The sequence below is a fragment of the Helianthus annuus genome, chromosome 11, assembly GCF_002127325.2.
Source record: "Helianthus annuus cultivar XRQ/B chromosome 11, HanXRQr2.0-SUNRISE, whole genome shotgun sequence".
In the NCBI taxonomy this organism is placed as follows: domain Eukaryota; kingdom Viridiplantae; phylum Streptophyta; class Magnoliopsida; order Asterales; family Asteraceae; genus Helianthus; species Helianthus annuus.
In genome coordinates, this window is record NC_035443.2 from 144,375,783 (window position 1) to 144,447,871 (window position 72,089).

Below are 72,089 nucleotides of genomic sequence, written 5' to 3' on the forward strand. Positions count from 1 at the left end.
ATTTTGGTCAACTTTAATCCCATCATTTACGACGAAAGACTTTCCTACATATTTAACCTCAAACATCATGTTTAATTAATTTCAACACTTTATTACTTACTTGAACTAAGAAGTGATTACGGAAATCACTTACCTTATGCGTCCGTGCTCGTATCCGATTCCTTGCCTTTTCTTGACCCGTTATCCTTTCATGCTTGAGTCAGTCACGACGTGATTCCTATACTTTCATTTCATCGAAACCACGCTCTTATTAGCATACTCATTGGTACATGTAATAATCATATCATTCGCATAATTCATACTTAACTTTCCTTAGTCATTTCTAACAAGCATCAAAACATCTAATCAACTTCATATCCTTTCCAACACACGTAATTCATCGAGTAATCAAAATTAACACATATTAACATAACATGTATCAAACGACTTCCTATAATCCTACTTTTACAATAACGAGTCAAATCATGTTTCTTGTGCTTGTTGACTTCCAAAGGTCAACTATTAACCATAGGTAACTATCGGCTTATCAACATATGTCCGTAACATCATAATCGACTATACGGACGACATTGTATACATTTTATCATACACTTACACAACTCTTGCATTCACACATAGTATGCATTCCATAACACTTTTTATATAAAAGACCAATTCCATAATTTTCTACATGCAACACAAGACTTCATAATTCATTCAACTTTATAATATTACCTATTCAAGCATTTAATCGAACACTTGGCGTGCATATAACATTGTAAGCTCTATGTACAAGTATACAATGCACACTTTCACTAGTAGTCTTCATGAATCATATAATCAACTAAATCCACCTCACTTATTCATTCTACAACCTAATAATCTGTCTATAACTTGCACACAAACAATCACCCATCTGAATTTCTTGATTAATTCACTACTAGTTCACTATTCAACTAGATCAAATGGGTTTTTATTCAAACCTTCAAACAAATCAGTATGATTCATGAAACATCCTTTATTTGGTGATTCTAACTCACAAACAAGTTCAATTTCATACTATCTCATGGATTAATCAAAACCATTATCATCCCCTAACATCAATTCACAAAATTCGACTTACCCCATGATGGAGAACCCCTAGATAACTGAGAAATTGGTCACATGCAATCGATTAGCCTTCAATTTCCTTCTCAATCTGCTGATTTTAGGATGTTAGGGTTTTGGCTCTTCCTTGGCCCCCTGTTCTCGATCGTACGCCCCAAACCACAACATACTGACTTATTTTTTTTTATCAAGTGTGTTATTTATAACACTTTTCTCTTTTAACCCCTCCATCTTTCAAAACATGTCATTTATTTCCTTTTTACATACTAACTTGTTTAATCTCATGTGCACATAAGTTATAGAATTTCCACAACTTGTAAAGCTTAGGGAATGGTAAAGTAAATCTATATTTACCCCATCTTATTAATAAAATTAAAATATTATATTACGACGTACGGAATTTGGGATGTTACAAATAACTAGGTTTAATAACCTAGTTATTCCATTTCTTTCTTTTAAACGTGGTAACATACTAGTAACTAACGAACTCGAGTTTTTGGGGTGTTACAAGTCTACCCCCCTTAAATGAGGTTTCGTCCCCGAAACCTTTCTCATTCAAACTAGACCAATTATACTCTTACCCCTTTCAGGTTGTTCATTCACTATACTTACTACAACCTAAACGCATTCGGGACCTTGGCAAAGGTTTTATTCATGCATGAACGTATTTGTACACATCGTTCATATGCCCTCATATTAAGTAAATTACTTTCATAATTATACTTATGTCAGACTCTTCTCCAGAGCTCTTATTAGTGTCTTTTACTTTATAATACTAGCTCTTAACACGTAGCATTACTACGTTTCTTTCATCGAATTTATTCCAATTGTATACAATTATTAATTGTACAAACCTAAGTATGCGGCTTGTTTCTAACTCCCTATTTAAGCATATCACATTCATATATTTGCTAATTCAAAATAAATCGATTTACTTTATACTACTCATTCATCATATGCCATCTTTCATTTTGTTCAAATGAACATGGCCAACAAGCCGAACATCAGAGTTAGCATTTCTTAACGATACTTCCCTTCTCATAATTTCTATCAAAATTTCCACAGTTACGAGCATCCAGGTTCACTACCACCAATTCACATAAAAGTATTATTCAATTTGTAACTTTCTATTTAACATTCACAAGTTAAACCATTTACTAACCTCGCTAATTTGGAACAAACCAACGTGTAACAACCCGAGTTGACTTGCTCCTTCATGAATCCATAACTTAATAGGCCTGATCTTGTCCATCGGTATCATAAGCTTTCATTCATGGGCATTTTTTCGCCGTCCTAGGTAGTTTTATCGCATCGTGATTCCTGCCAATCTCATTATAAAATTAGGGGTTTACACATTCCATTCGATTTCATTCAGATATGATGTTTATCACATCGCATTATTTATATATTAATACTTTCTCAATTCCTTCGTAAGGCATTAGTGTGCTAGACCTATTCATAACGGGTCAATACATGGCCATAACTCAATATATCATTCTTATTATTTGACATGTTCTTGACGGGTAGATACATAACCATTATTTCGTAATTCTATAACTCATTGGGTGTACTATTCTACACACTTCCTTTCTTCTCTAGCAGTCCCACGGTTGGAAATTAAATTATTTCTTAGCTTCTGCAGTTTGACTTTTCAAGGTCAAACTGCCACTTATTTCTTATTATATACATGTATATACATGCGTATCGGAGTACATGTTTGTACCCCTTTTCAATTCAGACATGCTTGCGATCCCATCGCTTCACCGTTTCAGTGTTTTCTTGCAAACACTTGCCCTTCCCGTTTTAAAAGTTAGTCATAATACTTATTTCGCTTATAATTCCAATATTTTAATTCCATTCACTTATATGCTTTTATTTCTTTTACGCATTCGATTACCCAATTAAATGGGTAATGGCATATACTCTCATAATGAGATTCAAGCATACCACTTACGACCCGGTCACATCGGGTTAATTGCTTTCAACATAAATCTTTCGTTCTATCCGTATAACGGATTGAACTTCATACATTTGTTATTGCATTCACGACCACCCGTTCCAAACGGATGGTACCTTATCCTTACTCGACTTGTTCAATTTGAACCGGTCGACTTGCATAACTTATCATAGCATTCGCCATCATAACCAAATCCACAAGGGATTTGCATCATTCTTATCTTTCATTCCTTGAATCCGTCTCGCGGATTCAAGCATTGCATTCGCATATTTCATTCCTTGAATCCGTCTCGCGGATTCAAGCATTGCATTCACATCTTTCATTCCTTGAATCCGTCTCGCGGATTCAAGCATTGCATTCCCATCTTTCATTCCTACAAGGTACTCTCAATCCCCCGAGAGTCCTACTACCCATTTCACCCACACGCCTAGCTGCTACCAAACTCTATCGGACATACCTGTAATAATTATCACGGTTTCACGAACGTCATACGTTTCTTGTGTACTGGCCAGGTACACATTCCACGTACTAGTTTCGTGCCTTCGAGTAATTGCCACCTTATGTCCGAAGAATTTAGTTTCGGCTCGTGTAACCTTTTCAAAACTTATTTATCATGTCGTTATTATATTTTGCTAAAAATTTTCTTTCACTTGCTTAATTATACCATTTCATATGCCCACACGTTAGGTTTACGTACCTGGGGTCAATTCGCCTTATTACTTGCCTTGATGTCGGTCCTAGACCGCATCCACAGATCATCCCTTCCAAACGATTGCGCTTACCCTTCACATAACATACTATTAATTTCCTTCAATTACATAAGTTAATACATACTTACATTTGCTTTTACCTTTAGGCCTTGATCGAGTCTTGGATTGTACGGGTTCCTTATCATAAGAGCACACAAGTTTGAGTTCAAGTACTTACTTTCTCGTACTTGATTCTCTCAAACCAGGGCTCTGATACCAACTTGTAACACCCTAACACGTAATTAACGAAAGTCGCAGCGGAAGTTCATGCCATAAAAATTCTTTCATTATAAACCTTACGTCTTACTTGAAAGTTCACTTTTAAAATAACTCTTTTATATCGAATACAACAAACTAACTCAATTATAGAATAAATCATAGCTTATGTACAACAAATTTACATCCTTAGACAACCCCGTACAATCCCTTAAGTGACTCGGTCTTCGATCTTTAATCCTTGATGATCCTCCGTGACCCGCACAACCTACATTCACCACATACATTCAAAAACATTAGCACACAATGTATAAACAAGATCATTCGCATACACTTCACATCTCGTTCTTTATCAAACTTCAAGCATTTCATCTGCGTATCCATTTCCTGGCGAGGCTTCATGAATGTACCTGCATTACTTATCATTCTCAAGGTACACCATTAATAACGTTAATCCTCAATGTGTCTAAATCATACACATATATGTACTTACATACCCAAATTAATATACATCTTACATACGTACATACACTCATACATACCCTTATACATACCTACATATACAACTACATACTTACATATCCTTCCTACAACTAGACATACGTACATACACTCATACATATCATTAAGCATAACTACATATCCTACTACATACGTACACTTGGAGTTATAAACATACATACGTGTATGCCTACGTACATGCTTACATAACTTCTACATACGTATACAAATACATACAAACACACAAACTTGCTTATCTACATATATACATACTTTAACGAACACGTACTAGATCACGTGTACCTCTTACCTAATCATACATTATTAACGTGGGTCTTAGACTTAGCTTTATAGCCCATAAACATCCAAGGAACCTTCAAAAATCATGTTTGGAAAGTCCGCCGTAGTCCACGGATATCAAACCGAAGCCCACGGTACATAAATTAACTTAAATAACAAGATTTCAGCTTTTGGGACTTGGGAAGGCCGTCACCGACGCCCCTAGGGCCGTCGGCGACGGGCCTTGCATTTACCCGTAGCCCAAAAACCCGTAGACAGGTAATTAACCCGTCAGCACAAAAACTGATTTTCCCTTGCCCGTCGGCGACGGCCCCCTACCCGTCGGCGACGCCCTCTAGATTTTGCAGTTTTCTGCAGATTCGTTTCGTCGTACGTACGCACTAAAACGCGCGTAACTTTTGAACCGTTTACCCGTTTGACCTCCCGTTTCTTCCTACATGCTTGTAAATTCACATTCTATCATAAAATAATAAGTTCTTAGACATTTTGCATCCTCTTAACACATTATCGTTCATATACTTAGTTTTGACCCGTTAAGGGTATTTGCGCGTTAAATGGTTTATGACATACCAAAACCATACTCTTCGCTTCCATATTTGTCCAAGACATTATACTAATCTATAACTTGTTTCTAAAATACTTATTAAGATCGTTTGCCCAAAATACCCATCAAGGGCATTTTGGTCAACTTTAATCCCATCATTTACGACGAAAGACTTTCCTACATATTTAACCTCAAACATCATGTTTAATTAATTTCAACACTTTATTACTTACTTGAACTAAGAAGTGATTACGGAAATCACTTACCTTATGCGTCCGTGCTCGTATCCGATTCCTTGCCTTTTCTTGACCCGTTATCCTTTCATGCTTGAGTCAGTCACGACGTGATTCCTATACTTTCATTTCATCGAAACCACGCTCTTATTAGCATACTCATTGGTACATGTAATAATCATATCATTCGCATAATTCATACTTAACTTTCCTTAGTCATTTCTAACAAGCAAAAACATCTAATCAACTTCATATCCTTTCCAACACACGTAATTCATCGAGTAATCAAAATTAACACATATTAACATAACATGTATCAAACGACTTCCTATAATCCTACTTTTACAATAACGAGTCAAATCATGTTTCTTATGCTTGTTGACTTCCAAAGGTCAACTATTAACCATAGGTAACTATCGGCTTATCAACATATGTCCGTAACATCATAATCGACTATACGGACGACATTGTATACATTTTATCATACACTTACACAACTCTTGCATTCACACATAGTATGCATTCCATAACACTTTTTATATAAAAGACCAATTCCATAATTTTCTACATGCAACACAAGACTTCATAATTCATTCAACTTTATAATATTACCCATTCAAGCATTTAATCGAACACTTGGCGTGCATATAACATTGTAAGCTCTATGTACAAGTATACAATGCACACTTTCACTAGTAGTCTTCATGAATCATATAATCAACTAAATCCACCTCACTTATTCATTCTACAACCTAATAATCTGTCTATAACTTGCACACAAACAATCACCCATCTGAATTTCTTGATTAATTCACTACTAGTTCACTATTCAACTAGATCAAATGGGTTTTTATTCAAACCTTCAAACAAATCAGTATTATTCATGAAACATCCTTTATTTGGTGATTCTAACTCACAAACAAGTTCAATTTCATACTATCTCATGGATTAATCAAAACCATTATCATCCCCTAACATCAATTCACAAAATTCGACTTACCCCATGATGGAGAACCCCTAGATAACTGAGAAATTGGTCACATGCAATCGATTAGCCTTCAATTTCCTTCTCAATCTGCTGATTTTAGGATGTTAGGGTTTTGGCTCTTCCTTGGCCCCCTGTTCTCGATCGTACGCCCCAAACCACAACATACTGACTTATTTTTTTTTTATCAAGTGTGTTATTTATAACACTTTTCTCTTTTAACCCCTCCATCTTTCAAAACATGTCATTTATTTCCTTTTTACATACTAACTTGTTTAATCTCATGTGCACATAAGTTATAGAATTTCCACAACTTGTAAAGCTTAGGGAATGGTAAAGTAAATCTATATTTACCCCATCTTATTAATAAAATTAAAATATTATATTACGACGTACGAAATTTGGGATGTTACAAATAACTAGGTTTAATAACCTAGTTATTCCATTTCTTTCTTTTAAACGTGGTAACATACTAGTAACTAACGAACTCGAGTTTTTGGGGTGTTACAGAATACAAACCATATCATTAAGCAATGATGTGTCTAAGTTAACTGAAGAGGACATTCATAAATTTACGTTTATTACTTGATTTTTTAGTTATAAATTTATTTGAAAATAGTAAGATTCCTCAAATCATCTAAAAGTGGATTCATCATAAAACAAAAATGAAACAATAATTGAAAAACACACAAAACAAGTAAAATTTGATCTAGTTGGTTCATAAAATACAAATTCTAAAAAACATAAAATCCTACAGTGGATTCATCACAAAACAAAAATGAAACAATAATTGAAAAACACAAAAAACAAGTAAAATTTGATCTAGTCGTTTCATACAAGGAAATACAAATTCTAGTACACGTAAAATCCAACATATCTCCGGAATTGTTGATGTCAATTAGGCTTAAATAATTTAAATCTAAATTTTCAAATTGAATTTGAAAATTAACACTGTGTTCCCGAGTTTCATTTAACGATAGAAGAGAAAGGAAGGGGAATTATAAGGGAATGGAAAGGAAAAGATGTGATTATATTCGTGTTCCCGAGTTTAATGAAAAGAAAAGGAAATGAAAGGAAATTAAACATTTTATGTGTTCCCGAGTTGGGAGGAAAAGAAAAGAAAGTTTATTTATAATGAATTAGATGGTAATTTAGGAAATTTAAAAAAGTCTGAGATTTATAATAATATTTTCTCACCAAATCTCTCCAAATTGGGAGGATGAATATTTGCATCAATCACCCCCTTGTTTTCTTTCTTTTCTCACCACTCCCCTTCCTAAAAAAATATTTGGAACACATTTTTTACTCTCTTCCTTTTACTTCCTTTCTTTTCCCTTGTTAAATGAAACTAAAAGTCACATTGGGATGCACAATACTTTAAAAATCTTATTCTAACTTATATTGAGATAAATATATATTTAAAATAAAGAAATAATCATGTGGGGTTACTTGGGTATATAATGAGGTAAATGGCGCTATATTATCGGGTAATCGGGCACACTACATATCCTGGATCGGTCCCTAACCCAAAAAAAAAAGCCCGAGCTAAATCTTAGTTCACATTAAACAACCTAAAATAATGAAGTTTCGAGTTAGGTCTCGACTGAGTTATGAGATCTCGAGTCAGTAATGAGGTCTCGAGTCGCAACCTTGTTGTCTCAAGTCGGAACCATGGTCTCGACTACTATACCTTATGAGATCTCAACTCATAATGAGGTCTCGAGTCGCAACCACAGTCTCGAGTTATGAAAATTTAAGCCCTTAGTCGAAACCGCAGTGGTCTCGAGTCGAGACCTTATGATCTCGAGTCGAAATCGTTGTCTCGAGTTGTGAATATTTGAGAACCTTTATGATTTCGAGTCGAGATCTCGTGGTCTCGAGTCGAGATCTTGGTTTCGGCTCGTTAGAAGGGATCTCGAAACTTCCTGTTAACAGCTGTGAATGTGAAACATAACTGAAAATTCGAAATTTAAGGGATTGTGTGATAATGTTTCCTATTTCAGTGCTGATCTAATTTTACCAAATATTTCGAAAATTATAATCTGTTTATCTAATAACAGTTTTCGAAAATCTTTAGAGGACAAAATCAGATCAAAACAGGAAAAAACACTTAACAATCCGAATCATATTCCAAAACATAAAGGAAACTTCGAATTTTCTAAGAACATGTGATGAACCCTAAAAAAAATAATACTTAATTCTGGAACCCAAAACCTGAATTTTAATAGTTTCTAAACAGATTTCGGTCAAAACATAACCCAGTTGAAATCGAGTGAACATAGAATCAATCTTTTTTTCCGAAAACAGTGATCTCGAGTGGACCTTTATGACTCGAAACCGACTGTCAGGTTTATTAAGTTATCAAAATTCCGCTTTCATGATTTCAATCCCAGAATTAATGGATACGAAAACAGAACTGACTAATCAACATATGCTCTGATACCACATGTTGGTTCAGTTCTGTTTAAACATAATGGAAAATATGAAAACATACCTGTCACCGCAGACAGTGCGGTGGAGAATCCAGTGAGAGAAGACGACATGGAGTTCGACATCTTTGTCAAGGTGATCTGGTTCCTCCTTAGGGTGCTAACTGATGATGGTGACTGATTAAACCGAAAAGGGTATTGGCCGTAGGAGAGGGAGGTCGAACGTGATGATGTTATGCTTATGGGGTATCTCTAATTGTGTAACTGTCTAACCCCTTAACCTTCACATAAGTCTCCTTATATAAGCACCCAAGAAGAAACCTAATTAGTTAATAAGGGTAATATGATCCATCAACAATTACCAACTAATTATCTTAATAGGTTATTATATATTTTGATCTATATTATGTAAATGATTATAATGACTAATAACTGAAATTAACAAAAACCTAGCTTCATAACCGAGTAACCGAAACCAAAGTTGGATTTGCACATCGCATCTCTTGTCCAACCAAGAGTACAACATCAACTTGCATTCGACCTCCAATGATTATTCGAACCTTCTCAAACCCTGCACTTTAAATAACGCGTGTTGAGCCCATCATTTCTGCAATCTCGTCTCAAACTCCTCAACAGTCGCAACCTATCGTGGCAAATTCTCATTCAAGCCCTTCCAATATCGTCTTTAAGAACCCCCATACTCACGATCAAGGTCAACACGTCGTCGTTTCACCTCTAAAAAAGGTAACTTTAACATTACCCACTTCAATTCATCATCAATTTCATCTTCCAATTTTCAAATCCAGTATATATAGCTAATCTTGAATCACAAAAAAACCCGAAATTTACGTGGGTATTAAATAATTATAGCTTATTGTTATTTTTGGTAAGTTTCGGATCTGATTTTAGTACTTCATTGAGTTTTATGATGTGGGTTATTGTATAAATAGGAAGATAAAAAAATGGATATTATTCGTTTGATTGATCGATTGTTGATACCCTGTTTGCTGTTATGTGGATTCAGTATTTTAATCATGTCGAGAAAGATGCTGATTGATGGTGATGTGAGTAATGTTAGTGATGAAGATCAGTATGATTTTGATTTGTTTGTGATTGGTGCTGGTAGTGGTGGTGTTAGGGCTTCTAGATTTTCAGCTCAATATGGAGCTAAGGTAACACTTTGTTGAGTTTATACGTTACTTGGTTTTAATACGCGTGGTGGCGAGATCACATTGATTCCAAAATGCGCGCACAGTGGCGGACCCAGGATTTATTTTCTCGCTTGGTTTGGGTGGGGTGGAGGTTTGTGGAATTGGGGGCTTAACTGAACTTTTAAGGGGGTGATGGGGATTTTTTTTTCTAGAAATTACACTTATTTTTTTAACCCCCGGGTGCATAGAGTAGGGTCCGCCACTATGCGCGCATCACATGATTTAGGGGCTGTTTGGCAACTTCTGAATGGTTAACTGCTGAACCAGTAAGAGGTCTCAATCATTAAGTGCTGAACCAGTAAGAGGTCTGAGCCATTAAGAGCCAGTATAATGCTTAACCCTTCAGAGGCAAATGTCTGACCAATTCAGATTAGAGGTCTTAACCATTCAGACTCTGTATAATACTTAATCATTCAGAGGCAAATGTCTGAACCATTCAGACATCTGCTCACGAAACAAACAGTCTGAACCATTATGTACTGAACCAGTAAGAGGTCTGAACCATTAAGAGCCTCGTTAAGAGGTAAACAAACAGCCCCTTAGTCTAAACTATTTGACCATCGTTTGAGCGATGGGTTTGAGTTTTTGAACAAAGCTGATGATGAGAATATCTTATATTTTAGTGTTTCAAAGTTAACAAGTTGAAATATCATCGGTAAATATTTTTTAGTATATTCTAATAACGAACGCATCGACACGTGCTTTTGGGATCAAATCGCGTTGGATCGCCACACGCTTTTTTAAAACCAAGACCAAGACATGTTATTCTTATATATGTTTAAGGTGATTTTTTAAGGATATATGTTTGGTTATTTATCTTTGTTTTACTAAATATTGTTGTAAGGTTGGGATTTGTGAGCTGCCATTTCATCCGGTTAGCTCGGAAACCGTTGGAGGTGTTGGTGGAACGTAAGTTGTTGGATCTTTGCTTTGGATGTTAGTTTGGGAGAGCACAGTTTGTTAGTGGTGTATGAGTGTGTGTTGTAATGGTTTACATGTGTTGCAGGTGTGTGATTCGTGGGTGTGTTCCGAAGAAGATTCTGGTTTATGGAGCAGGCTTTGGGCCTGAAATTCAGGTAATATCGAGTTTCTTCGTTAAACTAGTGAAATCGGGTGGTTTTTGATGTATTGGATCAATGGATTTTTTTATCTAAGGTTACTCATCTATGTTTCAACTCGTGTAGGATGCACGGGAGTATGGCTGGCAAGTGAATGAGAATGTTGATTTTGATTGGAAAAGGTTACTGCACAAGAAGGTTCGTTGTTAAATGTTTCTGTTGTGCCATTTTAATTCCTGTTTTTCCCCTTGTCATCAAATTACATTGGTTAAATAAAACCTCCAAAAATCTGGCTTATTTACCTATTCATAAGTAAACGGGTCGCAAATGCCATTTCTGCTTTTCATCAACGTCATCGTAATCATATCTTTTTTTTTTATTGTAGACTGAGGAAATAGTGAGGCTAAATGGAGTATACAAACGCTTACTTTCAAATGCGGGAGTCAAACTTTTTGAAGGGGAGGGAAGAATTGTGGGCCCCAACGAAGTGGAAGTGATACAGTTGGATGGCACCAAACTCTCCTACTCTGCAAAACACATACTGATCTCAACCGGTAGCAGGGCACATCGTCCCGATATTCCTGGACATGTAAAACCTTTCGATAATTTGAGGAACTCGTTTATTTAATTTAATTTGTCATGCATCCAATGAATCAATAATTTCAATATATAATTTTATGTCTTGCTTTTTTTTATTTGTGTGGTTCAATTTAGGAGCTAGCTATTACATCTGATGAGGCTTTGAGCTTGGAAGAGTTACCAAAGCGTGTTGTTATACTTGGAGGAGGGTATGTTGACTTTTGACTTTTTATTCATAGTTATCAATAGTGAATAGCGGACGATAGCGACAAGCTACCTATATGCTACGTAACGACAATGATGAAATTGCGGGTGCTACATGTTTAGCGATACACTAGAAGAAAATTTAAGGAAATATTTTATATGTCTATTTTTTCAATTTTTTTTCTTAATTTAAAAAAAATTCAAAAATCTCACTATCTGTTGCTAAATCCTATATAGTGCCATCAATCCTCTTCGCTACGTTATAACGCTCGCTATGGGCGCGATTGACATCTATGTTTTCATCTTGGAACGTCTTTAAATTTTTAGTTGAATGTTCACACACGCTGAATCTTTGTATCCGATCAGGTATATTGCCGTGGAGTTCGCTTCAATTTGGCGTGGGATGGGTTCCACCGTGAATCTATGTTTCAGAAAGGAACTTCCATTGAGGTTAAAACTTTTTTATTTATATATGAGAATCGACATTTTCAGTAAACCTTTCCAAAGCCGCAATTTCAGTGAAATATTAATCATTTCAGAGGTTTTGACGATGAAATGAGAGCGTTGGTTGCAAGAAATCTCGAAGGAAGAGGCATTATTTTGCACCCACAAACAAATTTGACAAAGGTAATTTTTGTATAATTAATTATTTAATATATTTATACCGATTTACTGTCGTGAATCTTCAGTTGATTAAAGTTATATACGTATGTTTCAGTTGGTTAAAACAGAGGATGGTATTAAAGTTACTACAGATCATGGTGAAGAACTAATGGCAGATGTCGTACTTTTCGCCACCGGTAATTTTGGGCCTTCATAAAAGATAGTTGTGTTAATTAAAACTTGAACTTTTTTTTAATTTAGTTGCTTTAACATATTACTTGATGCCTGTGTTTAAAAAAGCGCGCTTAAAGCGAGCATTAAGCGTGAAGCGCTGAAGCGCTGGAAACATCGCTTTTTTTGGTCTGAAGCGTTACATTACGTGAAGCGCTGTGAAGCGAGCTTTAAGCGCGAAGCGATGATGGTTTGAAGCGACGCTTCAGCCCAATCAGGTCACATTTGGGCCAATTTTTAAGCCCAACAGTCTTTAAATAGGGTTAAATGAGGCCTGTTTCTTTACCCTAAGTGCTTTTCGACTTTAATTTATGTTTTAACTATGTTTTTTATGTGTTAAGTGTGTTTTTTAATCATGTTTTTGTGTTTGTTATTGGTTAACAAGTAGAATAGGTCATATTGATGTGTACAATATATATATATATATATATTTTTTTTTTAATTTTGAGCGCTTCGTATACGTGAAGCTCTCGCTTCGCGCTTGAAGCTTCGCTTAAAGCTTTTGGAACCAAAACGCTTCAGAGCGCTTCGCGCTTTTTTAAACCAAGCTTGATGCTCCTAATTGTATCCTTAATTATTAAATATAGAGTAAAATGCCATTTTCGTCCTTGAGGTTTGGTCAGTTTTGCGTCTTTCGTCCAAAGGTTTGTTTTTCCGCATCTAGATCCAAAAGGTTTAAAATCTTACCATTTTCATCCGGCTTATTAACTCCATCCATTTTTCTCCGTTAAGTCAGGAGTATTTCCGTCTTTTTTGTTAACTTAAAGGGCAATTCGGTCTTTTTCACTTTATGTACAAGCATTTAGCATAATGTACAAGTATTCAAAAGACCAAATTGGTTGGAGTAAACAAAAAAAGACGAAAATACCCCTGATTTAACGTAGAAAAATGGATGGAGTTAACGAGCCGGATGGAAATGGCAAGATTTCAAACCTTTTGGATCCATATGCGAAAAAACAAACCTTTGGACGAAAGTCGCAAAACTGGCCAAACCTCAGGGATAAACATGGCATTTTAGTCTTAAATATATTCATCCCAATTCTTACATTTTTTTTGTTGGTCACAGGACGGGTCCCTAATACAAAGAGATTAAATTTGCAAGCTGTGGGTGTTGAAGTCGACAAAATAGGAGCAGTGAAGGTTCCCTTTTTACCTTTTTTCCCTATGTTTTTTTAACGATGCTTGGAATGCAAGTAACAAGAATTTGGATTAAAATTATGCAGGTTGATGAGTATTCTCGAACCAGTGTGCCTAGCATTTGGGCCATAGGTGACGTTACAAACCGGATGAATCTTACTCCTGTTGCGTTAATGGAAGGATCTATGTTTGCTGTATGTGATTTCAGCCTTTTTATGAGTTCTGTTCTTCATTTTTTACTCTGCGTTTACTGATTTTTGTTCAATTTATGCGTCTGCTTTATACTCCGTTGTCCCATAATAAATGCAATTATCTAAAATACAAAAGTAATTATTAATTAGAGGGAATTTTTGGACTAGAGTTGACGGGATCAATATATTTTAATAATCATTGATGGGCAAATAGGCAATTCTGAAGTAGAGTTGACGTGATCATAGGGGTGGCAAATTCTGACACGATCTGTAACATGGCATGAAAATGATAAGGTTTTGGGTTGCCGTGTTCGTTTGACCCGTTTAACCCGTTTGATTAAATTTCTGATGAATCCCTAGGATCATTATTGCATTCATTTTGTGGCATCCCGGAAAGGAAATTTCTGTGACTATTTTGGTACAAATTGATTAGTTCACTTTTTCACGACGTACATTTATTATTTATTGCATACAGAAAACAGTCTTCGGTAACGAACCTAGCAAGCCAGACCATAGCAACGTACCTTGTGCCGTTTTCTGGTAACAGATTATTCAATTCTAACTTTTTTACGGGGGTGAATATGTAAAAATCATTTTTATATATTTTTTTTTAAAATCAAATTTGTATTTTTCATTTCAGCATACCACCTCTATCCGTTGTTGGACTAAGTGAAGAACAGGCCATAGAGCACGCCACTGGGGACATATTAGTGTTTACGTCAACATTTAAACCAATGAAGAACACCATCTCAGGGTATGTAAAATTGTGCCACTTCTTTGTAATCAAGCAAATGGGAATTCGGTTGATAATTTAGAGTGGCATTTTCGACCCATTTATTTGTAAATGGGTTGTGCTGCATTTTAAATGGGTCAAATGACAAAAACTTAGCTACCATGTTCGAATTATATCGACATTTTTTTTCTCTCTTCAACTCTATAAAAATCATTCTCTTGATTTAAAGATAATTAGGATATAATTTTAGAATCATAGTGTATTATCTTTTTTTTTTTAAAATGGAGAAAATTGTCTTGATGGTCAACTTTGGTCCATCCATTTTGACCTGAAAGGCTGAAAAGAGTCAATGACCCGTTTTGACACAAGTTTGTTTTGATCTGTTTAAGCTTGCCGATCTTGCCACATCTAATGATATGTATTAAGTTTAACTAATAATCTGCACTTTTATATATCCATAGACGACAAGAGAAGACACTCATGAAGCTTATCGTTGATGCCGACACCGATAAAGTTATCGGAGCCTCGATGTGTGGACCCGATGCACCAGAAATCATGCAGGTAGTAGACATAATCACTCTTAACCCTTTTAGAAAAATTGCTAATATGTTAAAACCTCCTATAATTAATAAAAAAAATTAGACTGCTAATGCAATAATATTATATCTACAATCATTTGTGACTCATTAATTATGAATATTAAAAAAAAAAAATTGTACATAATGTGTCTGGTTATTCTTTTATTGTGTCCTGCAAACACACTTCTAATAATGTTCATATTTTTCTTAGGGCATTGCTATTGCAATCAAATGTGGAGCAACCAAGGCACAATTCGATAACACGGTTAGCTTACGCGGATTATATACTTTTTATTTCATAATCTGTTATTTTGGATATAACTGAAAACATTCGATATTTTTCAGGTCGGGATACACCCGTCAGCTGCAGAGGAGTTTGTCACAATGCGGTCAGCTACAAGGCGTATTGCAGTTGCTGGTAAACCGTAGACCAACCTCTAAACACGTGTTTTAGTCGGTTCCTCAAAACTCTCGTTGTTAGAAAACACATGTGTAACATTAAGTTTTGATTCATAAGTTGCAACAATGTTAAATTCATCATGTTTGTTTGGTATGTACTGTGTACTATATAGCCTTATGAAATGGAAAACAATAATGAACGATGATTGTAATTTAATTGATTGGGTATTGGACCGGTACCAAATTAAAATAGAAGTTACAATTTACAAATCTTATCCTTTATAGCAACTCAAAGTTTGTTCAAACATATTATATTGTCTATCATAATACTTAAAAATTCGTAGGTTTTGTCTATTACTAATTTTATCGAGTATTAATTTATAGAGATTTTTCTGTAATAAGAAATGATCCCCGTTGGTTTTATTATGAACATGAAGCTTAGCTATTTAACCAATTATGGTATTTTTTAAGTTTAATTATATAGTTGTTTTATTTTAAGTATGTACCTTTTTATTTTAATTAATATTAGAGTTTAGTTGTTTAATTTTTTTTACTTAAGTGTAAAAGATGTGGGGTATAGATCGGGTAGTTGGTATCCTTTAGCATACACAGTCTAAATCGAATGTAGGGGAGAGTTGAAATGAGAAGAAATTTTTTGTAAGAATAAAAAATAAGAAGTTTCAACCAATAAGAATGCTTTATTTTACTTCATTTGATTTTTGTATTTAATATTAGTGTAAGGGTATATTGGTAAACTTAGATAGATCATTAATTGGTAGTTCCTTTTTAATAGTTAACTATATTAAATTTATAACTTATTTTCAAAAAATAAGTTTTTCAAAAAAGAAAAAAATATATAATTTAAAGTGTGGCATACATTACGAGGTGTGTAGGATGAATTACGAGCTGTGTAGGATAAATTTCAAAACGTATAGGATGAATTTTGATGTGTGTAAGCAAAAATTTAAGTATGGAGGATGATAGTGTTTATGACTAAATAATTAGTCAAAGATAATAATAAATGAGTTGAGAGAAAAACTATTTAATGTTTTATATTTGCACACTTTATTCTTTTTCTTCTTAATTTAATTTTCTTCTCAAATGAACCTTACCCATCGTATGTAATAAGAGCATATGCAATAAGTATGTCAATGTTCCAAAAAAATAAAATCCTACAACAGTTGGAGAAATTGTATGCATCGTATTAGAGATTATAATTTAAATACGCAAAATTGTATGCAATGTATTAGTACTAGTCTATTCCTCGCCCGCGTTGCGGGGCGGTAAGCGGAATATTTCTTAGTTTAATAACATGTACGTTTGTGTTTCGGTTACTTGGACATACTACTCATAACACAATCTCAATAAAAATTAGACATAAATAAACATAAGCGTGCCAAAGAATTTTTTTTTCATAAAATTAGGAATTATAAAATAACTTTATTAAAGCCCAAGAGTACTAGCGGTTGTCCACCAGTAGCTAACGATCACTATTCCGCCGGGTTGATTCGTTATGGTGGTAGCAAAAAGAAAAGGCTAAAAGATGAAATACTAAAAGGAATAAAAGTAGAATAACTAAACATGTACACTACCAAAAGTTAAAACAAAGGGATTAAACACGCATATAAACAAAGTTAACCAATATAAAGAAAGTTTTCTTTTCTAAAAACAAAGGGTCTGAACATGTATATTAACGAAGTTGAAGGTTTAAAAGTAAAATAAAAAAAACGACAATCAATTACTTATAAGAATAAAAGTAGAGGGACTAAACATGTAGAACACCAAAATTGAAGTAAAGGGACTAAACACACATATAAACAAAGTTAACCAATATGGAGAAAACTTTTTAAAAAACAGAGGGGTGAAACCCGTATATTAACAAAGCTGAAGGTTTAAAAGTTAAATACAAAAAGAATCGACCAATGCGGGAATGACATGCAGCTGCCTGAAACTATTCCTCTAATTGAAAATGTATGTATTGAAAATGAAAATTAGAGATTTTAATTTAAATACACAAAATAATTGAAATCCTAAATAAAAGTATCAACTTTTTGAAGATTCGAGTGACTAAATCGGGGATCGGATTGAGAGAACACAAAGAAGGATGCAAATCGCCTACAAATAATATATATTGCAGATCATTAATGATCATTTATTCATTCACATATCTAAAAGATTTTAACAGACAGCAATCAATGATCATCTACAAATAATATATAAACGTGTGCAACACAAATCTTATCTTATGATATATATATATATATATATATATATATATATATATATATATATATATATATATATATATATATATATATATATATATATATATATATATATATATATATATAGGGGAAGGTTCAAATGAAAACCACTAGTTAACGCGAAAACTCGAAAACTAATTAAAAAAAGCCAAAAAAACATGCAAAAAAATTTTTTTTTTAAAAATTTTTTTTTTCAATCAAATTTTCGCAGGTTTTTTTATTAAAAAAAAAAAAATTTCAAAAAAAAAAAAAAAAAAAAATTTTTTTGTGTAGTGCACATGTGTAATACTGCACATGTGTCTGTGTACTACACATGTGTATTATTACACATGTGCACTACACAAATTTTTTTTTTTTTTTTTTTTTTTTTGAAAAAAAGTTTTTTTTTATATATAAAAACTAGCGATTTTTATTAAAAAAATTGAAAAAAAAAAAAAAATTTTTTTGTGTGTTTTTTAGGCTTTTTTTAGTTAGTTTTCGAGTTTTCGCGTTAAAAGTGGTTTTCATTTGAACCATCCCCTATATATATATATATATATATATATATAGGATAATGCTAGATAAAAAACCCTAAAATTCTTAGAAAACTCTGGAAACCCAAATGGGAAGCCATTTTTACCCAACCTCCCGACATTTATTTTTTTGAAAAAAATTACACATGTAATATACATGTTTTAGAGTGTTTTGGGCCAAAAAAAACAAAAAAGCGCCGAAGGGATTTTTTTAAAAAAAATAAACAAATTTCAGCTCCTAACACGTGTTAAGCAAAAAAGACATAATTTCGCTGAAAATTGCTGAAACTTGTTTTTTTTTTTTAAAAATATCCCTTCGGCGCTTTTTTGATTTTTTTGGCCCAAAAGTCTTAAAAACATGTATATTACATGTGTTATTTTTTTCAAAAAAAAAAAATGTCGGGAGCTTGGGTTTTCTCGGGTTTTTTATATATATAGGGTTTTCTATCTAGCCCTACCATATATATATATATATATATAGGATTAGGTTCAAACGTGAACAAAATCCCAAGAGTGAACTGTGTGAACTGATCTGTGCCCTTGATTTTTATGATCTTGAGATTAAAGTGAGTGGCATGATGGTAATTATTTGGTTAATTTTTTTCATTTAATTAAATACAAAAATGGTATATTTGTAATTTCAATCTTAAATTGATTGCATAAATCTCTCACAAATCAAGTAATCAATTATCCTCTTAAATTGATTGCATAAATCTCTCACAAATCAAATCAAGGATTAGGAAAGATGTAACTTAATTCAATTATTAAAATAATTATTTGTTTAAATGCGATGTACACATGTGTATTCTGATTTTACCATCTTTTTAATGCGATGTACACATGTGTATATCGTCTGTTTTTTGTGATATCTCAGAATTTTTTTGTATTGAATGTTGATGTACAACTGTGAATTACTGTACGCATATGTGCGATGCTGAGTACACATGTGTACTGTTCTATTTATATCCAAGTATACATGTGTATACCGTTGAAATATGAAGGTTACGTGGATCTTAAAAATAAAAATTTGAATTTTGGTGATGAAATCTGAAATAAAAATTAAAACTGAAATCTGGTGATTTGTTGTTTGTTTTGATAATTATCTTATTAATAAATAAACATAATGTGGATAATGAATTTTAATTAGGAAAGATGTAACTTAATTCAATTATTAAAATAATGATTTAAATCTAATTTTTTATATAATTACAATCCTACCCTTAACAACTAAAAAGGAAATCAAGGGTCCATATCTGTTCACGCAGTTCACTCTTGGGAGGTTGTTCACGCTGGAACCCTTCCCTATATATATATATATATATATATATATATATATATATATAGGGCAAGGCTTTATAAAAAACTCTATCTTTTTTAGAAAACTATGCAAACCCATTTTCATCCATTGATTACCTTTCATCTAACTTGATCAATGGCTCTCATAATTTTGGTAAGAATTATATTTAAAAGAAATCTTATAATACACATTAGTAAAGGAGAAGGGCATTTAAGACATTCATAAATCTGACTTTTCTCTTACACACATCAACTTTATTTCTCTTACACACATGTTATCTCTCTCTCTCCTCTCTCCTCTCTCCTCTTTTCTCTCTCTTCAATCAAGATCATGATGAACACCAAACACAAGTTTCGATCTTCAAGTCCAGATCTACATCGTGTGAAAGAAAAAATGTTTGAAGATTGTTGTTTTAGAGAGAGAACGACGGCACGATGAAGGTTTTTAGAGAGATGATTTTTTTTAGAGAGAGAAACAACAATCTTCATCATGTTCATCTATAATCTTTATTTTTTAGAGAGAGAGAGATTTGAATGTTCAAGTGTGTGTGAGAGAAGAAGGTTTGAAGACCCTTCTTCGTGTTCATCGGACGGGTATAGATCCGGTAAGTGTTCTTGAAATATCATTTCACACTTGATTTTTTGTTGAAATGGTTGTTAATATGTTTTTATGTGCTGAAAGTGTTTTAGTAATGGTTAATGGGGTATCCATGGTTAATGTTCATGTATTTTAAATAAATCAAAAACTTTAGGATGGGATTTTGAACGAGTTTTTTTGTTGGTTTGGTTGCTTGTTAGGGGCTTTTGATCTTAACAGTAGCTGTTCTTTTGTTGGTTTGGGTTGCTTGTTTGGGTTTATGATCTGAACAGTAAGTGTTTTTTTTGTTTGGTTGCTTGATTCACAGACTCAGGCCCATAACATGTGTTAAGCCCCCTGTTAGAATCTTATATAACGTGTGTTAATTTACAGACACAAACCCATAAAGATATTCAATTGACAAGCTTAATGGATGTAGGCGAAGTTAATGCGTGTTCTAGTAATGGTTAATGTTCATGTATTTTAAATAAATCCAAAACTTTAGGATGAGATTTTGAATGGGTTTTTTTGTTGGTTTGGGGCTTTTGATCTTAACAATAATTGTTTTTTTTTGTTGGGTTGCTTGATTTACAGAGACAGACCCATAACATGTGTTAAGCACCTGTTAGAATGATATATAATGTGTGTTGATTTACAGAAACAGATCCATAAAAGATATTGAATTGACAAGCTGGATGGATGTAGGCGACGTTAATGCAGGGACATTGAATAAGTCACATCCTTTGGGAAAGATGTCTTCGTTCATTTATAGCATGTGTTGGTGGTTCATGCTGTAACAGAACACCATGATGTAACGTGTAATATGAAACGAGCCATTTATGGTAACACATGTACCGGTAATTTTGGAATATATAATATTGTATTCATGTATAAACTAGTGGTTTACAAAACACCATGATGTGTATATACTGATCTAACATGTGTTACAGTTTGTCTGTTCGGAACATGTAATTGCTTAACATGTGACAAGGGTGAAAACAGTCGACGGGGGCGATGAGTTTAATGGGGAGCTTAGTTAATATCGTAATCTTGTTGTAACCCCACTTATATACATATGATAACATGTAAGCATCTATTATAACCCGACTTGTATTCATGTATATGAAAGTGGTTTGCAAAACACCATGATATGCATATACTGATCGTAACACGTGAACAAGTTAACATGGAACATACAAGTTAATATCGTAACACCGTATACCTGAATAAAATGTGTTAAGCCTCTGTTATACCTGAATACATGAGTATAGGCTAGTGGTTTCCAAAACACCATGATGTGTATATACATACTGTAACATGTGTTAAAGTGACTGAAAATGTATAACGTGTGTTAAGCATCTATTATAACGTGTGTTAAGACTTCCATAATGGATGAATAAACTACAATAGTAACTTAACAACAACAGAGTAAACATGATATAACGTGTGTTAAGCCTCTATTATAACAACATGTGTTAAGACTTCCAGAATGGATGCATAAACTTCAATAGTAACTGTAACAGTAGAGGTACAAATACGGGCGCCTCCACCATTATAATCTTGTTGTAACCCGACTTGTATTCATGTATATGAAAGTGGTTTGCAAAACACTATGATGTGCATATACTGATAGTAAACACGTGTACAAGTTAATATGGAACATACAAGTTAATATCGTAACACCGTATACCTGGGATAAAATGTGTTAACCCTCTGTTATAATCTTGGTTTAACCTAACATGGTGTTATGTATAAGCTATTGGTTTCCAAAACACCATGATGTATATATACATACTGTAACATGTGTTAAGCGACTGAAATGTATAACGTGTGTAAAGACTTCCATAGTGGATGAATAAACTCCAATAGTAACTTAATAACAACAGAGTAAACCTGATATAACGTGTGTTAAGCCTCTATTATAACATGTGTTAAGACTTCTAGAATGGATGCATAAACTTCAATAGTAACTATAACAGTAAAGGTACAAGTACGGGCGCCTCCAACAGAAAATGTGTTAAGTCTAAACCGTTTTAACATCGTGTACTAGAGAAAACAAGAAGAGTCTCACATTACATATTACTAGTAAACAAAAATACATAGCACTAACACGTGTTACGTTGTACATGGGTTTCATGTCACATGTAACACATGCATGTGCTGAAGTACAAACTATAACACGTGTTAGTTGTGTTGTGCTGTAACATAAACATGGTCATGATCCTTAAGCATCTGATCCACGTTTGACGAAACCAACGGTCCCGAGAATTGGATCTTGTTTCCCTTGTATCCATCACCATCCTAATAACAAAAAGATAAGATAACCGTTAAGTCGTTAACCCCACATAACTATTAACACATTCATAGCCAGAAAATCTTTTTCTCAAACAACATCACAACTTTTTAGCTAAATTGCAATCTTTTTCTCAAATAAAATCACAACACAGCCAAAAATCAGTTCATATGCAAACCAAGCATAACTTTTTAACACAAAAATAAAAACCTGTAAATTACATAAACATTTACCCCTTTTAAGAACTATTTTAACAAAAAAAAATCATGTTTCATCTCTAAAACAACCATTACACAAAAACCTATTAACAATCATGTTTCTCTCTCCTCTCTCCTCTTTTTCTCAAACAACATCACAACTTTTTAGCTAAATTGCAATCTTTTTCTCAAATAAAATCACAACACAGCCAAAAATCAGTTCATATTTAAACCAAGCATAACTTTTTAACACAAAAATAAAAACCTGTAAATTACATAAACATTTACCCCTTTTAAGAACCATTTTAACAAAAAAAAAATCATGTTTCATCTCTAAAACAACCATTACACAAAAACCTATTAACAACCAGGTTTTATGAACAATTTTTGATATTTTGTCGTCTTTTTTTTTTTTGAAAATTGTGAAAAGCAAGGAAACAAGATTAAATATTTCAGAGATTTAAACCTGGGTTGCCTAGAACACTTCTTTTTTTTCTTGATTAGTGGTTGACTTTGACTTGGAGGAGGATGAGCAAAGTAATTTTGATGATTTGGATTATAACTGCTTCCATTTTCTTGACATATATTCTCAGAGCAAGAATTAACAGTAGTTGCATGAAGATCAGATGCAGAACTCAAATCATCTTCCAGAATCACATCAAAGGTTGGTGGATTTGTCTCCATGAACATTAATAATGGAGAAAGGATGATATGCAGGAGAATAGGGGTAAATGAAGATATGAGGGAAATTAATGGAGATGAGATCTTGTAATTCTTGCTTTTAAAAATGAAATAATCGAAAAGAAATATGAGTTTGACAATGAGGTGATGGGCATTAATGATAATGTCAAATCAATTGGGGAAGATATCTTGGGGGTTGGGTGGATAGATGTACAATTACAAATATACCCTTAGAGGCAAAAAGTATAATCAGATTACTATGCATACGTGGAAGGATGTAGGCCACATGTTGAGTTTGCAAAGTTTTCTAAAAATTAAGGGTTTCTTATAGAGCATTATCCTATATATATATATATATATATATATATATATATATATATATATATATATATATATATATATATGATTTCATAAACGTGCCATCAACTATAAAATGATGCGTTTACACCTGCATTTCAAGGTTATTACTTATTTCATAATTAAAAACTAAATAAATAATGTAATATTATTAGCATAACATCACATGAACAAAAAAAAATGAAAAGAAAATCGAAACATCTGATTTATAAATGCACATATATTAGTCCGCTTACCATAAACTCCAATTTGTGGACAAACTGTTACCGGTCCTGTAAACATGAGTAAGCATAGGAAAGAAACAAATATTAACAAGGCCAGTAACGGGTCATTCCGATCGCTTTTCATGCATGCAGATAGAGCCGACATGTTTCTGATGGCTGTTGGATTTATCAGTGCTATTGGCGATGGACTAGGGTCTCCAGCCATGTTGTTCTTCACCAGCACCGCAATGAACAGTATTGGAGGCAGTTCTTCTGTATCCACCGACGTATATGTTGGCGGTAATTCCCGACTCATCACAAGTCGGTGATGTGAAAAGGGTGACAAAAGGAGTTCAAGTCACAAGTTGGTGAACTTGAGGGATCAATGTTGACAAGTTGGTCATAATTGGTTAAGTTTCCTAATTACATTATAATTATATTTGGTAATGTCTTGGTCACCAAGTTAGGGTTATATGGTAATGTCTTGGTCACCAAGTTAGGGTAAGTCTATATAAACCAAGGTAGGGTTAGACATTATTAAGACAAGAGTCAAGAGAAGATAAACCGAGTTATGGTTTATGAGTTATTGTAATCAAGTTTTTTGAGTTATATTTTCTTGGTTATAATAAAAGTTCATTGGAGAGTTATTCCATTCGTTCTTGTTCTTGTGTTTGATTATTAGATTGGGACTTGAATTGGTATCAGAGCCAAGTTCAAGAACCTTAATCGAATAAGTCGCAGCCGGAAGAAGCCGTCGTTGCGAGATACCTCACGTCGCCGCGGTGTTTTCGATTGAACTAAGCCGAGTTCAGCCGTTGTCGGTCACTGCCACTTGCGTTCTCGTTGCAGGTTTGAAAAAAAAACAAAGGTAAAAGGTTCTCGTGGAGACTTCTTGAAGAATTAATAGAGGTGACAACACAAAAGTCAAACAGGTGGTTTCTATATTTTTTTAGCTACGATTAAAAAAAGAATTGAAACAAAAAGTTTATTTTATTTAAGCTACGATTGACAAAAAAAAAATAATAGACACAGAAAGAGGTTAAAACAATATGTTATTTTCTTTTGGAACAACGTTCGAAACAAAAAGAATATAATGACAAGTTTGGTTTATTATTTTCTGTGGGTTTAAACCTTAGTTGGGGTTTATCAGTAAATGTTGTTTGGGTTGAACAAGTGGTTCAATTCGAGGTTTGATTGTTATTCGGTTTTCGAGAGGTATTCGTGACCGGGTTTCTGTGAGCAAACGCGTTCGTTTCTAAAAAGGTTGTTCAGAAATCAATGACGAATGGGGATAGACCACCACCGGTTGTGGTCAAGGCTCAAAGTACCACAACTTTACAGTGTCCAATGTTAACCGAAACAAATTACAACATTTGGGCGATTCGTATCAAAGCGATATTCAAGGTTTATGGAATACAGAGAGCTTTAGAACCAGGTGAAGAAGAGGTAGAAGCCAAAAAGGATGACATGGCAGTTGCACTTCTACTTCAAGCAATACCCGAAGAGCTCGTGTTTCAAGTAGCTCAGTTTCAGACTGCAAAGGAAATCTGGGAAGCGTTGAAGACACTGTATGTTGGGGTTGAACGGGTTCGAGAGGCAAAGCTTGAGCAACTGGAAAACGAGTTCGAATCCTTGAAGATGAAAGAAACAGAGACAGTTGATTCTTTCGCAGGCAGGATAAGTCAGTTGGTTACCAAGGCAGCCAGTTTGGGAACCACCTATGAAAACAGAAAGCTTACCAGAAAGTTATTAGGCTCTGTTCCAGCAAAGTATGTTCCAATTGTAGCTTCAATTGAACAATTTGCAGATTTGAAGACTATGACGTTTCAGGAAGCGGTTGGTAGACTGAAGACGTTCGAAGACAGGATTAAGGGTATCGAGTCTTTAGCAGAAAATCAAGGTAATCTAATGTTTGCCAATGGTGAGTCATCCTCGAAATCCAAATCCTATGAAAATACGCGTGGGCGTGGCGGTTCACGTTACCGAGGTAGACGTCAAGACTGGGATGATGAGGACCAAGATGGGAGTCAAAGCCAAGACGATCAAGATCATGGGTCAAAGCAAACGGGTCAAAGAAGAACCAATGATCCCCAAAAAGGAAGGAAAGATAGATCACAGGTTCAGTGTTACCGTTGTGATAAATTTGGTCACTTCGCGTCAGGATGTCCGGATCGTATGAAGAAACAAGATGAAGCTAACTTAGCTAAAAACGATGATTTTGATCCATCATTATTCATGATGAGATGTGATCAAGAGACGGTTTTTCTAAATGAAGAATGGGTGAATCCAAAGCGTTTCGAGACTGAGCCAATGGAGAAAGACACTTGGTATCTCGACAACGGAGCATCGAATCACATGACGGGTAATCGAGCTTATTTCTTTGAACTTAATGAGCGTGTCACGGGAAAGGTGAAGTTTGGAGATGGATCTTGTATTGATATACGGGGAAAGGGATCGGTATTACTTGAAGGGAAAACGGGGGAGAAGCGCCTGTTAACCGATGTTTACTACATACCGAGTTTGCAAAGCAATATCATAAGTCTTGGTCAAGCAACGGAAGGTGGATGCGACATTCACATGAAACGTGATTTGCTAACCATTCATGATGATACAGGAAAACTTATGATGAAGGTGACAAGGACCAAGAACCGTTTGTACAAGATCAACCTCAAGATAGCAAGTCCCGGTACACAAGCTAACATGATTGGAATAAAGAATTTTGCGGGTAGGGATCTACAGAGAGTTGAACTGAAAGATGATACAGCAAGTACGAGTCAGAATCTTCTCAAAGATCTAAGTTTAATGAAGAAACCCAAAATTCAAAGTCCAAAGAAAAATGTTCAAGAATTCAAAGAAAAGGTTAAGCAAGAGATTCAAACCCAAGGAGGTACATTTAATGATCCAAGAAAGCTAGTGTTTGCTCAAGATCGCAGCCGAGTCAATGGTGGTGCGAGTTCTTATGACCAAAGGACGAGTCTTGGAAAAAGGACTAGTCGAGTACAAGGTCGCAAGAATGTTCAAGCTAAGAAGGAGCCAAAAAACACAGCTAGAGATCAAGATGAGTTCTATGAGAATCAAGACAAAGAAGACATGTTGGAGCCTACCTATTTCGAGTCGAAAATTAAGGGGGTGATTGTTGGCGGTAATTCCCGACTCATCACAAGTCGGTGATGTGAAAAGGGTGACAAAAGGAGTTCAAGTCACAAGTTGGTGAACTTGAGGGATCAATGTTGACAAGTTGGTCATAATTGGTTAAGTTTCCTAATTACATTATAATTATATTTGGTAATGTCTTGGTCACCAAGTTAGGGTTATATGGTAATGTCTTGGTCACCAAGTTAGGGTAAGTCTATATAAACCAAGGTAGGGTTAGACATTATTAAGACAAGAGTCAAGAGAAGATAAACCGAGTTATGGTTTATGAGTTATTGTAATCAAGTTTTTTGAGTGATATTTTCTTGGTTATAATAAAAGTTCATTGGAGAGTTATTCCATTCGTTCTTGTTCATGTGTTTGATTATTCGATTGGGACTTGAGTATACACAGACAAAATCAACAAGGTTAATATTAGATATAAGTTGATAAATCAAACTAGTATTGATTATGGCAAAGAAATTTATCTAAATGCCTTTTTTTTTAATTTCTTGTTTACAGAATGCTGTTTATCTTTGTTACTTGTCTATCGCGAAGTGGGTTGCATGTTTTCTTGGTAGGTTTTGTTTTGCTCGATTACTGTTTTTGATTAAAGTCATGGGCGGGGTCATGAGGGTCTGCTGACCCCCCCACGGCCAAGGAAATTTGGTGGATTTTTATATATAAAATCTAAGATTTTTCTAGAGAAAACATGATTTGGACCCTCTAGTTATAGTTGGTAGAGAAGCAAAAAGCCTTGTGATGACCCCTGCTAAAGAAGTTTTGGTTTCGCCACTGATTAAAGGGGGTTAGAGACTTAGGTGGTGTTTGTTTTTCTAAAAAAGATCTGCGCAGGCTCTTCTGTCTGCGCCGCGCAGACCACGCGCAGACATTGCCATCTGCAGACTGTTTGTTTTTCCGAAGACGTTTCATATAATCTGATGATGAGTTTTGTTGCAGAGGGGTATTGTTGGTCAAGGACCTCAGAAAGGCAAGCATCAAGATTGAGGTTAACTTATTTGAAAGCAGTGTTAAGGCAAGAAGTGGCCTATTTTGACTTGAATGCTACAAGCACAGCCGATATCGTTGCGAGTGTTTCTAGTGACAGGCTAATCATTCAAGACTTCATCAGTGAAAAGGTATGTCAGCCATTTGCTAGTTTTCACTTTTTATGGAGGTTGTGATCAATGTTATTGGAGAAAAAACTGCAATGCAGGTGCCGATGCTTGTGATGAATGTGGCAACTTTTGGTGGGGCGTATATTGCGGGATTTATTTTACTATGGAGGCTAGCAATTGTTGGGCTGCCATTTATCTTAATTTTAGTTATACCTGGTTTGATTTATGGAAGGATTTTGATGAGGTTATCAAGAGAAATCAGGGAGGAGTATAATAAGGCTGATGCGGTGGCACAACAGGCGGTTTCTTCAATAAGGATGATTTATTCTTTTGTGGGAGAAAATAAAACCGTTAAAGACTACTCTGATGCTCTGGAAAGTACAGTGAAGTTGGGTTTAAAGCAGGGGTTGGCTAAAGGACTTGCTATTGGAAGCAACGGTGTCACTTTTGCTGTATGGGCTTTCGTGTCTTGGTATGGAAGTCGATTGGTGATGTACCATGGAGCTAGAGGAGGAACCGTGTGGTCAGTTGGAGCAGGAATCGCCCTTGGCGGGCTGTAAGTTTCTTGTTCTTGTTCTGACATGTTATCACATAGTTGTCTGCATTCTCAGGGCCGGTTCTAGCAAAAGGGCAACACCCAGGGCCCACTTTCCCGGGGAGTTTCTTATTTGTTTTGTATATAACTTTTTCTAGAAACAAAAGCCTATAAAACTAAAAACAAATTAATATTTACAACCCAATATGATTTTTAAACCAATTAACTTTTGTAGTGTTGGCCCATTTGAAACCACTTTTAATTTAAACCCCAATTAATTTTAGGGGCCCATTTTTTGTAGTTGCATAGGCCTCTCGAATTCTCAGGGACGACCCTGAGCATTTTGCGTATCAAATCGCAGCTCAGATGCCCGTATGAAATGGAAGGTTTTTGAATGTCTAAATGAATCTAATAATGACAGGGCATTTGGTTCTGCAATGACCAACGTGAAGTACTTCTCTGACGCGATGGCTGCGAGCAAACGTATACAAGAAGTGATCAAAAGAGTTCCCGCGATTGATTCAGAAAACATGGAAGGGGAGATATTACAACAAGTCTATGGGGAAGTCGAATTTAAGAATGTTATGTTTGCATACCCGTCAAGGGCGGAGTCTTTGATATTCAAACACTTTAACTTACTGGTTCCAGCAGGGAAGACAGTGGCATTGGTGGGTGGGAGCGGGTCTGGTAAATCAACGGTGATCGCATTGTTGCAAAGATTTTATGATCCTCAAGGAGGAGAGATTTGCATAGATGGAGTGAGGATTGATAAACTTCAGCTAAAATGGCTGAGATCACAATTGGGTTTGGTGAGTCAAGAGCCTGCTCTATTTTCCACTACCATAAAAGAAAACATATTGTTTGGCAAAGAAGATGCCTCCATGGAAGAAGTCATTGAAGCTGCAAAAGCTTCAAATGCCCATAACTTCATCTCTCAGTTGGCCTATGACACTCAGGTTCTTTTTACATCCTCTAGAATCAATGCTTCTTTTGTTTCTATTACTTCCTAAACACTACATATCAGCGGATTTTCATAGTAGAATCCACTGTTAATCCGTTGGTGAAGATACCAACCGACAGTAATACGTTGGTAGTTCCATGGGAAATGGGTGTGCATAAAAGTCTTAGGGGCTGTTTGGCAACTTCTGTCTGAGGTCTGAATCATTAAGTGTTGAACCAATAAGAGGTCTGAACCATTAAGAGCCAGTATAATGCTTAATAGTTCAGATGCAAATGTCTGACCAATTCAGAGTAGAGGTCTTAACCATTCAGACTTTGTATAATGCTTGCAAATGTCTGAAACATTCAGACATCTGCTCCCGAAACAAACAGTCTGAACTAGTAATAGGTCTGAACCATTAAGAGCTTCATTAAAAGCTAAACAAACAGCCCCTTACTGACAGATTTTGCAACATATATATATAAACGATCAGATTATTTTCAGTTTGCTTGAAAAAATCGCGATGGACTTGTAGATTATGGTTAAAAATTATTGAAAATAAAAAAGAAGATACGTATTTTTACAGATTATATGGTAAATCATGCATACACAAGCATCTAGATGAAAAAAATATTGTAGTAGTGACAATATGAAAAATAGGATGATAAAATCTTTATGTATATTTAATCATGGTGATGGCAAGTACAACAAATAGGATAATAAATTGTAATAAAATCTTTATGTATATTTAGTCATCATGATGGCAAGTACAACAAATTTAAATTATATACTAGTCAATTAGAATCGCATCTCCGGATACTTTGGATCAGAGACTCCTCTTGATACTTTTTTAAGAATAAATGATATGATGCGTATCTTGGCCATAGACTTTGGTTTGACATTTTGCATTGTGAACTTTAGCCAAAACGGATGAGCAGATTAAAACTTGTTTGAAAGATCAGAAATAAAAATTTATTATATAATGACAAGATTTTAACTGTATTGTAATTTATATGGTGCAAATAACAGGTTGGCGAAAGAGGAGTTCAAATGTCGGGTGGGCAAAAGCAAAGAATTGCAATTGCCCGTGCGATGATCAAGTCACCTCGCATTCTTCTATTGGACGAGGCAACAAGCGCACTCGACTCAGAATCTGAGAGAGTTGTTCAAGAGGCACTTGACCATGCCACCATTGATCGAACCACCATCGTCATAGCTCACCGTCTTTCCACAATTAGAAATGCAAACGTAATATGTGTGGTCCAAAATGGTCAGGTGGTCGAGTTTGGCTCCCATGATGACCTCATGCAACTTGACAACGGTTTCTACAAGTCACTCGTTCAACTTCAAGAAACCAAGCAAATCAATGATATCCCTAGTCCTTACCTACCTGGACTTTCATCCATCTTCTCAACATCTGATGTCAACAACATAAGCAGGCCTCAGCAGTCAATGGTGATCCAGTCGGGCTCTGCAACCTCAGTTAATCATAATCGAGAGGACAACTTTACCTCGCAAGCCAACCAAGAATTTCCAGCGCCGTCCTTTAAGAGAATTTTAGCATTGAACAGTCTTGAATGGAAGCAAGCGCTACTTGGGAGTGTGTGTGCAATTCTATTCGGTGCATATTGGAATGAATCTATTGAGAGAGAGGCCGAAAGTTTCTTATTGTTCTTGATTGAATTGGTGAAAACAAATGATACATATTCGGTTCTATATATACATCAGAGAATGATTAATAACTACCCCTAACTTAGGCTAATAATAATAATAATAATAGTAACAGCATAACCTATGATATATATCTAACATGGCCTTATAATAATAATACGATCTAGCTTAATATGAAATTCCGTCTAATACCCTCCCGTAAGCTAGATCAACGTCATTGCTGACTCTTCAGGTGTGTTCATCTTTGAACTGTAATAATTCCTTTAGACGTGAAAACACTTTAAGCTGCAGCGCCTTAGTGAGTATATCTGCAACTTGATTTCCGGTGGGGCAGAAACGAACTTCTATATCGTTGTTCTTGATCAAGTCTCGGATGAAATGATACTTGATCCTTATATGTTTACTTTTCCCATGAAACATAGGATCTTTGGCTAAACATATTGTGGATTTATTATCACAATGGATGATCACAGGACCATTTACTTCTTCATGCAGCTCGTTTAGGATCCCTTTGAGCCAGAGTGCTTGACAGCCAGCTAAGGAGAGAGCAATATACTCTGCTTCTGTTGATGATAACGCCACAACCTTTTGTTTTTTCGATTGCCATGCTATTGTTCCTGTTCCCAGTTGAAATACATACCCGGATGTGCTTTTACTGTCGTCGATATTCCCTGCATAATCGCTGTCGCTATAACCGATTAGCTCTCCTTTGCCTCCCTTTGAATACACTAATCCTTGATCTAGTGTTCCCTTTATATATCTAAGTATTCTTTTCCCAGCTTCCCAGTGACTTCGCTTTGGTTGTTCCATGAATTGACTTATCTTATTTACTGCAAACATTATATCCGGTCTAGTATTGGTTAAGTACATAAGACTCCCAACCAATCTCCTGTATAAATTAGGTTCTACTTCGTCATCTGGATCTTGTTTTGTCAAACGTAAACCATATTCCATGGGAGTTGAAATTCCTGAGCAGTTCATCATGTTGAATTTACTTAGTAGGCTCTTTGCATATTGTTGTTGGGTTAGAATGATATTCCCATTATCGAACGAAACTTCCATTCCCAGAAAGTAGTGTAGGATTCCCATATCAGTCATTTCAAACTCCTTTTTCATTAATTCCTTAAAGGATTCGATGCTAGATAATGAATCACTTGCAATAATAAGATCATCTACATATAGGCAAATGATTATCTTTTCCTCTTTTGACATTTTGGTGAATAGAGTGTGTTCATAAATGCACCTTTTGAATCCATGAGTGGCAAAGTATCCTTCTATTCTGCTATACCATGCTCTCGGAGCTTGTTTTAAACCATATAAAGCCTTTTTTAACTTACACACCTTTCTTTCCTTACCCTTTACCACATATCCTTCCGGTTGTTCGATAAACACCTGTTCTTTTAAATATCCATTTAAGAAGGCTGTTTTTACGTCCATTTGATGTAAATGCCATCCGTGGTGTGCTGCTAATGCTAAAACAAGTCGAACTGTATCAAACCTGATGACTGGTGCAAAGACATCTTGATAGTCTATTCCGTATTTCTGATTGTAACCTTTCACGACCAACCTTGCTTTGTGTTTGCTAATCTGTCCATGTTCATCATACTTAGTTTTATATATCCATTTGACGCCAATTGGTGTTTGGTTCAAAGGTGGATCCACTAATTCCCATGTGTCATTCTTTATAATTGATTCCATTTCTCTATCCATGGCATCTTGCCATATTGTTTCTTTGCTTGCTTCAACATAGGTTGTTGGATCCGTATCTGCATATAACACAAAATTCACTACTCCGCTTGTATTCCCTTGATCTTTCCTGTAGAGTTCTCTTACTTGTGCTTCAGTTAATTCTGTTGTATCGTGATATACTTGAGTTATCGGTTTAGTTCTAATAACTTCATTCTCAGAGTCTGATGAAGAACCATTATTTTCATTATTTCCTGTTTCTTCAACATCTGTCGGACTTTCATTGTAACTCCCCGGTATTTCAACTTCTATGTTAGTATGTTGAACATTATCTTCATCGTTTGGTGTTGGTAGATCGATTTGATCATCTACAGCTACAGCTGCATCATCGTCATCTCCACTTGTGTTACTTATTTCTATCCGAAGCCCACTATCATTTTCTTTATTTGTCGCCCAATGTTGATTTTCGCTGAAAATCACATCTCTACTTATTATCATCTTGTGTGTTATTGGGTTGAATAACTTGTATCCCTTGCTGTGTTCACTATACCCAACAAAGATAGCCCGCTCAGTTTTATCGTCTAACTTGGAGCGATTTTGCTTGGGGATATGCACATATGCAATGCAGCCAAATACCCGTAGATGATCTACATTAGGTTTTTTCCCACTCCACGCTTCTTGTGGAGTCAATTTTGGCACACTCTTGGTGGTCGCCCGATTTAACAAGTAGGTGGCACAGGCCACTGCTTCGGCCCAATAGGTATTCGGTAGTTCTTTCATTTTTAACATGCTCCTGCTTAATTCCATTAAAGTTCTATTCTTCCTTTCGGCTACTCCATTTTGCTGGGGTGTGTAACTTGTCGTAAGTTGATGATGTATTCCATTATTCTTAAGAAAATTTTGAAATTCATGTCCGCAGTATTCTCCTCCTCTATCTGTTCTTATGCCCTTTATCTTGCATTCTATCTGATTTTCTACTTGTTGTTTGAAATTCTTAAAGTAACGTAATGCATCAGATTTGAGTTTTAGAAAATATACCCAAGTCTTTCTTGAGAAATCATCTATAAACGTAATAAAGTACTTGCAGCCTCCAATCGATGGTGTGTTCATAGGTCCACATATATCCGAGTGAACCAATTGTAGTGGTTCACTTGCTCGCCATTTAGCCTTCTTGGAGAATGGTTTTCTAGCATGTTTGCCGAAAACACATCCCTCACATACATGTTCAGATTTGTTAATCTTCGGCAGCCCATTAACTATTCCATTCTTCCCCATATCGTGTAAAGTTTCAAGGTTTAAGTGGCCATATCTTCTATGCCATAATGTCGAGTTGTCTTGAGTAGTCATATTGCATACTCTTGGTACCACATCATGATTCAGATTTAATGGATACATTTTGTTTCCGGTCATCTTCACCACACCGATACAACGTCCGGACGAGTCATGGATCACACATCCTTTGTCATTGAAACATACATCATAGCCTTTTTGTACTAGTTGTCCAACACTTAAGAGATTGTGTTTAAGACCTGCTACATAGAATACATTTGGGATTCGCTTCTCATAACCTTTAATCTTAACATTTACATCACCACATCCGAGAACTTCCAACCTTTTGTCATCGCCGGTCCGGACTTCACGTCTTTCTGAATCATTTAGATTTATAAATAAATCTTTGTTGCCCGTCATATGGTTACTACAACCACTATCAAGATACCAACAGTCGTTCTTGACAACTTCTTCCGTATTAAAGATCATAAACATCGTGTCTTCGGTTTCATCTTCAGTGTCATCTTTATGCATCAGTACATTGTTTGACCGTTCTCCTTCTTCACGCTTATTGCAGAATCTTGCCGTGTGCCCTAACCTTTGGCAATTATAACACCTGATCATTCTGTTGAATTTACCCTTACCTTTCCCTCGTCCCCTTTCGGAGTTATCAAATCTAGAAAATCTAGATTTATCATATCCGTTACTATGGACTTGGAAAGCCTGTTCCACCGATGTATTATCGTCATATTGCCGTAATCTTAATTCATGCGATTGAAGGATACCTAACAATTCTTCGGTGGAAATTGTATTTAAATCCTTCGACTCTTCAATCGCTACCACAACCGATTCATATTTCCTAGTCAGACTTCTTAGAATCTTTTCAACAACGCGTTGTTCTTCTAATCGTTCATCATTCATACGTAACTGATTTACTATTATTGTAATTCGGTTAACATAATCTTCTACGGTTTCAGTTTCCTTCATTCGTAAACTGTCAAATTCACATCTTAGGGTTTGAAGTCTTACCGTTTTAACCCGATTTTCGCCCCTGTAGGCTTTGTGTAATACTTCCCACGCGTCTTTTGATGTTCTACATGTCGCTATACGTTCAAACACCGTCTCGTTCACTGCCTGGAATATGATATGCAGTGCTTTCTTGTCCCTTTTTATCTTTTCTTTGTAAATATTCTGTTCATTTTCTGGTGCCCCTGTCGCAATTTCTGTATATCCTTCCTCTACAATCGTCCACAAGTCTTGTGATTCTAGTAAAACCTTCATCTGTATGTGCCAATGGTAGTAATTTTGTCCCAGTAATTTTGGAGTCTGGGTTTGAATTCCACCATTAGATGCCACGTTTGTCGTCATTTGATGTGATTGTATGGATTATGTATCGTTGATATTGATATCTGGTTTCGGATCGGTGGCTCTGATACCACTATATTGGAATGAATCTATTGAGAGAGAGGCCGAAAGTTTCTTATTGTTCTTGATTGAATTGGTGAAAACAAATGATACATATTCGGTTCTATATATACATCAGAGAATGATTAATAACTACCCCTAACTTAGGCTAATAATAATAATAATAATAGTAACAGCATAACCTATGATATATATCTAACATGGCCTTATAATAATAATACGATCTAGCTTAATATGAAATTCCGTCTAATAGTGCAGTCCAGCCAGCATTTTCCTTCTCAATGGGGTCAATGATATCGGTCTATTTCTTGGTTGATCACGATGAGATAAAGCAAAAGACAATGATTTATACCTTGTGTTTTGCCGGTTTGTCCGTTCTCTCGATGGTGATCAACATCATTCAACATTACAATTTTGCAGCCATGGGAGAATACTTAACGAAGAGGGTCCGAGAAAGGATGTTGTCAAAGATACTTACCTTTGAAATTGGGTGGTTCGATCAAGATGAAAATTCAAGTGGAGCCATCTGTTCAAGACTCGCTACTGATGCCAATATGGTATGGTTTTACATGTTGTTGATCTTGCCTAGAATAGTTGACTTTCCATTAGTTACTGATGAACAATATGCCAACAATGTTTAATTTGCAGGTGCGATCTTTGGTTGGTGATCGATGCTCTCTTCTAATTCAAACATTGTCTGCAGTTATTGTTGCCTGCACGATGGGGTTGGTGATCGCGTGGAACTTCGCACTGGTTGTGATCGCGGTTCAGCCATTGATGATCTTCTGCCACTATAGCAAAAAAGTTTTGTTAAAAAACATGTCACAAAAAGCATTGAAAGCACAAGAGGAAAGCAGCAAGCTTGCAGTCGAAGCCATCGCTAATTTGCGTACAATCACCGCCTTCTCATCCCAAATACGAATTATTAAAATGCTTTTAGGAACCCAAAAAGCACTACTTCGCGAAAGCATCCGACAAGCTTGGTATGCAGGATTTTTGCTTGCATTTTCTCAAAGCATTATGGCATTTACTTGGGCTCTAGGCTTTTGGTATGGAGGGAAATTGATTAGCAATGGTCATCTTGAGCCGAAAGAATATTTTCAGACGTTTTTGATCTTAGCACACACAGGTAAGGTCATTGCGGAAGCTGGAACCATGACAAATGATCTGGCAAAAGGATTTGATGGAGTGCAGTCAGTGTTCACGGTACTAGACCGTAACACCTTGATAGATCCTGAGGTACATGATGGTAAGAAGCCGAGGTCATTACGGGACATGTAGAGATATGTGATGTTCACTTCGCTTACCCTGCTCGGCCTGATATCAAGATCTTTGACGGGTTCTCCATCAGTATCGAAGCTGGAAAATCAACTGCTTTGGTTGGACAAAGTGGATCAGGGAAATCAACAATAATTGGGTTGATCCAGCGTTTTTATGACCCAATGGAAGGCGTTGTTAAAGTTGATGGAAGAGACATTAAGTTATACCATTTAAGCAGGGGAGGAGCTTAGAGGAGGCCGGACCGGGCCTCGGCCCGTGCGGTTTTTTCGCCTAGTAGTGTTAAATTTCAGGTTTTCGAGAATTTTTTTAAATGTGTATTGGTTCGGCCCAGACTGATTTTATCTCCAAAAAACATCGGCCCATGCTGAGTTTTAGGTCAAGATCCGCAACTGCATTTAAGAACCTATACGTGAAAACATCACATATGGTGTTTCCAAGGAAGTTAGTGAAGTTGATGTTGTGGAGGCAGCAAAAGCAGCGAATGCTCATGATTTTATATCAGTTTTGAAAGATGGGTATGATACTTTGTGCGGTAATCAAGGGGTACAACTCTCAGGGGGACAAAAACAACGCATTGCTATAACACGTGCAATATTGAAAAACCCCTCGATTTTGTTACTAGACGAAGCCACTAGTGCACTTGATAGTCAATCGGAAAAAGTAGTGCAAGATGCACTTGAGCGAATGATGATGGGTCGGACCAGTGTAGTGGTGGCGCATCGGTTGAGTACCATACAAAGTTGTGACACCATTGCGGTTTTGAAAAAAGGGAAGGTGGTTGAAAAGGGGAACCATGGCTCATTACTTGCGAAAGGGCGAGCTGGAGCATACTACTCCTTAGTTAATCCTCAAGAGCCTAACACTACTCACCATACACTGGACTAAAATATGGAGGAATATCACTTGGTAGATCATGCGCAAGTGTTGGATGTAACAAAAATTGATATGTCTTTTTTACCTTTTCGACAATCTACTATTAGAGGGTGTTTGGGATTACGTTTTGAAGTGATTATTTGATTATTGCGTTTGTAAAACATAAATAATCTAAAAAAGTGTTTGGATGAAAAAGTGATTATCTGCCTCCAAATCGCAGTTTTGGAGAAGCATGTACCTACATGTTTTTTCATTACGCAGTTTTGAAAACGCAAAATCTATTTTGAAAACGCATAATCTATTTTCAAAACGCAACACCAAACACCCCCTTAATTATGATTTAATATCAGAAAGGCAACTTTTTATTACCTTTAGAAGCATGTGCATATCAAAATCATGGTTCATAGTAGCACCAACAATAGCTTAAGGTCAGTAGACAATCTACACGTCAGGTAGGGTTGTATATGAACCAAATGTTTAGCAAATTGTTAGATGGGTTGAAGTCGTTTATTACTAAACTAGTTAATAAACATAAACAAGATTTTAAGATCGTTTAACTAAATGAAGATACACTACTACTAAACAAATGAGTATCACCGACAAACATTTTCTTCAGAAAATATGTCTGTGTAAGAGTTACCAACGAGAATCTGTCGGTGAAAGTACGTTGGTAAAATGGGCATTAGTCATTTGGTTTCTGATAGATTAAGACCGGATACAAACAACTCTTCTCTGGTAGAGGATACACTATTCTGTTTAGAAATATTTGAGATCTTACTGACAACTCCTCTCTTGGTAATCCATTGGTAAAGTAATTTGTAAGGGTGCCCAAATTATGGGTTGGTTCTGTTTTTTTACCCTTAACTATAACCAACCGCTTCAGTTTTGGTATGTCTTTAACCATAACCGAAACAGAAACTCGATTATGATTAATATCTTATGAAGCTCAAGTATGGTTAAAATCACTTAATGTTCCAGTAATGCAAGTTCAGTAAATTTAAATGTACGTTTATTTATTAGCTTTTTTCTTGTAGTATAAAACAAAGTTTATATCCTTTTATCATTTTTTTTTTCTTTTTTGCTTCTATCAAAAATATAAATTATTATTGAAGATTATTTTTTAAATTTATGTAGACCAGTTTACCCAACAAAATCTGGGAATAGATCGGCTTTCGGTCATGATGATTAGCCAAAGCTTCAATTTCAAAACCATAACAAATCGGTTAACAAATGCCTCAAAGCCATAACCATATATTACATCCATTGTCGGTTAAAATTCTAATATCTTATATCTCGGTTAATTTGCTCACCCTAGTTATTTTGATACAAACTAAAATAATAAACTTTTTGAAAGGGAAATTAAAATGAAGATCTAATATAATATCTGTACGAATACAAAATACAAAAAGAATTGTACTGGGCCTCCAACTAGTGTCACTGGTGTTGCCCTCTAAGAGCATGGCCAATAGCCTTTTTTTTCACATTTTTCCATGCCCCTGGGACCTGTTTTTTATTTTTTTTATTACGGTTAATGTTTGTAGGATCCATTTTTTTATCCATGTATTTGTGCAAGAATTAGAAAAAAATGAGAGAAGCTGGGTAGTGTGCAGGTAGTGGGGCCGGGTGGGGGGTTGGGTAATAAGGCCATGTATAGTCATGAAGCCCCTTTGTGAACGTTATGCGACACGTGTCGTGCCACGTCACACAGGGGCTTTTCAATTTTTTTTAATTAATTTCTAACTTTTTAAAATTAAAAATCATTCCATTAAATAAAAACATTACAATAAAATAAAAAAACATTAACATAAAATTAAAAAAACATTACACTAAAAAAACAATACATTTATTCTTCGTCTTCATCGTTGTTCCCTCATTCTTCCTCTTCGTTTTCTCCAGCATCTAAACCTATGTTTTCAAAGTTCCCCGTTTCGAATCCTCAACTTCTTCTTCCTCGGAATCTTGTTCGTCGTCACCATCGTGTCAAATTGGGCGAATCGCCCAAGCATGCTCGACCAAATACGCCTTTAACGCGTTATGTATATCCTTAGATCGCAATAGTTGAGCATTTACGAGTCTCTCTTCCATTATTGCTTGGGTTCCTTCAACTACAAATTTCCGGAATATAGTTTTGGCATATCGCTTTTCCATCATCCTCTATGATCATATTATACATAATGATGCAATCATACATGGTCATTCGTATTCTATCCTTATGCCACATACGACAAGGATTTCTGATAAAATGTCATCGTCGTTGTAGAACCCCAAAACACCTCTCAATTTCCTTTCGCGAAGACTCTTGTAGTTTTTTTTTAAATATTGTCTTTTCTCATCGAACGTTTCAGAAAACGTTTTAACAATATTCGAATACTCCGGGTATATACCATCGCCCAGATATTAACCATGCTCGTAGTCGTTCCCGTTTGCATGAAAACCGGCCTTTGGTATCGTTCTACAAATGTAGCTCTATAACAATGGTGAACACTCGAACGTATTAATGTCGCTCATACATCCGGCTACACCAAAGAAAGCCGACCAAACCCAAAGGTCGTATGACGCAACCGCTTGTAAAACCAAAGTTGGCCCTTTCTGGTCACCCCGTGTATGTTGACCTCGCCATGCGGTTGGACAATTATACCAACGCCATTGACGACCATCCAAGCTACCAATCATGCCGGGTATTCCATGCTTTTCTAGATGCACCTTGTATATTTGTTGAAGGTCGTTCCAAGTGAGATTTCTCAAATAACGTTTGCCATATAACTGGCATATACCTAAAATATAATTAAATATATAAAAGTTTTACTAGTGATGTACTTAAAAATAAAAATAAATATATAAAAGTGAGTAAAAAAATACCATAGAAAAATTGTTCCACGCTATCTCGTGTTGTTTTCTCCCCCATCTTCAAGTACTCGTCGTTGATGTCGTACGTGTTTCCGTAGGCTAGTATGCGTAAAGCGGAAGTGACCTTTTGAATTGATGTGAACCCTAAATATCCTCGTGCGTCAAATCTTTGCTTAAAAAATCATACTTAGCTTCCAAATCATTATTAATGTGCAAAAATAACCTTTGACTCATCCGAAACTGCCATCTAAAAACATTGGGTCCGTGAACCGGTGTGGGATCAAAATAGTCTTTCATCAAATGCTCGTTTGCCGCTTCACGATCTCGCAAGATATAGGTGCGCCTCAAAATGGGGCGTGGAGGAGAAGGCCGAACGTGTTCCGTTGCTTGTATCGCGATAGTACATGCACTCGTAACCGCTTCTTCCTCCTCCGCGATTTCTTCGGGTGAAAAAAATCTTCGGTAAATATCGGTGAACGAATCTTCCGATGGGGAACCCATTTTATTTAGAAGAAAGTGAGAGTAATTTCTAGATTTTTATAAAAAAAATGTAGAGAAGATGGAACGAGAGTGTGATGAATTTTAAAAAAAATGGGAGATATGGGGAGTATTTAGAGATTGGAAAATGAATTAATTTTTTTTTTAAACTTTCTGACTGTTGAATGGTCATTTTTTAAAAAAAATTCTCCTCTCACGCTGCTATAGGCATAACGCTGGGCTCAAAATTTTACCCCATAGCGCCGCCTGTAATGGTGTGGCGGGCGCTATCACCCACAAAGTCTTGTCCATGGCGTCCCACTACATACGAACTAATTAAAAAAAATCTTTATCATAAATTGCTATAAAATAGATCGAGGAAATTACGATTTTGGCCCCTGTGGTTATATCACTTTTACCCTTTTAGCTCAAAAAGAAATCTTTTAACATCTGAGCCTCCAACGTCTTTTTTTCTAACCCTTTTGGCCCCCAACGTCTTTTTTTTTCTAACGCTCTTGGCCCATAAAAGTAAATGGATGAGGTTACTGTTAGGGGCCAAAATGGTTAGAAAAAAGACGTTTGGGGTTCAGATGTTAAAAGATTACTTTTTGGGCTAAAAGGATAAAAGTGATATAACCACAGGGACCAAAATTGTAATTTACTCAAATAGATCAGATGTCTTTAAATTATAATGTTATGATAGTAAAGTTTTATATTTTTAGTTTTATATTTTTAAATTTTAATATAGTTAATTAAAATTATAAGACTGATAATTAAAAAAAGTAAATGTAAAAGATGTTGTGATGTGGCATTGTTTTTAGATGTTTTTAAGATTCCTTATTGGCTGAGTTTTGAGTGTTTTTTTAAGAATGAGTGTTTTTTTGATGTGACAGGTGACTAGGTATGTTTTTAGATGTTTTTTGTGCTCCTTATTGTAGATGCTCTAAGCGTGAGTCAAAGTGGCCCCTCTCACTCGTGCTACTGTCAATCAACACAACTAAAATTTACATAATATGATTAAGGGTGAATGGTAATATGGTACTAAAAAGGGGGTTTTAAGGTTAATAGTTACAAATGTAACAAGACATAAGGGGGTAATATGTAAATTATAATTAGTGAGGGTTAATTATGTTGAAACCACAAAAACACACACCCTGTGCGTGTTTGGGATCGAGCAGGAGCAGGGAACAAGGGTTTACCCTTTTGTTCTCGTAAAATTCACCAAATTAACAAGGAAAATCGATGTGTATCAGTTGCATGTGGTTAAATCTCGATCATTTAATCATACCCAATCAAGTGGTAAGTCGAATTTCTGGATTTGATAAATTTTAGAAGTAGGGTTTCGACTCAATCATGAAATTGTGATGTGATTTGTGTTGTTTAGATGTTAAGGATACTCCCTAGAGTAGAAATCATGCTTGATTTTGGTTAATTGAAAGAAAGCCTCTATAAACCCACTTTGTGAAAATTTGTTATGAATATGGAGATTATAGGGATTATGAATATATATGATTTGATATATAATTCAGCTTGTAGTACCCGAATTGCTAGATAAATTGAGGTGGATTAAAGGAATTGTGAGAATTAGATAGATTATTGATGGCACATAAGATGAATTGGTGAGTTATGCTTTAAATGTTGTACACTATGCTTTATTAATGTAACGCACACTAGGTGCTCGATGAAATGCTTGATAGGATAATTATGTGTAAATTGGAACATAATGGAATGGAATGTGGGTACTAAACGAAGGATTGAATGTGTTGTTATAGACGTGAAGGAAGAAAGTTCGAATTCTAAGAAAGCGGAAGGATCACAAGACCGAGGTATGTTCCGTTGCATACGAAAGTTTACTTTTAATCGTTCATAATTGTATTGGACAACTTTTGTTATAATGTTTATACTATGTGGTAATGATTATGGTGCTAGTAAACGAATAGCGAATCCTTTGCGGATTTGTTTATGCTAACGAAGAATTATGCTATGTTATGCTAGTCGACCGGTTCATGTAACTAAGTCGACTAAGGATGTGAGGTCATCCGACTAGAACGGGTGGTCGCGTAAGCAAAAATCGTGATGCATGAAGTTCAATCCGTCATACGGATAGAACGAGAGGCTTATGTTGAAAGCAACCAACCCGTTATTACCGGGTTGTAAAATGATACGCTTGAATCTCTTTATGAGAATATAAGCTTACCCATTTAAATGGGTAAATCGAATGCATGATGATAAGAATGAATTCAATCGAATGCGGCTAATAGGTGGTATTGTAAGCAAATAAGTAATAAGACTAACTTTTTAAAATTGTTGTGAATGTAGGTAAATCCTCGACCTAGGCGTATGGACGGCTTGGAACGTGCACACTTGATCTACGCCCGCCTCACGCTTCCGTCACAAATTATTTTGAAATGGGTTAAGCTTTTGGTCATATGTACTTTAAGTCTATGTAGTATGCTGATACCTTGTCGTTGGGTAAAAACTTAGTAGTTGTAGTCATGTCATGTCCAATGTAAGCTTTGTCCGTTTTTGGGAATTGTCAAGAATGTTAAACATTGAAGTTGGTTGTACAAAACAGGTTGTTAATGGTTTTAAACGAATGGGTCATGCCGAAATTTCCAAAAATTTTCCTATTTATTTTATGTGTCGAATTAAGTAGAATATGGGGCGTATCAAGTTGGTATCAGAGCCTAGGTTTGAGGGATTCGAGCTAGAGTAACAACGCTTGAACTCAAACCAATGGCTCGCTCGGAAGTGTGCTCGTTCCAAGATCGCCAACGAGGTAAAAATTTAAGTTTCGGTAACCGCAAGTATGCATAGTAAGTTTATGATGTAAATATTGATGATAAGTAATTGTGTTAAGTGGTAAGAGAAGGCGAAACGATGAATTCCAGAAACCATACGGCTGGAAATGGACCCGAAAAAGAGTAAAATGCTTAAAAATTAAAAGCAGCAGCGTTTCAGCATTTCGACAAGCCGTCGCCGACGCCCCCAAATGGCCGACGGCCTAACTCGCTGCCTACGGGCTTTTTCAGCCGACGGACATTTACAGTAGCCGTCGCCGTCGGACCTTCTGGCCATCGCCAACGCCACGCACAAATCTCAGATTTTGTTTTGTTTCGTTCTTCGTATTTTGAGTCTCCGAATTGTCCAAAGACCTATTAAACGCTCATGTGAGGGCCATATAAGGCCTAATAAGATATGTAAGACCACACGTAGTGGTTACAAAGGAAGGAAAAATTGTAAAAGATGAAAGTAAGGTGCCAAAAGACACGAACGAATGATAAAGACTAGAATATAAGAACGCTAATATAGTAAAGTCGGACTAATGAATTACCATGTACTGAAAAGCTTGTTGTAATGATGAATGTAAATGCTATTTTATAGATGGCTGATGCAAGAAACGCTAACGAAGATGATGACACGGCTCGTCAAGAAGTGTTTAACAAAAGGGTCGCGGAGGTAGCGGAAGAGGTTAAGCTAATCTTCCACGATTAGCTCAAGAAGTAGAGAGTCGGGTGTTGGGAGTTGTGGATGCCATGATGACAAGTAAAATCGAAGAGTTGAAAGAATTAATTGAAGGGTCTAAGGGTAAAGGTAAAGAACAACGATGCACCTATAAAGATTTCATGGCATGTAAGCCTACCACGTACGATGGTAAAATCAATCCAATAATGTGCCAAAGATGGATCTTAAGCATGGAAGCGGTGTTTAAACGAAGTCGGTGTGATAAGGAGGATCAAGTGATGTTCGCTACGGGGCAACTCACCTTTCAAGCGAAAGATTGGTGGGATGCTTATAGCAAGGAGATAGGTGAGGACAAACTTCAGACAATGACTTGGCAAGAATTTAAGGAACCCTTCATGAAGTACCATTGCCCTCAGTCAGCCATTGATAAAATTCAAGAAGATTTCTTACGCATCCGACAGAAAAACGAGACGATAAATGAGATATCTAGTATTTTCTTAGATAAGATGAAGTTTTGTACGGAGTTTGTGCAAACCGAAAGAATGAAGATCAATTGCTTTTACGGCATACTGAAGGCAGAATTCAGGGAATTCATCACTCCCTTGAAATGTGAAACCCTTGATGAGCTTATTAATCTGGCGCGGGATAGAGAAATAGAAATCAAGAGGCAAGAAGAACGTGGTGAAAAGAGACCAAATGAAAAGAGTGGAAGTTCGACTCCGACTAAAAAGGGGAAGTATCAAGAGCAAGGAAGAAAGGATAAGTCGAAAAGTGGTATCACGCCTTGCAAGACTTGTGGAAAACTACATACGGGGGAATGCTTGTTAGGCAAAAAGGGATGCTATAAATGTGGTAAAGAAGGGCATTCGTCTTATCAATGTCCAACTAGCCCGAAGACTTGCTTCAATTGTTTCGAAAAGGGGCATATCAAATCTGAATGCCCAAAACTTCAGCAAGAGTCGAGAAAAGAAGATAAGAAGTGTCACACCCCGATATTTCCACGTATTACCGGTGGGGAGTACGTGACGTAGTTGATATCATCATAGTCAAACCACACAATTTAAATGCACAGCGGAAGCAAAAATATATTACAATCCGGTATGAAGTAATATCCAAGTATTACAATACGGAAAGTAAAAGATCCACAGGCGGATCGCAAATAAAATAAAACATTGTTCAACAGACTTCAGGAATCTAAGCTTGCGAGACTTCTATATGATGCTAGGAGAAACCAGCCTATTACGCGTAGTACCTGCACTTAGTCTTTTTGGGAAAATACGTCAGTTTTCACTGGTAAATACAATTTAACTGACTCATTTGAAAAGGGTTTTTTTAAAAATTTGATTTGAATGCCCGTGGCACAAAACATTTTATAACTTGGGATAATTATTTGCTTAATAAACTTGTAAAAGAATTACATGTTCGTTCTGCGTTCGGTAGCCCGGGTCGTGCCGGGTTAAAGATTAATAGACACACCACTTAATATAATTCCGTCGCGAGACTTCTCTCGTACCGACGATTATACATGTTGTACAGCACTACGGGTGTACGCCTACACCCGAGTGCTAAGGTCGTGGCCATTCTTTGAATGATGCCAAGGATATCCGGGACATGGTCATTAAGCCCCCAAAGGCGTTAAACAAACAAAACAACTTTTCAAACGGGTTAATTTGACTGCACATAACCAAGACCGGTTAAGGTCAATTCCCCGACCAAGCGGTATTTTATATACCGTACCCCAAGCCCGTATAGGGAAAATAAGTTAAACGTATTTACCTGAGCTAAATATAAATTTAATCCCAGCCGTATACCACCAAGCAAGTACAGATAGCTTTTACTGGGCTCCTAAATCTGGAACGAAGGTTTTTAATAATCTATTAGATTTCTAACGGGTCTTTAATTTGGACTAAGCCTAGACCGGTTAGTTCTTAAATGAAGATTACAGTTTAAACGCACGATAAGGCGAAGACCGTTTTAGAATGTGGTTTTGACCCAACAAGCTTGCATACTTGTTTAATATGGGTAACTTAATCACATTCTGGATTTTGAGACTGAAATGATATGGTTTGACCCGTTTCGGCTAAAATGGGTAAACTAGTTACCTACGCCGATTCGAACGCATAAAGTGCGTAACGAGTAACCATAAGAGTCATATACAAGTTTCCTAAGTTAATATGCCTTAAACATGTTGTGATATCAGAATGATACCTTCCATTATGCCCCAAATGGTTTTAAACCCAATTTATGCCTCATAAGGGCATTTTGGTCATTTTAAATGGTGTAAGAGGGTTTAAATAATAACCTGAGTTACAGGTCTGATTAAATCAGTAAATATACTAAGTTATAACAGTAGGGTATTAAACCCATGTGAAAATTTATCAATCTTAATCATTCTAGACACCGCAGGGGCGTTTTGGTAATATCACATATGCTTAAAAGGTCAAAACTGGAATTCTGATCTTAAGATATTCTCCTACTGTTTAAAATATAAAATTTTACTGAATACATCAGTAGGTTTCAACCTCATATGCTTAAATAGGTTCTAGCACATACTTATGCGTTAAAAACGCTTAAAAAAGCGATTTGGAGCCATTTCCGGGTTTTATATAGAAAGCTGATATTTTTAAAATTCCAGAAGGCTCAAAATAATTTATTTAACATATTAGATCAGTATAAAAAGGTTTGGGGTCAATCGGATTTATAAAACTCATTTTATAGCCCAAAAGGGCAAAACCGGCATTAGCCGAATTAAGCTTAGAACACTAAGTTATGCTCAGCCTAAAATTAAATAAAAATTTCCAAAAATACCGAAATATTATTTTAATACAGTAGGTACAAATTTTTGTGTAAAAATTTGGATTTAGATAGGCTATATGCAATTTTACGCTATTTAATTACTAAAGAAGATTCTAATTACGCTATTGAGCATAACTCCTAATCTAGACCTCAAACTGATGTCAAATTTTATGGACAACTTTATAATTCAGTAGTGAAGGTTTCTATCCTCTCACAATTTCAAAAATATTGTTTTAAGGTCAAAAGGGCATAACGGTCAACAATTCGGCATATAACGGAAACTTGCAAATGAATAGGATAACAAAGGATTCAGGTTGTATAACCTCAGAGGGTTACACTAACCTATAACATGATCCTAAAGGAATCCTAAGGCATATCTAAATAAGTCTAATTCGGGTCAGAACTGAAAGTCAAAGCAAAAGTCAACTTTCGCGACTTTCGGCTCCGAACCGGGCCTATACTTAGAATTGTCGGGTTGAATCATGCTTAGACATGTTCAACTAATATTTACCAAATTATTAATGTGGCAAAACTGATTTTATGACTTTTAATTTAATAGTTATGCATTCTATTTAAAACTAACCCGTTTGACTTTCATTTGACCCGACAATTAAACTAAGTAAACGTGGTAATTAGGAGGTGCCCTTTTGAGGGTTTAACACCCACCTAATTACGGTCATGAAGCCATGTTCGTTGCGAACCATGGCTTAGCCGTTTAATAGTCAAAGCGTTTATCGAAACGCTTGACTTTTCGGCTATAACCGCTAAACAATAAAACTAAGAACGAAAGGATACTCACAAAGGGTCCAAGCAAGGATGGAAATGACCTTGGATGTTCAGGTATGAAGCACTAAGGCCCCAACTTAGAACAATTCAGATCATGGGTGAAATGAGAGCAAGAATTAAGTGGGTTTATATAGGAAAGCAAGGACCGTTAGGATCGTTTCTTGGTAAACGTGATCAAATCTGGACCGTACACCTTTACCCACGGTTTTGGTAAACAATGGGCGCCCCAAAACAGCCCCTAGGTTGATAAAAACCCACTTGAAACACCTGGAAACAGCTGGAACAGCTGGTAACAGCTGGTAACAGCTGGAAATTAAGTTTCTGAAATGGCAGTTTTGGTCCCTACATGCTTCTAGCCCCTTTCTGATGCGTTTGAGGCCCGTTAAACCATTTTTAAGCCTCTACAATGATGCCTAAACATGAGGGACATGAAACATGCTCAAGAATATGTCGGATGTCGGTTCGTTTGGTCGTACGGTCACGTTGTGCGTCTAATTACGACGAAACACGAACGGACGCGAAAAACGATCCAAACGACGCGACGAATGGAATTTTATCATGGAGATCACTAAAAATAAAATATTTTAGTGCTTACATAAATTTTTGGGTGTTCGGGGATATTCAGAATGCGAGATATGCGCAAAAGTGCAAACTTGTGCACTTTTTGACACTTTTAGTCCCTGCATGACATAAAAGTTTATTTTTGCGTACCAAACACCTCTAAACCTATATCTAAGTTATATAAAGGATAAATAGGGTATGTTTAACTTATGGACATATTCCGGAAGGTCCGTTACCATACGATTCGACCTCCTTTTGCAGTTTGACGCAATTTGTCCCTTAATTGCGCAAAGTAGCGCGAAATGCCGTTTAATGATATCTAAGCCTTCCATGGCCCATAATAATCATTCCCAAGCATATATTTAAATATTACTACGCTCCCGTTTGCTTAAATGGTCACCGAATGGCGTAGATTCAAAAGTTGACGCTTTAGGCCCCTCTATTGCGCAAACTTGCGCATTTCATCATTTATTAGCATTGAAGCCTCATCTAATCCATATTAGGCATTCTTGAAAGTATTATCAAACATCACGATGTTTCGGGTCCGCCAAAAGGTCATTCAGAGGTATAATTAAACATATTGACACTTTTAGCCCCTCTAACTTGCAAAGTTGCGCGTAACTTTACTTATAGGCATAAAAACCTTAGTTGGCCATTACTTGGCATTCCCGAGAGTATAATTAAATATCATGAAGCTCCCGGTTTGTTAAAAGGTCACTCAGAGGTAAGAATTAACATGTTGACGCTTTTAACCCTTCATTGCGCAAACTTTCAATTAATTACGCAAACGGCTACACTTTATCATCAAGCGGCACATTTGTGAACATCACCATCGTGAGAGGTTATTTAGAAACTTATTTTAGGTATGCTAACACTTCCAGTCCTTTAAAAATCAAATTTTTCGATTTTTCGAAAAAGTAGTTCCTAAACTTCGCTGTTTGACTTCATCAGGGTTTATTACACGTGTCATTGGACGTGATTTTACGTGGTGTTACAAGAAGCAAGAAGGTTCTAGGGCCAAAGGGAGAATGTTCCAAATTACATCCGAAGAAGCCAAGTCTCACCCGAATGTGATTTCAGGTATCTTTTTACTAAACTCCATACCGGTTTATGTTATGTTCAATACTGGAGCTACTATGTCATTTATTTCGAATGAAATTATACAACATCCGTCCTTTAAGATCGAACGAATGCCAATGCCTCTAGAAGTAGAAATAGCCGATAGTAAGATCTATATGTTACACGAGGTGTGTAGAAACTGCAAATTCACTATAGAAGATGAGGAATTTGACATCGAACTCATACCTATGGTTTTGGGGGAATTTAAAATGATTGTGGGGATGGATTGGTTGGCGCGACACCATGTGGAGATTGATTGTGAAAATAAGGTAATGCTCATCCAAGCTCCAAGTGGAAGACAACTGAGTATTCAAGGAGAGAGAAATGTAGAAACCAAGTTGTGCACCTTGGTCCAAGCTTTCAAATACGTACTTAACGGGAGTAGAGCATACCTAGCTTATGTAGTAGATGCCCGACAAACCCTCCCGAAGCTTGAAGACGTTGAGATCGTGAATGAATTTCCGGATGAATTGCCGGGACTCCCACACGAGAGAGAAAATAGTTTCGCATCGAAGTAAATCCGGGTGCGAAACCCGTTGCAAAGGCCCCCTATAGACTTGCTCCCACCGAGATGCGCGAATTAATGACACAACTACAAGATCTTCTAGATAAGGGTTTCATACGCCCGAGTGTGTCGCCTTGGGGAGCACCTGTCTTATTTGTTAAGAAGAAAGACGGGTCGATGCGCATGTGTATCGACTATAGAGAGCTAAATAAGCTGACCAAAAAGAACCGCTACCCTTTACCTAGAATTGACGACCTTTTTGATCAATTACAAGGGGCGAGTTGGTTCTCCAAGATAGACCTGCGTTCGGGGTACCATCAAGTTAGAGTACGGGAAGAAGATATTCCAAAGACTGCATTTAGAACCCGTTATGGGCACTATGAATTTCTAGTCATGTCGTTTGGATTGACGAACGCGCCGGCTGCGTTTATGGATCTTATGAACCGGGTGTGCCGACCCATGTTAGACAAATCGGTAATCGTGTTCATAGATGATATCTTAGTCTATTCGCGAAGCAAAGCTGAGCATGCAAAGCATTTGCGTGAAGTACTCGAAATTCTCCGCAAGGAGAAACTCTACGCAAAATTTCCAAAGTGCGCCTTCTGGCTCAGGGAGGTGCAGTTTCTAGGCCACGTGATCAATGCGGAAGGTGTTTTAGTGGATCCGTCAAAGATTGATGCCGTAATGAAATGGGTCCCCCCGAAGAGTCCGACTGAGATAAGAAGTTTTCTAGGCCTCGCGGGATACTACAGACGGTTCATACAGGATTTCTCGAAGATAGCTCTACCCTTAACCAGATTAACGAGAAGGAAAGAAAAGTTTGTATGGGGTAAGGAACAGGAAGAGGCCTTTCGTATACTGAAGGAGAAATTGTCGAGTCCTCCGGTCCTGACGTTGCCAGATGGGACTGAAGATCTGGTAGTTTATTCAGATGCTTCGCAGCAGGGGTTAGGTTGTGTTTTGATGCAAAGGGGAAAGGTCATTGCGTATGCTTTGCGGCAATTAAAGCCTCACGAGGTAAACTACCCAACACATGATCTGGAATTAGCAGCGGTAGTGTTCGCCTTAAAAATTTGGAGACACTACCTATACGGTACGAAATGCACAATTTACTCGGATCATAAGAGCCTCAAGTACTTCTTTGAACAGAAAGACTTGAATATGAGGCAGCGTAGATGGTTAGAACTGATTAAAGACTATGATTGTGACATCCTTTATCACCCGGGAAAAGCGAATGTGGTGGCGGATGCACTAAGCCGAAAAGGGACTCCACCTCCGATTCGTGTGAAGTCCATGAAAATGATAGTTACTCCACAATTACTTGAGATGATACGGGATTCCCAAAGGAAGTCGCTTTAAGCAGAAGACTCAAAGAAAGAAAGGTTAAAAGGTGTGGCCGATAAGCTGGAAGAAAGCTCGACCGGACTTAAGATGAGGTTCGGCCGAGTTTGGATACCGCGTTTCTGTGAAGTCAAGACCGCGTTACTTGAAGAAGCCCATAAATCACGATATTCGGTCCACCCCGGGGCTACAAAGATGTATCGAGATTTGAAGGCCAATTATTGGTGGCCGGGCATGAAACGCGATATCGTGAAGTATGTCGCGAAATGCTTAACGTGCTCTCAAGTGAAAGCGGAACATCAAAAGCCCTACGGGGAGGAACTAACGATGGATTTAGTAACCAAGCTTCCAAGAACGAAAAAGGGGCATGATACAATATGGGTAATCGTAGATCGACTTACGAAGAGCGCCCACTTTCTACCCATTAAAGAAGCTTATTCTTCCGAGAAAATGGCGGAAATTTATATGAACGAGATTGTGTCTCGACACGGGGTGCCCGTGTCAATTGTCTCGGATCGGGACACTAGATTTACCTCTCGTTACTGGCAAAGATTTCACGAGAGTGTGGGGACGAAATTACACATAAGTACCGCCTACCACCCTCAAACCGACGGCCAGTCAGAAAGAACCATTCAAACACTTATTGATATGCTGAGGGCGTGTGCTTTAGATTTTGGGGGAAGTTGGGATGACCATTTACCACTAGTGGAATTTTCTTATAACAATAGTTACCACAGTGGCATTCAAATGGCACCTTACGAATTACTATACGGAAGAAAATGTAGAACTCCCGTATGTTGGGGAGAAGTGGGGCAAAGGGAGCTCGCGCCAAGTGATTGAATAGCAGTGACAAATGAAAAGATTGAATTGATTAGGGCTCGTTTGAAAGCAGCCCAGGATCGACAAAAAGCTTATGCAGACAAGAGAAGGCGCCCTATTGAATTTCAAGTTGGAGATTTCGTTCTATTGAAGATGTCGCCATGGAAAGCATAATCCGTTTTCATAAACGGGGTAAATTAGGCCCTCGGTATATTGGGCCGTTTAAAATCTTGGCTCGTGTTGGAAGGGTTGCATATCGATTATAATTACCGCCTACTCTAGACGGAATCCACAATACCTTCCACGTGTCGCAATTGAGAAAGTGTCTTGCGGATGAAACCGCGTTAGTACCTCTCGATGACATTGAGTTAGACGAGGGGTTGAATTATGTCGAAAGACCAATGGCCATTAAAGATGTCAGGGTGAAGAAGCTCCGCAACAAGGCTGTCCGACAAGTGTTGGTACAATGGCAACACCGAAAGGGGTCAGAACTCACATGGGAAGCGGAAGATGAAATGAGGAAGCACTATCCATTTCTGTTTGGTATGTACACGTTTAAAATTGTTATATGTCCAGGTTTCGGGGACGAAACCTCTTTTAAGGGGGGTAGACTTGTAACAACCCAAAAATGAAAAACATGATAAATAATAATAAACATAATATGATTAAGGGTGAATGGTAATATGGTACTAAAATGGGGGTTTTAAGGTTAATAGTTACAAATGTAACAAGACATAAGGGGGTAATATGTAAATTATAATTAGTGAGGGTTAATTATGTTGAAACCACAAAAACACACACCCTGTGCGTGTTTGGGATCGAGCAGGAGCAGGGAACAAGGGTTTACCCTTTTGTTCTTGTAAAATTCACCAAATTAACAAGGAAAATCAATGTGTATCAGTTGCATGTGGTTAAATCTCGATCATTTAATCATACCCAATCAAGTGGTAAGTCGAATTTCTGGATTTGATAAATTTTAGAAGTAGGGTTTCGACCCAATCATGAAATTGTGATGTGATTTGTGTTGTTTAGATGTTAAGGATACTCCCTAGAGTAGAAATCATGCTTGATTTTGGTTAATTGAAAGAAAGCCTCTATAAACCCACTTTGTGAAAATTTGTTATGAATATGGAGATTATAGGGATTATGAATATATGTGATTTGATATATAATTCAGCTTGTAGTACCCGAATTGCTAGATAAATTGAGGTGGATTAAAGGAATTGTGAGAATTAGATAGATTATTGATGGCACATAAGATGAATTGGTGAGTTATGCTTTAAATGTTGTACACTATGCTTTATTAATGTAACGCACACTAGGTGCTCGATGAAATGCTTGATAGGATAATTATGTGTAAATTGGAACATAATGGAATGGAATGTGGGTACTAAACGAAGGATTGAATGTGTTGTTATAGGCGTGAAGGAAGAAAGTTCGAATTCTAAGAAAGCGGAAGGATCACAAGACCGAGGTATGTTCCGTTGCATACGAAAGTTTACTTTTAATCGTTAATAATTGTATTGGACAACTTTTGTTATAATGTTTATACTATGTGGTAATGATTATGGTGCTAGTAAACGATAGCGAATCCTTTGCGGATTTGTTTATGCTAACGAAGAATTATGCTATGTTATGCTAGTCGACCGGTTCATGTAACTAAGTCGACTAAGGATGTGAGGTCATCCGACTAGAACGGGTGGTCGCGTAAGCAAAAATCGTGATGCATGAAGTTCAATCCGTCATACGGATAGAACGAGAGGCTTATGTTGAAAGCAACAAACCCGTTATTACCGGGTTGTAAAATGATACGCTTGAATCTCTTTATGAGAATATAAGCTTACCCATTTAAATGGGTAAATCGAATGCATGATGATAAGAATGAATTCAATCGAATACGGCTAATAGGTGGTATTGTAAGCAAAATAAGTAATAAGACTAACTTTTTAAAATTGTTGTGAATGTAGGTAAATCCTCGACCTAGGCGTATGGACGGCTTGGAACGTGCACACTTGATCTACGCCCGCCTCACGCTTCCGTCACAAATTATTTTGAAATGGGTTAAGCTTTTGGTCATATGTACTTTAAGTCTATGTAGTATGTTGATACCTTGTCGTTGGGTAAAAACTTAGTAGTTGTAGTCATGTCGTGTCCAATGTAAGCTTTGTCCGTTTTTGGGAATTGTCAAGAATGTTAAACATTGAAGTTGGTTGTACAAAACAGGTGGTTAATGGTTTTAAACGAATGGGTCATGCCGAAATTTCCAAAAATTTTCCTATTTATTTTATGTGTCGAATTAAGTAGAATATGGGGCGTATCAAGAAACATACCTAGGATATATCCATACGACTTCTAGCCGCTATGTACCACACTTGTACCTAGGGACGTCGTGAACTGATAACTCCATCACGGGAGGAGCTAGAGAGCTTAGGGTAGCGGATCTCAGATAATCAGAAATAAATATAACATTAACCTTAACAAATATTATGAGTACCAGAACATGTGATAATGAGCATAACACAATCATAAACTTATCGCATGTTGTCAAGCCAAATGACAATCGTAATCGGAGTAAGAAACGAACGGATGGTCAATTGAATCAAGGCTCAAAGATGTAGGAAGGTGATGGAAAATGGTGTAGTTTATGAAGAAGGTTGAGAGTGGTTTTGCGAGAGGATGAAGCATGGCTGGCAAATCGTGTCTTAGCAGGATTAACAGGTATCTGATAACACGAACAACAAAAATTTTAAACATGAATACGACTCGTTTAACTACTTTATATCCAATGTCTATAAGACAAATGTATATTTTATGCACCTAGAAGGAGAAATAATGGATCCTAACTTTCAAATTTTGATTATTTTTAAAAACGTAAAAAATCACATGGTGTACTTTTCTGTTATCGTGTCTTAGCAGGTTACCTACAGGTTACCTATTGCCAGCCGATGAAGTTCTCAATTGATAGAGGAACATGGAAGGTTCTTATTAAGAAAATTTGAGGAGATTTCTAAAGGTTAATTTGTATGAAATAATTCATGCATATAATATTTTATATAAATAAATTCTCATCCATTCATTTCTATCCAAACTTTACCTATCTTTCACAATTGAAATTTTCCTATTTGCAGAGATTGTATTAATATATACTGTTAGGTTAGAACTCACTGTATTACACGGGTTAAATAAAAAGTAATTTATATACTAAGTAATAAAAAGTTATTTCTTAAAAAAATGCGTGTGTTACACGAGTTGAATTAACCCGTGTATTACACAAATGGATAAATAGAATGTAATCGGTTAAAACATATGGTCATCAAGATATAAACTTAAAAATTGGACTTTGATATACTATTTACTTGGCAAAAGATCAAACAGAAATACCCTATCGTACAAAACGTAGAAAGGAATGAAAAGGTAAAAAACACGGTGACATTTTCGTAAGTATTTACTCGTAGAATAATTATCAAAATTACCCTACAAATGATCTTGTAGGGCAATTTTGATCTTGTAGGATCATTTTGTAAAATGACCTTGTAGGGTAATTTTGATCTCGTAAGGTAATTTTGTAGACTATCATAATTACTCTACAAATAATCTTGTAAGGTAATTTTATAGAGCATCATAATTAGGCTACAAATGATCTTGTAGGGTAATATTAATCTTGTAGGGTAATTTTGATCCTGTAGGGTAATTACGAGTAAAATAATTACGAAAATGCCACCGTGTTTTTCACCTTTTACCTTCTTTCGTACGTTTTGTACAATAAGACTATTTGTACAGGATCTTTACCCCTATTTACTAATTATAACATTTTGTTTTTTATATTTTTATTAGGTTAATTGTTAAATAAATTTGAAAACCAAATGAATTATCATTAAACGTAAAGTTAATTATGAACGTCTAACTCTATATATGTTTGATATGAAATGTCAAGTTAATTAAGAAACGTCTAACTCTAGTTTTATATATGTTATTACTAGGTTATAACCCTGTGTATTACACGGGTTGAGTAAATAAATTTATATACTAAATAATAAAACATTATATCTTTAAAAACTTCTTTTATTGCACGGGTTGAATAAATATAATTTTATATATTAAATAATAAAAAGTTATATATATAAGAACCATATTGTACGGGTTGAATTAATGTAATTTTAAATACCAAAAAAAAAATTATATCTTTAAAACCACATGTATTACACGGGTTGAATAAATGTAATATTGTTTACAAAATAATAAAATAATACATCTTTAAAACACCTCATTTATTACACGAGTTAAATAAATGTAATTTTATATACCAAATAATAAAAAAGTTAGTAAATTTAATTTTGTATAGTGAAATTAAAAATATTTAATATATTAATTCAAAGTTTGGTTTTCGTGATAAATAATTTGTTTTATTTAAAATTGTAACAACCGTCTAATTTCCATATGAATTTAATTATATATTCATGATTTTATATAATAAAGTGATTGATTTGGTCATAAGTACAAAATTTAAAGTTTAACATGATCAAGTAACAAACATCTAGCCACTAGTTAAAACATCTAAAACACGATTAGCGGAACTGTCTACATCGATTATCATTGTCTAACAAAGTTAAAATAACGCGGAAGCTTGATAGGTTTGTGTTCGGTTCTTCAAAATGTTGCTTGATCGCCATCCGGAAAGTCCCCCTTGTCACCTAAGGTCAATACCACTTCAGATGTTAGTTTTGACATTTATATGAATTGTATAAACAAGTTCCAAACATTGAAACATGCAAAAATAAAATAAAATAAAATTTTGCTCTGTCGCGTGGCGCGACGGGTCTTTGCGTGGCGCGACGGGTCTTTGCGTGGCGCGACAGCTCTCGCGAGTCACGCCGGATCCATGCGATCCTGTCGCGTGGCGCGGGGGGAATGGTTTTCCAGCATATGCAGGATTTTGACCTGCATTTCCTGCCAGCTCCGGAGATTCAGATTTTCAACTTCAATTGTCCATAACTTTTGACTCGTAAGTCCGTTTTAGGTGATTCTTTTTCCTATACGTCTGTAAATTCATTACCGACGTTCCTATTACAATTATCATACTGAAAATTTGATTTATGGGCTGAAGACTAAAAAATCAATGTGCAATTATTCGACCCACTCTAGTTTCACTCATTTTGCTACTGTTTCTGTCACACCCCAACCGATGGCGGAATCATCGGGGCGCGACACTAGGCGAATCAGATTGCTCAAGAGAATCCACAACAACTATATTGCGATAAATTTATTACATTCTTTATCCCATACTAACAAATAATACAATCACATAAGTTATCACAGATTTCTTGTCCTCTCGAACAATACAAATCCGACAACCTAGATTTTAGGCGAGTTTCTAGACTTCCTAGCTTGATTTGATGTAGATAGCGATCTAACCTGCAACATACGTTAAAACAACGTCAATACAAAAGTATTGGCGAGTATACAAATTTTGATAGTGAAGCGTAAAATAGTTAAAAGTGCTGCGAATTAGCAAATACATAAACGGGATACCACAACATACATGCAAAAAGACAGATACTACCAGCTAAGTCACTCGAGCTTCGATTTTGATTGCTAAACATCCTAACTAGACCCCGTCGAGTGCTATAGTACTATACTAGTTAAGGCGGGACCTCGCGAGTATAAGTCCTAACGCATATGTAACTAACATCACGTATAAATATGCATAACAGTCATTCGCAAGTGGTAGTTAGTTTGATTGAATAATTCGTTTTGATAAATTCGATTTAATAGGAACGTATGTTACACCCAAAATGCGATAAAAAGGGGTTCGAGTATACTCACAGTGCGTATTTAGCGAGAACATAACTTGATTGGATCGGTTGAGAGCGCGTCTGAGTTAGCCTAAACATCGAATGGTATCGTAAGCGATGCACAGAGTGCTAAAACGCGAAGAGTCGAGTAATCGGCCTAGTGACAATCCGATCGGATGTCAATCCTGTCGGATGACCTTACCTAGTCGGATGAGCTTATCCGGTTGGATGACATGATCCTGTCGAATGAGATGATCCGGTCGAATGACGTGATCCGGTCGAATGACATGATCCGGTCGGATGACATGATCCGGTCGGATGACCTTATCCTGTCGAAGGACATGATCCGGTCGGATGGCATGATCCGGTCGGATGACATTATCCGGTCGGATGGCATTATCCGGTCGGATGAGGTTATCCGGTCGGATGAGGTTATCCGGTCGGATGGTCTGTTTGGTCGAACGACATCGAAATTGGTGAACAGTTCATTCCAACGTTCTGGTCAACCGTACTTGATGTTTTTTGGAAAGAAAACGAGTGGTTTGACTAAGACGGTGTGACATCGTGTTAAACAAGTGAAGTTACATCAGTTCCGACCCGTTCTAACGGCCGGGAACCACCCCGTTCCATCAGATCTGGTCGTTCTTGACAGTTTTCCCATGTTTAACCCGAAATCACACAATACTTTGATTAGATACATAGATTTTAGGTGGGATTGTTATAAAAACATGTGGAAATCACTTAGATCCGAGTTGTTCATGGTGAAATGAGGTCACACTTTGAAGTTCATAAGAACTCTTGATGACATCATCTTTGAGCACCTCGAATTAGTAGATTTCAAGGTTAAAAGTTGAGTTTTAAAAGATAGAAAGGTATAGAATCGAGTGTAGATCATAGAAGTACAAGATTTAGGTTGAGATCTTACCGGAATCGCGAGAAATCGAGAGAAAAGGGTCCAAGAGCGTTTTGGTCGAGTGGGAGCTGTCACATCACTGTTCAAGTGAAGTGACAGGCTATTTATAGGCAAGAGAGAAGGGTGGAGGTGATTTGGTGATCCGGGTCGGATGGCCTATCCGTTCGGATGGCCTATCCTATTGGATCTTTGGCGCGACGAGCTTCCTTGTTTCGGGCGTTGCGATAGTTTTGGTTACACATTTCCTATATTTAATTATTATTTTCATTATATATATAATTAATCACAAGGGGTCGTATGTACGTATACATATTTCAAAGTTGCGATACAATAGCCGGGTTTCGTTTTGATTACGTGTTATTTCCGACGCTTCACGGCCATCGAGGAGGGTAGAATAGGTCCTCTCTCAATGTCATCGTGAACGTTAATGTGTGATGCGATGTGCGTTTTTATTAATGAGTTGCACTGCGACACATCACGGTTATCAAGAAGGGTAGAATTGGTCCTCACTCGACGTCTTCGTGGTTGTCAGCAAGTGCAAGGTGATGTGATAGTGATAAAATATGCGATAATATGCGAAATTGCGATATAGCGATATATGCGGTATAGCTACATTATGATCTGAATCTCTGGTGCTAGGCGTAACGAGTATAACGAGTAGTAACAACGCACGAACGTGCGGGTTGTTACAGTCTCCCCTGCTTTAGGAAATTTCGTTTCGAAATTAATCCACAAGAAGGGTCGCGAGCGTTGATGCGAATAAGAGTAGTGATTAAAAGCGACGAGTTAGCGAGCGATCGATTGAGTATAAACATGCGAGGGCATTGCGAAGGCTAAGCGAGAGCGACGAGTTAAAGCGATCCGCATGATTAAAGGCGATAACACACACAAGAATGCGATTCCAAGGCGTTTTGAATTTTCGAAAAGTCGATTAATTTGGAAAACTTATTCATGAAAATCTTCTCACGGTGCGTCATTAATTGTAGAGATGTTCACACCAGCGCTATGAGAAGGGTTTTGTTAGGTTACTAAAAGATTTTAAAGTGATTAAAACTCGTTTTACGAAATTTTCTCGTCACGCGGCAGTAACTTGAGTCGATTGTCACTCCAACGTTATAAGATAAATCTCGTTTTGTACAAAGGTTTTGATCAAATGTTAGAAAAGTTTCATAAGAAAAGATCAGTTTAAAATTTGTTGCAAACAAAGCCTTTTAATAATACCAAAATTTAACTTAAAGTCGGCCCCGCATGGCACTTTTCCATGAAAGTTCGACAATATGGTTAAAACACTTATATATAGGAAGTACCAGCGACGTATCCACCATGTTTTAGCCATATGGCTTCCGTCTCGTGAGGCCGTGTCATACGTGTCGACATAGTACAGACAGATTTGCGATGACTTGATCCAAACGGGAAATGGTTGGATCAAGTCTTGGAAGGCGAACTGAGTGATGGAGTCGTTTTCGAACTCAGTTTAGCGATACGAGCGAGTGCGATAAGCGGTAGCGGGATGCGATAATTGATGACGCAAACACCAAACACCAAGCGTAGTAAAATGAAGGCGGCGGCGATGAGCGAGAAGCGAAAAGCGACAAGCGAAAAGCGACAAGTGACAGTCGATGCGTTGCAAGTGATGGAGACATGCATTTCGATTAGATTAGATTAAACAACACCACAAATTTTAACTAACATTAGACCCCACATGGCCTTTTTCCACAAAGTCTGCTGATATGGCTAAAACACTTATATATAGGAAGTACCAGCGGCGTATCCACCATGCTTTAATCATATGAGTTTCGTTCCATGAAGCGAGGTCATGTGTGCTAACACAACACAGACGACATAGATAGTGGTCAGCGATAGCGATGACGATAAGCGTTAAGCGATACTTGATGAGCAATGGAGCAATACACAAGCGATAAAGCGATACTAACGATAAGCGATAGCGCGATACGTACATAACAAGCGATGCATCACAAGTGGTACACACACGTAAGCGATTAAGCGAGAACACATCAAAAGCGATAGCGATTCACACAACAAGCGATAACCAGCGGTAGATATTGCGAGATACGCACAATATGCGATTGCGATTTCGAGCCACATAATAAGCGATTGAGCGAACACACAATAAGCGATTGAGATTGCGAAATACGCACAATATGTGATTACGATTTCGAGCCACATAATAAGCGATAGCGATTGCGAGGTAGATCCTAGCGATAATGCGATTGCGAGCGTGTTGACTTACGAAAAGTCTTGCGATCACACGCTTGAATTGCGATTGGGATTGTTACGCCTTGCGATGTAGTATAGTGTGTCGAAAATAACCACAATAGTACAATAGGTCTACGTTCCAACTCCACATGGCACTTTCTTCACAAAACTTCGGTTAGCATGGCGAAACACCATCATGTTTCAACCATACGCCTCTGTTCCGTGACTAGGTGTCACACTTTGTCAGACATGGTCAAGACGCTTATATATAGGAAGTACCAGCGGCGTATCCACCACGCTTAACCATGCCCTGAACGTAAAGGCATCATTGAAACTCACTACGATCTCCGTGCACTAACCAAAGTAATCCAGTGTGCACCCGTGATTAATTTGATTCTTGCACATTTATCGTACCTTATCTCAAGAACGCATAATAGGAGTAAAACACATTATATAGTACATAGTGCTAGCATTTAGATTGTGTGCGGGTATGAGGGAGAAAATAGAATCCACATGCGTCGAGTGTTAGGATGAGTTTCCATTCATAAAAGAAATTGACGGTGAAAAAGTCGTATTATTACAACAACATTAGAAGCAAGATAACGTTGCTGTGGAGTACTTCTGCGGAGACTGCGGTTGTTGCTGAAATTCCTCAAGGTCGCGGTCCCGTGCGACAGTGTTGCGTAAGATGATCATACCAGTTGCAATTTGCGCAGTAGCGGCAGTTAGCCTCTGGCGGGTGATGATACGTACACGTGGGACACAGGGGATGAGCTCCGTTGTAGGCGCGCTTCAAGTGAACTGGAGCTGCTCAGAGAGGTTCTGGTTGCGACAGTCTAGTTGTTGAAGAGTCTGGGCTCATGGTCTTTCGTTCGCGGCTGGGTTGGGCTTCTTGAGATGATGCGGTGTCGTCGGCGGATTCGTCTGATGATTCGTTGGAGACATCGTCAGAGGAATCTTCAGAAGAATCGTTGGTAGATTTGTTGGAAGAATCGTCAGAAAAATTGATGATGATTGCTTGATGAGCTTGTTTGACAGGATTCTTGGAGAAGAATCCGTCCAAGACTCGTTTGTCGTTGGTTTCTGAGGCCAAGCAATAGGTTTCTTCGATAGTAGCGGGTCTTGCAGCTTCGACAAAATCACCCACACATTCAGGCAAGCCGCGAATGTACTTCGTGATGGCTTTATCTGAAGCGTTGACTTGACTTGGGCAGATTATGCTAAGCTGTTTAAACCTTGCGGTGTAGCCAGCATTGTCACCTTCGACTTGCTTGATTTTCCAAAATTCGCCTTCTAGCTTTTGAATTTCGTGAGGAGGACAGTACTCTTTCTTCATGAGCTCTTTCAGCTCATCCTAAGAGAGAGCGTAAGCCGCGGAGATTGCGTGTTTGTTACGTTCGGCAGTCCACCATTCGAGTGCTTGCGACTGAAATACTCCGGTTGCGCAAGTAGTACGAAAACCATCGGGACACACACTTTGACGAAGGGTAGCATCGATAGAATTGAACCACTGGAGTAGTTGGGTCACACCTCCTTCACCCGTGAACTCCATCGGGTCACAGGCTTTGAAGTGTTTGTAGAGGAAAGCAGACTGCGGCGCTTCTGTTTTAGAGTCTTCTGGGGTTTGAGAGTTGCTGAGAGAGTGCACTTGAGCGACAATTTGAGGAACGACCTTGGCCATTTCCTTGACCACGAGCGAGGCAATCCTCTTCTCGGTGCTTCGTTTGGCTCTTCTCCTAGCGGCTCGTCTCGAGATAGAGTCGTTGGAAGGCATCTAGACAGAGAGAGATTTGGAATGAGATTCGATCATAATGATTTTTGAGTTTGCGATGCGATTGAGCGCGATCAAAACTCGTAGTGTGTAATATATTAGATTTCACATAGGAGACACGAAATTCCTAGGTTCTCACACAATGATTTGTTTGTATTTAGACATAGATAGCTGTAGTTTACACTTATACACACACATATCGATGTAGAATATGCGTTGATGCGATGAGAGGGAGAGAACGAGAGCGTAAGCGAGTAATTAGGCATTTGTTTTGTCGCGAACATTCGGTTCATTTTAGATTGCGATGGCTGTGCGAGTTGTGCGTTTTGTAAAACAGGGAGCGAAAATTGTTAAATCATAAAATAAACACATAAAGCGTAACTAAGTTCATCAAAACGTAAAACCGGCGAGTCGTAGGCTTAGTAAAATAATCGGAGTGCCTCGGGTGTTTAGGCGTCGACTACCCAAGGTAACCCAACTATACTCAACAAGTTCGTGCACGCGCGTTGACCTAGAAGACTTATGCTTCCACTGGGATGCAGCTCATGGCATTCGTCTTCCTAGTCATCGCGTGGCTCGAGTCATTGTTATGGTCGAGTCCTTGGTGAGAGCTTTTCGAAAACCATTTCAGAGAGTGGAACGGTTTATTAAGATACGGGTTTCACCCCTGACTTAACAGCTTCGTTCCCAATTGTGGTTGTGCTCATTGAATAAATCCGAGAGTTCCACTAGAATTTCGAAATGGAGGCTTTCGTCGAGATGTGGATGTCACTCCTAGCTCGATGAAAGGTTCTCGTGCTAGAAAAATGCGATGAGTGAGCAATTCTATCGAGAGTTCTTGGTTTTCACACCTGGTCTCGACTGGATCACTCGGTTGTGATATGCGAGTATTTTCGAAAACATGCGAATTTTGTCAGCCTTAGGAAAGGCCAAGTAGTATTTCAGCCTTACGAAAGGCTTCTTCGTGTGAAGCTGTAGTACGCGGTGTTCACACAAAGTTGTAGTTTTTAGCAATTTCAATCGAGAGTATCAAGTAGGCCCAATACAAACCTTACTGGGTTTGTACGAGTCGGCTTGTGGGTACTTAGACTATAGACTAGGTCAATTTCTAAGACGTCGGCACGGACTAGGTCGAGTCTTGCCTAATTCCCTATAGTTATGGCTCTGATACCAATCTGTCACACACCAACCGATGGCGGAATCATCGGGGCGCGGCACTAGACAAATCAGATTGCTCAAGAGAATCCACAACAACTATATTGCGATAATATTTATTACATTCTTTATCCCATACTAACAAATAATACAATCACATAAGTTATCACAGATTTCTTGTCCTCTCGAACAATACAAATCCGACAACCTAGATTTTAGGCGAGTTTCTAGACTTCCTAGCTTGATTTGATGTAGATAGCGATCTAACATGCAACATACGTTAAAACAACGTCAATACAAAAGTATTGGCGAGTATACAAGTTTTGATAGTGAAGCGTAAAATAGTTAAAAGTGCTGCGAATTAGCAAATACGTAAACGGGATACCACAACATACATGCAAAAAGACAGATACTACCAGCTAAGTCACTCGAGCTTCGATTTCGATTGCTAAACATCTTAACTAGACCCCGCCGGGTGCTATAGTACTATATTAGTTAAGGCGGGACCTTGCGAGTATAAGTCCTAACGCATATGTAACTAGCATCACGTATAAATATGCATAACAATCATTCGCAAGTGGTAATTAGTTTGATTGAATAATTCGTTTTGATAAATTCGATTTAATAGGAACGTATGTTACACCCAAAATGCGATTAAAAGGGGTTCGAGTATACTCACAGTGCGTATTTAGCGAGAACACAACTTGATTGGATCGGTTGAGAGCGCGTCTGAGTTAGCCTAAACATCGAATGGTATCGTAAGCGATGCACAGAGTGCTAAAACGCGAAGAGTCGAGTAATCGGCCTAGTGGCAATCCGATCGGATGTCAATCCGGTCGGATGACCTTACCTGGTCGGATGAGCTTATCCGGTTGGATAACATGATCCGGTCGAATGACATGATCCGGTCGAATGACGTGATCCGGTCGAATGACGTGCTCCGGTCGAATGACGTGATCCGGTCGGATGACATGATCCCGTCGGATGACCTTATCCGGTCGAAGGACATGATCCGGTCGGATGGCATGATTCGGTCGGATGACATTATCCGGTCGGATGGCATTATCCGATCGGATGAGGTTATCCGGTCTGTCACACCCCGATTTCCACGTGTCTCACCGGTGGGCCCGGTGGGGGATTACCGTGACGTAGTTGGCAACAATATAGTCAAACCACACAATATATATGAATGCACAGCAGAAGCATAAAGATAATTATATTTCAACCATTGTTTGCAATATCAAATGTATTACGAATAGTCGAAAAGTATCCACAGGGAATCAAATAAAAATATAAGTATTGTTCAACAGACGTAGGCATCTTAAGTTTGCGAGACTCTTTATGATGCTAAGGAGAAATATCCAGCCAATTACGCATAGTACCTGCATTTAGTCTTTTTGGGAAAATACGTCAGTTTACACTGGTAAATACATTCAACCGACACTTTTGTAAAAATGTTTATTAAAATTGATTTGAATGCACAAGGCACAAACTCTTTTATAACTTGGGAGAATTATTTAAATTTATAATCTTGTGAACGGATTACATGTTCCTTATACGTTCAGTAGCCCAGATCAAGTGCGGGTTAAAGATCAATAGACACACCACATCGACTATTTATGCACTGACGAGTGTACGCCTACACTCCGCGCTTAGGTCGTGGCCATTTAGTAAAATGATGCCAGGGATATCCGGGACATGGTCATTAACCCCCCAAAGGCTTTTAAGTAATAAGACTGTTTAAACGAGCCGATCAAATTTATTCAATTACCCACTCAACGGTGGAGAATTTGATGCTCGATCAAGCGGTATGCTATATACCGTAACCCAAGCCCGTATAACGGAAAATAAGTTAAAAGTATTTACCTTTGCAAGTATAAATCCTTAATCGAAATAAATTGCAGATAGCTTTTACTGGTCTCCTATTCTGGAACGGAGGTTTAAAATAACCTATTAGAATCCTAACGGGTCTTTAATTTAGCCGTAGCTTAGACCGGTCAGTTTCAAAGGATAGTTACGGTTTAATCGCGTGAAAGGCGAAAACCGTGAATGGAATGTGATTTGGACCCAACAAGTTTGAAGACTTGTTTTATATGGGTATAATAACCACACTCTGGATTTTGGGGTCAAAACAATATGGTTTGACCCGTTTCGGCTAGTTTATGTAAACTAGTTACATAAGCCGAGCCGTGCGCGCAAAAGGCGCAACGGGTAACCGTAAGAGTCCTACACTGGTTTCCTAAGTCAATATGCTTTAAAGAGGTTGTGGTATCAGTAGGATACCTTCCATAATGCCCGTAACGAGTTTAAATTCATTTTATGCCCCGTAGGGTTATTTCGGTCATTTTAAAGATTATAAAAGAGGTTTCTGAGTTCTACAGGAAATCTGAGCTTCCCGAACAGTTTATAAAGTTCAAAATACTTTATTTATTATTTAAAATCAGTAGCAACTGGAATCGGGTCAAAAGACCTTGTAGAACTCAAGTTATGGCCGAAAAGGGTATATTCGGTATTTACCGAACCGTTGCCATAACCGCAGGTTATGAGCAGGTTAAAAATAATTAAAAATCTTTAAATATCCCAAAATATTATTTTACATCAGTGTGTAAAAGGTTTGATGTCGAAATCTGGGTTTAGATAGGCGTTATGCTAATTGTGCTATTAAATTACTAAAGTTTCCGTAATTTGCGCTATTTAGCATAACTCCTATTCTAGACCTCGGATTGACGTGAAATTTTAGGGACATGCTTAGAAATCAGTAACAAATGTTACGGTCCTTTCACATGTCCGAAATTCTCGTTTTAAATTAAAAAGGGCGTTACGGTCAACTTTTAAGCATTTAACGGAAATGTGTAAAAGACTCGGACAAACAACGAACCGGTCACAGAGGGTTATACCATCATGTAACCTGGTCCTACGAGAGTCCTAAGGCATATCTAAATCATACTTTAATGGGTCAGAACTGAAGTCAATGCAAAAGTCAAAGCTTTGCGACTTTCGGCTCCGAACCGGGTCAAAACAGTAAATGGTCGGATCAAACAAACTTAGACTAGTTAATATACTTATTATCATGTTTTATGAGTGTCAAAACAGGTTACATGCCATCTACATTACTGATTATGCATAAAATCGCAAAATAGCATTTTTGTTGACTTTTTCTAAGCACGTTTGACTCGACATTCGGACTAGTTAGAGTGGGAATCAGAGGGTGCCCTTTTAGGGGTTTAAAGCCCACATGATTACCATCATATAACTATCTTTGATTCGACAAACCACTGGACCATTTGTGATTTATCGCAAAGTCAATCGTTAATTACGATGGATTGACTTTTAAGCTAAACTATGCATAAACTAAGCCACAAAAGGGTAGGCATACTTACAGAAGCTTGGTGCACGACTAAGGATGTTAGAGGAATGCTTTGGAGCTCCAGAAGTGAACTAGCATGCAGGTTTGAGGTGTGTTTCAATTGTGCACATTGTATTGCCTTTTATAGTGAATTATGGTGCACAAGATCATTACAACTCACTCTTGGATTGCCCATGGATGATCAGCAGGTGTCCTATAGTGCTAGGGGGCATGTAGAGGGCGCCCATGCTTCAATTAATGCATCAATGATCGTTCACAAGCTCAAACATTGAATCTATCCAAGTTTACTGCATCTGGGTGTTGTACGCGACCCGCTTTAGGATTCAAGCAACTCGGACACGGGCCGCATGAATCCTAAAGTCAGTAAACGAATCTTCAATTGGCACGCGGCCCGCATTAGCTCACCCATCTCCTTAACGCGGCCCGCTTGAGGGTTGATTTCCAAGATTTTCAAATCTTTTGTAATCATTAACCTGACCTTTCGGTTTCGAAGGGGTAACTTTGCGATTTGGCCCTCGATTATTTACAATTAAGGGCCTCGTGACTTTCACCCGCATTGTTAAGTCCCCGGTTAGTTTAATTACTATCCGAAAAGCCTTAACTTTTATTGTTGACGCTTTTAACCCCTCGCATACGAATTTGATCATAACTTTCTCGTTTTAAAACGGAACTTCGCGGAATTTATATCGTATATTCTAGTGAGCGTATTTTAGTGTTACAAAGCCTCGGGTTCGTCAAAGGGTCACTCAGAGGTATAAATTAAACATGTTGACACAATTAACCCCTGTAGCTTGTAATCTCTCACTTTCTTCCGCGTTTCGCTCCGTACGATCCATGATTTATTCGTTTGAAGGTACGAGCATCATTTAGGGTTACTATACAGTATATTTACCCCTCGTTGACATTTTTAACCCTCGAATTTACATACATTCAAGGTTTGTCAACTTTAGTCCTTTATTTAATATTTAATGCCACGTGTAAACTCATGACACGTGTCAACACATTATTGGACACAAAATTTCGAGGTGTTACAGGTCGGATGGTTTGTTTGGTTGGACGACATCGGAATTGGTGAACAGTTCATTCTAACGTTCTGGTCAACCGTACTTGATGGTTTTTGGAAAGAAGACGAGTGGTTTGACTGAGACGGTGTGACATCGTATTAAACAAGTGAAGTTACATCAGTTCCGACCCGTCCTAACGGCCGGGAAGCACCCCGTTCGGATACTAACAAGCTCTACTAGCACCTAATGGCTTAATGCTCTTGTGATTGTTGTCGCCATCGCTAACTATTAAAACACTAGCACTACAATTCACACCACTATTCGACCTGTTGGCTCATCTTATGGAATCCTCCAATATAATGACTACCAAACGGTTTCTTGCATGTTCTTAACCTATTGATTCAATTAACGAACATGGTCGCTATAATCAACGCAACTTCTATTCTACAATATGACTATACATAATTTAATAACAATTCACTTAATGTAACAAGTCAAGTTACATACCTTTAAAGCAAACCCTTCAAACGTGCGTCCACACCGGTTTGTCTGATCGATGCTCCGGCTTCCTTTCCTATAGAGTTCAATCACTTTACATTTAGAACTCTTTGTTTCATATATAACACACATTTTGCCGAAACATCGTAATTATGCGTTTTAATTTTAAATTTCAGTTTTAAGCCTTCTTTGAGGCATTTATACAAACACTTTAAGGGCATAATTTTACATGATTTATTAACAAGTTTATAACTTGTCAAATAGCCCAAATTTTCATCAATCCAACTATCTAACATAAATATTAGCCTCTATAATTCTGAAATAACCTCACATATGTCAAATTACACTAGAACAACCCCAAATTTCCTAGTGTTTATCAAGTTCTACATAACCCACTAATCACCTACAATGGTGTCCATGGATTTTACTAGAATTAAGCAAGATTTCAACATGTACTTGTCTAGGGTTTACTCCTAGGCATTTCAATGTTCCTATTTCATCTACATATCATTCATGCATCCTCAGATTTCGAATTCCCGAAATTCATGAGAATTTCAAGTAGAGAATTTGATGTGCGTTAGGTATTATATATATTAGGTGTATATTTTAAGCCCTTTTTACACTTTTTAGCCAAGTTTTAAATTTATAAAGACGATATTCACTAACACTAAACACACATATGGGCAAGTGCATCCATTGTGGACGTAGTATAGTGTTGGTAAGATATCGAGGTCGTCCAAGGACACAAGAGCTTTTAGTACTGGTTTATCCTCAACGTCTAATTAGATCAAAATGTTAGAAAAAGGTTTTTAAACTAGGAAAATAAAATTAACTAAGATGCTGAAAAGTAAAATAAAAATAAAAACAGATAGACAAGATGAATCACTTGGATCCGACTCGTGTGTAGTGTAACCTTTGATTATTTTCGCACTTTTGCACTTGTTTAAGAGATTATCTTAGTTATTGTAGTAGGCCCCTCTTTTGAAGGTGACGTTACCCTCAACCCAGTAGTTCGAGTCAGCAAGGATACAATCCTAAAGGGTCGGATTATTGAAAGATAATTAATTAAGTTATTAATGCATAATGTGGTAGGCCCCTCTTTTGAAGGCGACGTTACCCTCGGCTAAGTAGTCTGAGTCAGCAGGGATACAATTCTAAGTAGCCGGGTTAAAGTTTTAATAGTAGTTTAACTTATGAGGGGATCAAAGAGTTTGGACCCCCGCCATCCAATACCGTTGGGTATTAAAGGAGGTCCTACTAAATTTAACCCAGGTCCTTTGCAGGATCTATACACTGAACAATGGCAAGACTCTTACCAAACCGTTCCCTTAACCCCCGACCAGGTAGCCAACATACCTCCATATAGACCGTGGAGATATGAATGGTGAAAATCTTTTATTTTATATAGACAGTAAAATAATGCCAAGACACCACGGACAAATGATAAGGAAGAATCACCTTCAACATAAGAAACTAGTAATTAAAGTCATTAATACAAAACCAAATAAAAAGTGCAAAAGATTAAAAATAAAAAGTATTACACTAAACACTTGTCTTCACCAAGTGATGTAAGAGACTTAGGCAAACATGGCCTTTGATTGTCAAGAACTCTTACGATCAATCTTGGATCCCGAGACGACTCACACACTCTTTGATGGACAATGGATGATGGTGGTGGATGATGGTGTTGTGATGGTGGTGGGTGGTGGGTGAGAGAGGTGGTGTGCCAAGGGATGAGTTGCAAGAGCTCCAAGCACTCCTATTTATAGGCTGAACAGAAGCTCGGGCACGGCCCCGTGTCCACTGGACACGGCCCCGTGTCCATCCTCCTATCTTTCTTCATTAAATGCAGTTTGTCTGCATTAGTTGACCACGCCCCCGTGTCCGCTGAGCACGACCTCGTGTGCAGAAGCATATCTGTACTATCAAGATTTGCCTGGATTCCGCGAATCTTATAGTTGACCACGGCCCCGTGTCCGCTGAGCACGGCCCCGTGGTGGGCGATGGAAGCTTCTACTGTCACACCCCCAAAAATCCACCTGCGGAGTATCACCGCTTGGGAGCGTGACTGACCAGGATCAAGCCACCAATCATATAGAACAATATATATATAGTAAAAGTATTAGCCATTAAACCAAACCAAATCCATATGAAAGGTGTTCCAAAACATAAGTAAGTTATCATTGTATAGCGGAAGCGTATAAATAAAACCCATCATAATAAAGTATCAAATGTCATAAGTGTTTAACAAGACAATCACGATCCAAGCCCACAACGACCAGCTCCTCCCTGTGCAAGCTCCATGTATCTAACGACCTGCAAGGCATGTAACAGAGGATTAACAACTAGTTGAGCGAGTTCACAGAAAGTAAATGCGTAATAGTATATTCGTTTGTAACATGTGGCTCTACTGGGCCGATAG

General features: G+C 37.1%; 1 protein-coding gene, 1 long non-coding RNA gene and 1 pseudogene across 2 annotated transcripts; all 3 read left to right on the forward strand.

Annotated features, from left to right (window-relative positions):
• The first annotated feature begins 9,491 nt into the window (after positions 1-9,491).
• Positions 9,492-16,176, forward strand: LOC110890733 (glutathione reductase, cytosolic). Its single transcript, XM_022138359.2, has 17 exons — positions 9,492-9,744; positions 10,025-10,172; positions 11,056-11,120; positions 11,218-11,287; positions 11,396-11,467; positions 11,655-11,858; positions 11,984-12,057; positions 12,419-12,502; positions 12,592-12,679; positions 12,771-12,852; positions 13,953-14,026; positions 14,110-14,217; positions 14,690-14,754; positions 14,855-14,968; positions 15,409-15,508; positions 15,737-15,790; positions 15,871-16,176. Exons 2-17 carry the CDS (start codon positions 10,035-10,037, stop codon positions 15,952-15,954), a joined length of 1,476 nt encoding a protein of 491 aa, XP_021994051.1. The 5' UTR covers positions 9,492-9,744; positions 10,025-10,034; the 3' UTR covers positions 15,955-16,176.
• Positions 16,177-24,281: 8,105 nt separating this feature from the next.
• On the forward strand, positions 24,282-38,286 carry LOC110888551 (annotated as a pseudogene).
• Positions 38,287-53,782: 15,496 nt separating this feature from the next.
• On the forward strand, positions 53,783-55,171 carry LOC110887183. Its single transcript, XR_002563118.2, has 3 exons — positions 53,783-53,897; positions 54,371-54,424; positions 54,918-55,171. It is a non-coding gene; the product is annotated as an uncharacterized LOC110887183 (long non-coding RNA).
• Positions 55,172-72,089: the final 16,918 nt, after the last annotated feature.

Excerpts from the sequence above, each read along its gene's own strand:
- LOC110890733 (XM_022138359.2), top strand. The coding sequence starts at position 10,035 with ATGTCGAGAAAGATGCTGATTGATGGTGATGTGAGTAATGTTAGTGAT. Across the intron at positions 10,173-11,055 it reads CAGCTCAATATGGAGCTAAG|GTTGGGATTTGTGAGCTGCC; the intron begins GTAACACTTTGT and ends TATTGTTGTAAG. Across the intron at positions 11,288-11,395 it reads GCTTTGGGCCTGAAATTCAG|GATGCACGGGAGTATGGCTG; the intron begins GTAATATCGAGT and ends CAACTCGTGTAG.